This window comes from Mirounga angustirostris, unplaced genomic scaffold (genome assembly GCF_029215605.1).
Source record: "Mirounga angustirostris isolate CCGP_5_RB_7025 unplaced genomic scaffold, mMirAng1.0.hap1 SCAF_6, whole genome shotgun sequence".
Taxonomy (NCBI): Eukaryota; Metazoa; Chordata; class Mammalia; order Carnivora; family Phocidae; genus Mirounga; species Mirounga angustirostris.
Window position 1 is genome coordinate 146,120,497 of NW_026991714.1, and position 70,721 is coordinate 146,191,217.

Here is a 70,721-nt window from a genome sequence, read left to right on the forward strand (position 1 = left end):
CAATTCACCCCTAACGGATTTGAGGCGCTTCCCCTCTTACTCTTGGTTTGGGTTCTCTTAAGAAAGAGCAGGGAAGAGACAAAATTCCCGGGTCAAATACTTTGTCTGAAAGCTTTTGTAAAAGGTGCAACTCTTCCCCCCTCCCCCCAAATTTGCATTGCGCTGTGGCTTTTTGGTTTTATTTTTATAGAAGAGAAATAAGCCGCAAAAACCTAAACTCCTCTAGTTTATTCATTTTCTATAGAACTATTTTCAGAAGTCCAGAGAGAGAGAGAGTGAAGGAGATAATTCACATTATCCTACTTTTATTCCTGGATTTCTGAGTGTGGTTCTCCCTCTCCAGCCCTAGTTATCCTCCCCAATTTTCAGAATCTGAGAAGCCTCTGGTAGGAACCCCGACTCAGGCCGCTTTTCCCGCAGAGGTGTGTCGCGGTTGACCTCTTCATCTGTCCTGCTTTGTGACTGAGGAATTCTCTAAGTGTTTAAAAGGAAAAGACAAGACAACCCCAAATTAGACTTCTGATTATTGAAACAACTCCACATCTGGCCCGGTGTGAGTGGTCTTATTTATTAGTAGCATTTATTTTGGGGATTTCATTTGTTGGTAAATTATTATTATTACTATTATTGCTTTGTTCCCTGTTTTGAGAGAGTGGTTTCAATATTAAAAAAAAAATCTGTCTTTTATCCTCTCCCCCTTTTTGTTCTGCAGTAACTGTTGTACTTTTGACCTGTGCAATATTGTACAAAATTTCCTGAGAGCCCTGCCTCTTTCTCCACGGAGAAAAGCAGACGTTTTCACTGTGTAATCCTGGTCATTCGTTTGGGAGGAGAAAATTAAGAAGAGGGAAGGGGGGGAGGAAAGAAACAAGGATAGGTAGCACAGCTCAAGGGAGTAAGATAGGCAGGCATACTGGAGCGCTTTAAGTGAAGGACAATCAATTTAGGAGAATTTTAACTTATTTGATATATGTACAGATTTCTTGTAAAGTTCACCCTCAACTCCACAGGGCTCCTCGCTCTGCCACCCAATCTGTTTTCTTTCTGTCGGTGTTGGCTACACCTGTTGTTCTGCGATAGCTTGTCGTTCTCCCCACCCCCCATCTCCCTCGTCACTGCCCGGGTTCAGTCCCTTTTTAAGAAAAAGAGAAAAAAGCCCACAAAATATTGTTACATTTAATGTTGTCGTGAAATTGAATTAATTAAAAAGAAAAGAAAAGTGAAGCCTTTCGTGTTGCCAGAGTGTGTAACTTCGGACGATTTTCCGCAGAGCAGGTGTCTATGAAACTGTTTTCTGCCTCGCTCTCTGGCCTCCTCTGCGCTCGCTCGCCCAGTCGGACCTGGACGCACATCCCCACAATCCAGGAGGCCGCAGAGACAGAGGCGGCTTTGTTCCCGACCAGGGCTGCTCTCTCCCCAGTGTCTTCTGCGGCTTGCAAAGCCCTGCGCTCAGGGGAGAATGTGGGGCGGAAGGGGCGAGAACCCAAGCTTCTCTAGTTTGAGAAATTGAGCGAAGCGGCGGCCGCGAGCTGAGTGATGGCGGATAAATTTCCGAACATAGTGCTGCAGCCTCGCATTCCGTTCCCAGGCCATGGTTCCTTCAAGAGCCGCGAGCTCCTGGGCAGGACATTTCGGGGCGCTCGTCAGCGGGCCTGGAGTGTGCTGGACTCTGTGGCATCTAGGGTCGGGGGCGGAAAGCGAGTGAACTTAGCGTTTAGCCGTGGCCAGAGGCGGGTCGCGGAGTGTCGCTGGGAGAAGCCAGATCGAGAGAGGGCAGACCCAGGGAGGCCAACCAGCTCCCGGACCAGGAAGCATCCGCAGGCCTTGAGGAACTGTGGCTCTCGGGGCGGCTCGGGTAGGGGCGCGGTCCCGGTGTGTCGAGTGCCAGGGAACAGAGACCACCAGACTGTGGCAGCGGCCACTGAGAGGACGTTGTCTCCTCCCAGCCAGGCCCTTTTCTGTCCACCGGTGCCCACCACCTCCAGGGCGGCCTCTCTGGTCTGCTGTCCGTCTGGCCCATGCCTGGAAGCGCCCCGGTTGAGGTTCCCATGAGCTTGGTGGGCAGCCTGCGGAGGCGCGGGGCGCCGGGAGCCGCTGGGAAGCGCGAGTCGGCCGGCGGAAGGAGGTGCTTGGGCCCTCCTTGCCAACCGCCTGGCTGCCTGCCTTAGAGCATGGGGTCTGTACGCCCAACTCCTGGCAGGGCAAGTTCGAAGCTGGGGAGCCAGAAGGGGGAGATGAAGAACCTGTAGACCGTGAAGATTCCGAAGAGCACACCGCCCGGCGCGTCCGCTGGGGAGCGCCTGCACGCGCTCCCATTCCCTCTCTCAGTGCTTTGCTAGGTTCCCTAAACCCAATCGACACAGTTGAGTCTACTATGGCTGAAATGTTGAGTATCGTTTTCTGTTGATGGGAAACTGCCCCCAAATAAACTGGCATGCGTATTTATGGCACAATTTTAGCCTGAACCTCAGTGAAGATAGATCTCCCTTTATTTCCCTGTGGTTTGGAATAAAAACGAGGGCATGTGTCGTAAATGAAAAATAAACAGAAATTCGGGGTCAAAATATGTTGTTCCTTGTGTTACCTGCAAACATAGTGATGCCTTTTACTGTTGGCAATACTAACTGTGGGACAGGCCAATAACAGCTCATTAAAAATAATGTTGCAATAGCAAACATGTCCTTAGATTTTACAGCCAGAACATGATGCTATCAAACGCCAAGAAAATACTTCTTTATTTGTGTTTGGATTCTAGAAAACGGTTCTTGACTGACCCAGTCTATACAAAGTCAAGAAATAACTGGTTCCCCCCCACACACAGTTTATTCTTTGTCCTGCTCCCCGAGGCCTCCCTTTCCCTCCTATTGGGGAGCCCCACTGCCCTGCACCGGCATGTTTCTCCGTGGAGCCACAGTGCCTGCCCTAGGGGAGAAGGGTGGCGCCAGGCCTCCAGGGACTGGCGGCTGTGTGAGCCTAGAAGCTGGCCCAGGCGGGAAACTTCCGCTTCCCTCCTGTCTGGTGGGGGTGGTAGTATTTCTCACAATGCAAGAGAAAGAATTGAGCCTGAGTGTGGGGGCACCAAGCATCACCGCTCACAAGGAAGCATCCTAGGCTCTACTGCAGGGCTTTCTGAGGTCTTGGTGTCAGGAGAGCCCAAGAAACCTCTCAGTGGGACTGTCACATCCCAAGAGCTGGTTGGGGTCACCTTCCCCTACAAAGAATGCCCTTCCCCACCCCCACCTCCACAGGGATTGCCAGGGGCTGTTGGAACCATGCAGCAGAGGGGGCTGGCTATCTGAAGGGGTGAGGGTGCCTCTATGCAATTCCTCCAGGACATTCCATTGTGGGATGTCAGCCCCTGTCCCCTACCCTAGGACAGTGGACCAATACCCCAGATTTTATACATTCACCTTCCTTTCCCTCCCATCATAGAACCTAAGTTTCTTTCCACCTACCTTAACTTCAGATCCTTCCCTATCTGCGCCCCCTATTAATCTTCAAGTCAGTGCAAATGACAGGTCTTTCTGGCTAAATCCTTCCTGCATCATCCAAATAGACACACCAGCAAACTACACATAGGGTCCACTCACGTGTGACATAAACACTCACCACACACCACATACACACACACACACACACACACACACACACACACACTTTAGACAGACCTTAACAGACCCGTACCCAGGGGCCCGCAGTACACCTGGTCACATATGTGTTTAGCATCACAGCTATCGCTAACACACAAAATCAGGCACACTTTGAGATGACCCTGGGCAGCTGGTTTTCTCTGACGGCCCCAGGCTAAGGCAAGCTGGGTAGAATCCCAACGAACAGACTGAGCCTGAAATCAGTCCAACAGGAATGCCTCCTGCATTCCTTCTCTCCCACCTGCGACAAACTAGTGGAGCCTGTCAACACCCCACCATGGACTTCCATTACTCCTATAGGCCGGGACCTAACGCGGAGCCCAGGTCCCCACAATGTGGGTCTCTGCCACTCTGAGTGCCCCGGATCGCCTCGGGGCCCTGGGAGACTTCGGAGTCAGCGCGCAAGCTGTCTCTGTTGACAACACAGATGTATTTCTTTTATTTGATAGTAAATAGAGCGGGTGTGTGTACATCAAACAACAGCAAGACAGATATAAACTGCCCCCCCCTCCCCGCCACTGGGCGCTCATTCTGAGCCTGGACGTCCTGTTGGCAGCCAGAGCCTGAGGCCTCGCAGAGAGAACCCCAGAGCGCTCTCCTCGCTCCCAGAGCGCGCGCTCGAGGGTAGAGCTGGGAAAAAGAGGAGAAGGCAAAGTCGGTGAGATTTGCTTTCTCTTCTGCAGGCAGGCGCACACCGGGCCAGCTACGGCCTGGGCGATGGGGGTGGAGGGACGAGCAATGGGGCCCAGAGGGCCGAGCAGCCTTTGGCCTTTGGGAGCTTTGGCTAGGCCCCGCGTTGTGGGGCTTCCTGGGCCGGGCCATGATCCCCAGTGTGTGTGGGGGACACCTCAGTTTCCCTCGAGGGGCCCTGTGGGGTGCAGACTTAACTGCCCGCCTCCAAGACTCCATTATGCCCCACCTCTCGCGGTTGTCCACGCCCCGCGGCCCAGCGACCCATCCAGGGGGCCTCTCCCCTTTAGCGATCTAAAACCAGACTCCTCAAAGCAGCTAGGAAAAGATCTCTCCACTGGGTCGCCAAGACAGAGACAGGGTGCAAGAACCATGAGCACCACAGAAATCCCCTCTTAGGATCCGAAGCGAAGCTGGTCAAGCTCAGGGGACTACTTCTGCCAGGGCACGTACACGTGGCCCTGCGGCGAAAATCCGCCAGGCTCCTCCTCCAGGCTTCCCGCCCACTCTGTGCCCACCACCTCGCCCTGACTGCGGGCTCTCTCTGGCTTCGGGGTGCCAGTGGTCCATGCGTCCCTGCGTAAGCTTCTGGAAGTGTGCACGCCTGTGTGTGCACATGCGCCCAGTAGAGGTGTGCTGGGCGGATGCTGACCCTTTGACCTCTAAACAACTGGGGAGGGGGGAGGCGTTGAGGAGGGGTGGCGAAAGAGAGGAAAAGGCCGCAAAGATAACTAGGCTGGCGGTACTTTGGAGCCCTGACTGGTGCTCGGACCGGATCTTGAGGTGAGATTTGGGTGCACTTGTCCCCCGGCGTGCCCCGCTCCTGTGGAAGTACCCTAAAGGCTCCTCGGGTGGGGAGCGGCAGCTTCCGGGGAATAGGGTCTCACTGCAGCGCAGCCTTAACCCTCTCTGGGATCCATTTAATCTCCTCGGATTTCTTCCCAGCCTTCTGCCTCTGTCCCGTAGACCTTTATTCGAGCGTCGGGCAGTTTCAGAGACCTGAGGCAAGGGATGGCTGGAGGCTGCGTGCCTCCGTGGAGAGTTTCCAGGCAGCGCACACTGGTTGTACTCGCCCAGATCCCTTTCTCGGCTGCCGCTCCAGGCGATGCGCCTGCGGGGAGAAAAGGCCCCAAATCTGGGTTGCTGGGATTCCAAAAGGATTCCTTCTGGTTGCGGTGGAAGGAGAGGAAAAGGAGGTGTAGAGCGAGCGAATGAGCGCCAAGGAGAGCGCGTTGCGCCCATCACTTACTCGGGAGAGGCGAGGTGGAGTCACCTGGTGTGCCTCACCGGAGCGCTAATGTCTTAAAGAAATAAAAAGAATCCCCTTCTCTCCTGAGCTCCTTCGCCGCCCTCGCCCCCCTTGGTGATGGAGTGCACGCATCAGATTTTCATCAAAGTTCTATTAAGTGAAACATAGGTTGCAGGGCACCCTTTGATTGAAACAGTTTAAATTTTAATTGTGTTTTTAATTTGACATATAGTTGCAGAAAGGAATGACACTGCGTCGCCAAGGGGCGGTCGATTTTCTTAATTTCTCCCAGAGGAATTGATGAGTCTATCAGGCCACTAGATTGGAAACCCATTAAAGCTCTCTGGTTAGGCTGTTAATTGGAACTTGATGGATGTGGGTGGGGGGTGGTGGTGTCGGGACTCGGCTATGCTGATCCAATCTTCATGACTTTCTGTTTTCCAATAAATTACACAATTCATTTTCCAGCCGCAGATTACATAAATTGTACACCTCTGGGGCTCTCTTTTTCAAATAGGGAGCCCTTTTTCCCAAAAGCCTATTGCGAGATGTCATTTGCACCAAAGAACGAACGAACAGCAGAGGTCCTTGAATGAAAATCGAAACATAATCAACGTTTATACTTAGAAAATTTATTGAGATCATTTTCTCTGGTATTTCCTTATTTTAAAGTTTGGACGCGCCATATATCATAATCCACTCCCGTAAAGGTGTGGGGGGGGGGGCAGACTGTGTTTAATATTTATCGAAGCTTGATTCCAAGATCAAACTTGTTTATGACTTCATCTGTCATTTCGGAGGGAGCCTTCTTCCACTATTACCCGGCTCAGCCAGCCTATTTCCCAACTGCTGCAGAGCAGAGAGGATCAATTTTTATTAGGCTCCTCGGCAAGTTTGCTCTGGGCCGCTTTAATATTGAGCAGCGGCATAATCTCGAGACCTAAACTTTAAGCGTCCTTCCAGTTTCGGAAAGTTTATCATTCCTTGGAACCCGGTTGTGTCTAATTCCTAGGGAGGGGGCGATCCCCCAAGTGAGGAGGGGCCGATCCCCCAAGTGAGGAGGGGCCACACTCCCGAGTATCTGCTGTTAATCTGAATGGTGTAGGGAGAGGCGGAGTTATCCCTAGACTAGGAGGGTGGGGCGGGAGGTGGTACCGAGTTGAAAGATTGCCACACTGGAGGACAGAGAGACGGGGTGTCTGTGGGTGGTGGTTCCTAGAGCTGACGGTTCCTGGGAGTGTGTTTTATAGCTGTGCTGGGCCCAGGAGAGGGCGTCTGGGCCTTGCCCTCTGGGTGAGGTCTCGGGGACCCCCGGATGCCCCAAAGGGATGGCGGGAAGATTGAGTCTTGGCCTTCGGGCCCCTGCGGTGTGACCGCTATCAGTGCCCGAGGGGCAGGAGACCCTGCCGGCGACAAGTTGAGAATTGCGGAGGAGAGCCCAGAGGAGAGTCCTTCGGGTTGCCGAGCCAGGAGTCTTGCTTGGTCTCTGCCATGGCCTCCCCGCCTCCGTCCTGCGCCCACCATCACTTCCCTGGCTCAGGGTAGAGTGTGAGTGAGTGTGGGTGTGTGTGTGCGCGCGCACTAGTCGGAGCTCAGCGAACGTTTGCTGACTCAATGCGTGCGAATGCGTAAGCGTTTATGCAAGTGCGTGCATGCGGCTTAATGCGTGCGCGTCTGAAGATGTGCGGGGTGTGGAGGCTATGCAGGACTCAATTGTAGCGCATCTCTTTGTAGACCAGACTGTCAATGCGAGAGGAATTAGCGAGCAAACGGAGTACGAGGGAGGCCAGATGGCTCCTTTTGACTTCCCAAACTAGCCTGGGGTGAGGAATGGGGCAAGGTCGTGGGGTCGCGGGGCGTTTCCTAGTTTTGAGTCCTCAAACCAGTCCTCAAACCTCAGCACCCCCCGCCCCCGCCACACTCTCCTCCCCACTGGCAGTCCCTCGCTGCTCCTAGCTGCTTCTCTGAGGCCCACCCCAGAGGTCTGGCTCCCATCTCACATGGTCCCCGCCCTAGCTGAGGCCAACCCCGTGGGTCCTTGGCCCCACCCATACATCTGCCCCGTTGGTCGCGAGATTGCTGAAGTCCTCAGTCTTCCCCGCAGCCATTTCCCAAACTCCGTGCCAAAGCCTGCTCCACCCCTCGCCCCCTCCCAAGGGCCTGGTATTGGCGGTGGAACAACCTTGAGCTTCAATCTTGCTTACTCTGCTCAGGCTGGTCACTTTTCTCCACTGGGCCTCAGTTTCCCGGCCTGTACAATGGGGGTAAAGATCTGCACCACAGGTTTGCCATGAGGATTAAAGTGAAGAGAGATGGGATGCTCCGGCGTGTTCCAGGTTGCCGGCACCAAGTATTTCCTAATTAGGAAGGGTCCAACCAATGCCCACCCGCAACTCCGCTTTCTTCCCCACAGGGTGGCAGGCTCTGCTCTCCGGGTTGGCCCATTTCCTTGGGGTAGCCAAGGCCCGGGCCGTGAGACAGCACCCACTCAGGGTGCTTGAGGCAGGCGGAGAGGCTGCAGGCGGGTGAGAGAGTCGGCAGTGTCTTTCCAGGAACCTCCCCTCTATCCCCCAACCAAGCGGGAGCGCGCGGGACAGGCTGCGACGTGGCCCCCGAGCCTGCGCCGCGGCCGCGCAGAGGACGCACAAATTGTATTTCAGCGCCGGGTCCTTCCGGGTTAATGAGCTGACACCATGATTAAAGCTGACCATTTGTAATGTGTCTCGACCCCGCCGCAGAGCCCTGAAGAGGTTAATGCGGTGACGGAGGCCGGCACCTGCCCCTCGCGGGCCTCCCGGGCCGTGGCTCACAGCCCCCAGCCTCCACCCCCTCGCCTGCCCCTGCTCGGCTGCGCCGCCGACTCCTAATCAATTAGCCCATTAACGAGCCCTTCGAGGAGTTAAGTAGCGAGAGGTTCTGCCACGGGTAGGGTTGCAGTCGGTAACTCACCGCAGCTAATGATATTATAAGCGCTTTACTCAATAACCCGGCGCGGCGCGGGCGAGGAGGGAACTGCACCGTCATGGTGCAGCGTCTGGACATCTGTGGGGACTGATTCCAGAGTCTCCTATCACCTTGGTTGCTTTTGGGGGAATATCCTAGGAGCCGGGGGCTCCCAAGAGCTCTTGGTCCAGCATTCTCGAGGCCGCAGCCGGGGGGGGGGGGGGGGGGGGGGGGTTGGTGGTGAGGGCGGGTGGCCGCGTTGCCTGAGCGCCTTGGGGCCTTACCTCGTCTTCGTTTCCTCCAAGCTTGTGTAGACAACTGTGCCCTGGTACCGTGTTGCCGGCACCAGGCTGCTTCTAGATCCAGTAACAGCCGATCTGGGAATTAAAGGGGAGAGAGCCAGGGCTTAGAGGCGGCCGCAAGGAGGGAACGAACCACGGTTTATTAAACACTTAACCCACGCCTCAGAGTTGGCCACTTTGACCTAACCTAACTTCTTCGAGGTAGGCATTGCTTCCTCTAATTTTAGGAAAGGAGGAAACCGATGCTCAGAAAGTTTTAGTATCATGTCCAAGGTCACCCAAATGAGATTTGAATCGACTTTGCCTAATTCTAAAACTATAACCTGTTCTCACCTCCTTCTCCTCTTCTTCCCAGCTTCAAAGTGCTTTTATTTCTGCAGCAGTTCCATGGCCTGCAGCATTTGCCAAAAACCGGAAATCACCTGTGAAACAGAGGGTGGGCGGTTGGCGGTGAGCTATTAAGCAAAAGTTTACAGAGTACCTACTATGAGCTCCTAGTGCTTCTGGGCTTTCGGTGCCTTTCCCATTCCTATCTAATGCCATCCTCAAAACAGGAGAAATGGGAGGATGCTAATGAGAAGTTCATTTCATCTGTGAGAGCAGTGAGGTTCTAACTGGAACTGGACTTGTCCTAGTTCACGCAGTCTGTAAATGGTGGTGCTGGGACTTGAACCAGGATCTCTTGCAACAAGATCTAGGTCTCTCCTACCCCAGGGATCATGCAGGCCCATTGGGCCTGTGACGGGGTGAGCTCTGTAGGCGGGGATGGGCAGAAGTTGTCTGCTCCCTGGCCTCCCAGTTAAGCTCCCAGGAATGGCATCAGTTCGGAGGCGCATGCTCCTAAACCCCTTCCCTCCCTTGCCGGACGCAGCGGTCTGCGGGGTGCCAGTTCTGCCCGCTCGCCCGGAGGAGAAGGGGTTGGAGGCTAGGGGAGGGTCCTCGAGCAGCCTGTTTGAGCTCCTCCGACGCAGGCGTCGGGCCACTCCAGCTCGGAGCCTCGCACTGCCCGTGCCCCTCGAGGGGGCCGGAGTGCAAGCGGTAGGAGTCCATACAGAGGCTAGGACCTCCAGCTGGAATCTATGCTGCTTTTGGCCCTGCTGTCCTGGTTGGACACAGCAGATGCCCGCCGGCTTCTCGGCGCGCTCCGGGGCGCACAGTGGCTGCGTGCCGGGCCTGGGCTTTTTGAAAATTTCCGGGGCCGCTCGGCGGCGCTGCGATTGGCCGCGGCCGGATAACCTCTATGCAAATGAGGCCGCGCCACCTCCGCGCCGGCGGAGACCCCGAGAGCTGGCGGGCAAGGAAGGGGCATTCGCGGTGGGGCTGGGCGGGCACACCCAGAGCCGGGCAGGCAGGGATCCCCGTGCAGCCATCCCGTGCCCGCGTGTCCCCCGCGCAGAGGGGACGCCTCACCAGCTTCGCCGCCCCCTCCCCCTGGCTCCCCTCCCCGCCCCTCCCCCCGCCTGCCTGCCTGCACCACCTTCCACCCAGATCGTCTCTAAAGGGAGTTCTTGGTTTCCTCCGATTTCTTATGAACCCAGGATGGGCAGCAAGGAAGATGCAGGCAAGGGGTGTCCGGCGGCCGGCGGCGTCTCCAGCTTCACCATTCAGTCCATCCTGGGCGGGGGGCCCCTCGGAGGTGCCACGGGAGCCCGCCGGCTGGCCCGCCAGGAAACGCAGCCTGTCCGTGTCCTCGGAGGAGGAGGAGCCGGACGACGGCTGGAAGGCACCTGCCCGCTTCTGCCCAGACCCGCAAGGCCCCAAGGAGCCGGGCCCCAAGCATCACCCCCCCATCCCCTTTCCTTGCCTGGGTAAGGATCGCACGCCGCCGGGTCGGCCGCGAGCAAGCTCTAGGGGAGGGAAGCTGTGCCGGGGTCCAGGCCCCCTCTGGCCAGAGCCCCGGCCGCCCGGGGTCCAGGGAGGAGGGGTGGGGACGTGCCCGCGTTGTTGTCTCCTCCTCCCGGAGGGGGCTCGGGAGGTGACGGGAACCGTCTTGGAGAAGGTTGGGTTGGAAGGAGAATATACCACAGCGGGCTGGTACAGGGCGGGCCGCACACACGGCTCTGCCCTCAATATCCCCTTTGTACATCGGTCGGATACTTTCCGAACAAGAGGTCTAGAAGTCGGGTCCCAGCGGTCCATCTGTCTCTACTGCAATCTCTTCCAGCTTCTTTTTTCTCCTCTCTCTCCCTCTGCCCCCCCCCCCCGCCTGATTACCACTCCAAGATGATTGACAATGGTGCCTTTCAGAGATGGCTCCTCTTTACAACACTGACGAAGGGGAGCCCCGCGTTAGTCCTTAGCGTGATTTCCGAACAAACGGCCTGTGAAATGATGCCACACTATAAAGCTCGGGGAACTCTTCCAGCTCAGTTATTACAAGGCAAAATCACCTTTTAAAATGATGCTAATGTCCCCCCGTCCAGACTTGCTCCCCTTTCACCGAAGCTGGGGGCACAGAGTCCCCACACTCTCGAAATAGCTGGGACCCGTTGCCTTTTCAAGGCTAGGGTGCTGGGCTTTGGGTTCCACCGAGAGGTAGAAGAGGAAGGGGTTGGGACCAAGGCTGCAGCCGCCTGCCATCCCCCCACCCCGTCTTGGCCAGGGCTGGGGGTTTCGGAGGCTCCCCAACTCCATGCCTTCCTGTCTGTTCTCCCTCCCCAGGTACCCCCAAGGGCAGCGGAGGCGCGGGGCCGGCGAGCTCGGAGCGCACGCCTTTCCTCTCTCCCTCGCACCCGGACTTTAAGGAAGAGAAAGAGAGGCTCCTGCCCGCGGGCTCGCCGTCGCCAGGGCCAGAGCGGCCGCGGGACGGCGGCGCCGAGCGGCAGGCGGGCGCCGCCAAAAAGAAGACGCGCACGGTCTTCTCGCGCAGCCAGGTGTACCAGCTCGAGTCCACCTTCGACATGAAGCGCTACCTGAGCAGCTCGGAGCGCGCCTGCCTCGCCTCCAGCCTGCAGCTCACCGAGACCCAGGTCAAGACTTGGTTCCAGAACCGCCGCAACAAGTGGAAGCGGCAGCTCTCGGCCGAGCTGGAGGCGGCCAACATGGCGCACGCCTCGGCGCAGACTCTGGTGGGAATGCCGCTGGTGTTCCGGGACAGCTCGCTGCTGCGCGTGCCGGTGCCGCGCTCGCTCGCCTTCCCCGCGCCGCTCTACTACCCCGGCAGCAACCTCTCGGCCTTACCGCTCTACAGCCTCTACAACAAGCTCGACTACTGAGCGGCCGCCGGCCCGCGCCGCGCTCTCCCGGCCGCCTCCAGCTGCCCCCTCCCGGGGCTCCGGAGCGGGGCGGTGTGTTGCCAGAAATATTAAGAAATACACCATGTGTATTCATTATCTCTTATTTATGGCCTCTGCCCTACTTTTTGTTTTGATTGTTTCGGGTATTTATGGGCATTTCTCAAGCCAGATCGCCTGCTTTCTACCCCAAACAAACCAATACGCTTTGAAAACCATTGTGGAGGGGATGTTCTCGGGTGGTGGTGGGCATGGGAGTTTCGGCCAGATCTACATTGATCGGTAGGGGGAAAAGAATCAGAAAAACACCAACAGAACCAGGTACACTCCTCTCCCCATATATACACCTGTAGGTATGTACACGCGCACACAGCCGGCCAAAGCCAGCGAGGTGTTTGGACAAGTATCTCAACGCCTCTTTTCGTTTTCCTCGTTCCGAGGATGGGTAGGAGGAGATTTCAGATCTGTAAATATTTTTAAAGAGGAAAATAAAACATTTTAAGCATCGTTGCTAACTTTGGTGAGACTGATTGCCCAGCGCGCTAACGCGCGGCTTTTCTCGATTTTCGGTGGAGGCGTGCGGCAGGCAGTAGAGGTCTTGCTCCCACCCCACGTAGAGGGTGGGACTGGGGTCAGGGGTTAAAGGTGGGGACCTTGGCGCCGTCGAGGCGGCACGTGGGCTAGAGCTGCACCCCCTTCCACTCCCGGGTGCCCGTAGACCTGGCGCTGGCTGAGGCGCACCTGGGCAGGAATCCATCTCGGAGCCCGCGCTGAGAGGGACAAAGGCGGGGAGCCTCACTGCTGAAGCGCTACCTTCCCGGAACGAGCATCTTCCCAGCACTGGGAGCGCCTCGGGCTTAGCCGCAGCAGGGCGCCGTGCGACGTGGTCCAGCCTTTGCCACGCGCCTCCTCCCGAGGGCGAAGGTCGGGTGGGATGGCGCTGCCTGAACCAGGTGCAGAGCCGGCTTTGCTCATCGCCCAGCCTGGCGCGACAGGCTTGCAGGCGCGTACGCTTCCCGAGCGGGTGGCACAGTTGTCGGTCCCCCGCCGCGCGGAACTGGGCGCAGAGAGGCGGCACTTCGGCCGAGGAGGGATCTGAGGCTGGAGACGAGGCGCGCGGCAAAGGCGCTTCCGCGCACTTTTTGATTGTTGTTGTTTATAGTGTATAGTTTGCGTTGTGTGTGGCTGAATGGAGGGGTCACGGCAAGCACGTGGCCAGTCGCGCTGAAAGGAACCGCGGCGCGGGGCCTGCGTGCCCACCGGCTTCCGTGCCCTAACACCTGCCGCCGCGCGCGGGCTGGGAGGGCGCGGCACCCGGAGAATAGCAGCGCGAGTGTCATGCCAATCGCAGAGTTTTGCAATGTTTGATCGCAGCCGCCTGTGCCGTGTAAAGCGTCGGAAAAGATGACTGGACCTTAGAGAAGGACGTTGGTTCCGTGTCACGTGGGGAGACCTCCCCGGTCCTCCCGCCTCCGGTCCCGAGGTCCCCTTAGCCGGTGCAAGGGTGCTGCTGGGAGAGCGCAGGGAGGAGGTCGGACTTCATCCTCTAGAAGGAAAACATTTGCGTGATGGACTTGTCTCTGGGGCGAGAGGCGTCGAAATTATCAGCATTTTATGAAAATGTAGAGGCTATCTGTAAATCAGATCTATGTGACCCGCAGTATTTTGTCTGAAGTGCTTGGTCTCTTGTCCATTTTGAGGTCGTTGTTTTCTTCTCATATAAGATTTCATGAAAATTACAATCTCTTTCAAGATGACGTCAGAGGGTTGTTATCCAAGAACACATCTGCAGATGCTAAGTGAGTTCTAGTCCACTTACTTCATTTCAGCTGAGTTAACCCAGTAAATATTTACTGAGCCCTAGAACTTGCTGAGAACTGGGCTAAATATTGGATAGACACAGAGAGAAAACAAAAGTGACACTGGGTCCGTTTTCTTCTGATTTATTTGGTACATGTATTTTATTCCAAAGAATTTTTTCTTTCCATATGACCCACTTTAAATTCTTCCTGTCCTTTAAAGTTGTTATTTGAATATTCCATGCTGAAACAACCAATTTGCTCAAGGACCTACTTGTATAGGAATATTCCATCCATCTCATTATTGTCTGCATTTCAGTAGATTATGTTTTTGTCAAGAGATGATAGTTTTAGCAGTGTTGGGTCACTGTATCCTCCTTATGCTTACTTATCTTATAGGAAGTGGTTTTCTCTAGCCACTCTAGGCTCTTAATGGCAGAGTGATTTTGCCCTTAAGATTTCAGGGATGATATCATATAGTGGATATTTCAATCCTTTTACTACTTCAGAAATCAGCAGTCAAAGGTGATCCAACACTGTAATTAGTTTCTGGGAATTCCCTGCTCCTACAGGTAACTGAGTGTTACCACACACACACACACACACACACACACACACACACACGACTTTGCATTTGGATTTAAAATGTTCAAGATTCCATTGTGGCCAGATCTCCTATCTCAAGACTATCAATTCATTTGAATAATCAGCAAAATCATCAGCCTCTCTTTCAGGCTGTAAACTGGATTTAAAAGATTGACGTTTCTTAAAACTCGAATAGAGTCTGGCTGCAACTGTGTGCCCAGAGGGACCTGAATCATACACACACTGTATAATGAAATACACTTAGATTTTATTAGCAGATAATTCATGCTCAGAATCTTGAAACTCTAATAGAATTAAATAAACAACTGGGAGAGGGAACCAAATAGAATTATTTGGAGATAAAATTATTTAGCCAAAGTTAGAATGGAGGCAAGGCACTGCATTTTAAAATTCTTAACCTCACCATTAACTTGTTGAAAGAGAAAATATAGAGAACCAAGTATGAGGACTGGCAATGAGGGAGGGCAAGATTCTGTTCTTTTAGCAGTAATATCAACACAGTGGGCAGAAGGGTGGTTACTGTGTGTGTGTTTATTTTGTCAAGAATCCTAAAAAGAAGTGCACCTGAGTAGGGTCTGTGAATGGGTAAAGACCAACAACACTTTTCCTCTATTAATATACCTTAAAAGTTAAACACTTTAACTCCAACAATTTCCTCCCACTTCATACAAAATCACATAATAAAATAAGATTTTTTTTTTCCCACAAAAGGCAGTGAAAAAGAGGTTACAGTATGGATTAGGTTGAAAATTGTCAATGAGTTTTTGATATTTAAGAGTAACTGAGTCACAGCATTCTAGTTATAAATTAAGAATTACTTTTCTTTCGTGGAGATCAAGTAAGTTCCAGAAGCAAATTCTCAATTCTCCTATTTCTGTAGGAGTCTAGAAACAGATAACGGGAGCAAACTGAGACTGCAACTCTAGGGAGTTTTTGGGGTGGGAAGGTGAATGGGGAGAAGCTTGTAGCTGTCATTTTAGGACCCTGCTTAAATATACAGAAGCTTTCGAGCTTTAACGCACTGCAAAGTAATTCTTTTCCAGTCTGTCCACCCTTCTGGACAGGGAGTTCCCCCGAAAGCAAGGACTGTCTGATTAATGTATCTTCCCAGATGCTCTCACCAGGCCTGGTATTCAGTGGGTGCTCAATAAACGTTTGCAGAAAGATGGAATGGAGGGATAAAGCATAGTAAAAATAAGGATGAGTTTTTATGATATCAATAGATCTTAAGACAATGGAAAATGTGAGACCCTGGTGAAGGGGTGGAAACGCCAGGAAAATGAGAATAAATCAGGGAAAAGTAATGCAATTGACTAGAGCAAATATTTCCACTCCAATTTTGGGTTAACTTCATGGGCGTATGCATGTCCAGTGAAAGGGAGAATAATTTAGCTCTACAGAAGTATTGACCAAAATGGGGTTCTTGCGTCTGAGAGACCGAGTTGGGGAGTGCGCCACGGGTCCAATTGTAAAGAGCATCTTTCCCGCCTACTATTCAGAAGACCGGCCAGGCGTCGGCCCCCAGGAAACTACATTTCCCAGCGTGCTGCACAAGGGCGGGAGAGTGCGTGGGCTCAGCCTCGGCGCGGCGCACTTTGGGAATTGTAGTTTCCCGTCGTCCCTCTCGAGGACGCGCGCCTCAGCCTTGTGATAAAGGGAGACCACGTGATCGGAAAAGCCGCGGTTTGCCTTTGAGCCGGAACAAGATGGCTGGGTTGACCGTCGCCGTGCCTCCGAGCGGACCAATTGGCTGCCTCGAGCGAGACGTTGGCGTTTGAAATTAGCCAATGGCGGCCATATGCTGGAGCTTCCTCTCCGCCTCTTTCGCCCAGCCCGCGAGTGCTCGGAGGGAAGCGAGGAGGTGGTGGCGACGGTCAGCGGCGGCCAAGTTGCTTCTAAAGGGAGCCCGAGGTAGCAGGGGCGAGGCGACGGGGTTCTGGGGCGGACTCTTTAGTGACATCCCAGGTCGGAGCCGGCCGCGGGGAACCCGTTTCGCTTTCAATCCTCTCTATTTTAGGAGCGTCCGGGGCGGTAGGCCTGGCGGAGGGGCCGGGGTGCGGGAGCCCGTGGTAGGCTATGCTGGGGGCTGCAGTTAGGGGTACCCCGGCGCGGGCCGGGCAGGTTGGGGCACCTAGAAGGGGCGGCGGGGTGTGGGGGGGTGAGTTCCGCCTGCGGCGGGCGCGCGGGGTCTGCGCAGGCGCAGACCCCGGGTCGCCGACGTTCTCTAGGTCCTTCCCCCCCAGGACAGCCCCCCGCCCCGTACGGCACCTCCTTACGGTGAAGTCCCCTGAATACGCGGCGTGCAGTCGGCCCAACGCCCCATCCCGAGCCCCTGGGGACTGACTGGTCGCTTGTTCCGTAGATGACCGGTTCTAACGAGTTCAAACTGAACCAGCCACCCGAGGACGGCATCTCCTCGGTGAAGTTCAGCCCCAACACCTCCCAGTTCCTGCTGGTCTCCTCCTGGGACACGTCGGTGCGCCTCTACGATGTGCCGGCCAACTCCATGCGCCTCAAGTACCAGCACACCGGCGCCGTCCTGGACTGCGCCTTCTACGTAGGTGTCCTCAGTTGGCGCACCTGCCCCCTTTGTTTTAGGATATCCTGTGCTGATACCGTCCTTCTACCAGTGTCGGGTAGAAGCCTCTGTCGGTAGTTACTTGGCCAGCTCTTAAGATTTCCCTCAACACTTGTCTTGAGCCAAATACAGGTTTTTGGGGGGTTGGGGTTATGCGGACGGCGGAAACGGTCTCCTCTTTCAAAAAGAGTAACCCTGCAAACTTGGTGGATATATGACGTGTGTATTTGAGATTTACAAGACAATAAAATTTGGTTGCCTTATCAGAAGGAAGGTTTTTTGTTTTCCCTAGGAAATAGGAATGCCCGTGTGCGCTCAGCCAGTGTGGTGAACAGTCCTTCCTTACTTTGCTGATGTCATTTTGGTGACCGCTTATTTGCTCTATTTTGTGTGTGTGAGAGCCCAGTGTACATCATCCTGAGCATAAAGTGAACAGTTGGCTGTAGAAACAGGAATTTTGAAACACTTAGTAAACGTCTCTAACTTTTGAATGACTTGAAACTTTTATTTTGTAGGATCCAACACATGCTTGGAGTGGGGGATTAGACCATCAATTGAAAATGCATGATCTGAACACTGATCAAGGTAATATGGGCACATTTTTATCAGTTTATTGTTTTCTCAGCTAGGGGACTAAAGTGTAAATGTTTATTTAGGAAGAGTGGTTCCTGAATTGCTTAGTTCCCAAGTTGTTTACAAGTAATAGTAGCTTCAGTTTAAGACTTTTTTGTTTAAATGATAACCATTAAATTACTGATCACAAAATATGCATGTACTTTCTCAGTAAATTCGTTCCATTAGGATCACCACTCTTAAGTGTTTACATGAAGTTGTCCTTAAGTATTTGACCTGTACCTGTCCTCAGAAGTGGACTGGACCCCATAGTAGTCTGCTGCTCATTAAGATTTTCCAGGACAGTGCTGATGTTTGAGTGTTCTCTTTTCAGAAGCTTATTTAGTTCAGACTGAAGGATGATAGCTCTTTAAAAATCTGGTATTATAAAATAGCCAGTCCTGTCCAGCTACTATGTTAATTCTGCTTGTGTGATGATTTAGCATAGAATATGCTTCAGTTACATTTATTGAATGAATAATAAGATGACATTTTTTTTAAGTTAGTTTCTTAGAGGCCTGGGTAGGAAATGACTTCACCAATTTTTTATGGTGACTTTGGAACAGAGCAGAAATGGAATGGAACTCAAATGTACAGAGCTCGTGGAGCATTAAAAACATTATTTTTGTATGTGCATACATTAAGTATAGATGTCCTTGAAGCAGGTGGCACGGCACAGAGGTGACTAGCTGAGCATTAGCGGGACGATGGGAGAATGCAAAGAAGATGAGCACGATATTTTGTCAAAAAAAAAAAAGACTCAGAAGAGGTTATTTCATGAAAGTCACTTTGTCATGTAACTTAGAACTGCAAAACTATTTGGTTTTGTTAGATTATTCTATATAGTAAGTTAGCTTGCAGGTTTGGGTCCTATTTGTTGGAAAACTTAGGGGAAAAAACACAAATACAAAGATTTTTGATATGGAGACCATAGTTAAGGGAATTAGCTGTTTATTCTCAGGAGGTCATTGCTGAACTTCATGAGGTCATTTTTTTTTCTTGTTTAAATGATACATTTTTTAAATAGGTAGTTGTCCTGTTTGAGGATCAGGATCACATATTTTTCTTTGTTGTATCCTTAGCATGTGGCATAGATTTTGGCACATACTTGACATTTAGTAGATGTTCGTTGAATGAATGGATGCGATAGTGTGAAGAGTTGAAATTGAAAGGAAAGAAATTGTCTGTTGGAAATTTGACCCACCATGAAAACCAAGTGGACTAATCATAAGACTCCCTGCCTGCCTTATCCCCTAGCTTTCAGATATCCTGTTACCACGTAAATAAGTTTCTTATAAATGTTGGCTTTAATGCAGTAAGTTTTATCCAGATCCAGGAGACCAGAGTTCTCTACTCATTCTTTCATTCAGCAGGTATTTGAGTACCTACCGTGTGTCAGAACCTGCAGTAGATAAAGTCAGAACTATGGTGTTCAACAAGGTTTCTGATTTTAAGGAATCTAGAATCAGATGAGGGAAAAAAAGTCAGATATGCCACCAATTTAATGTAATGTGAAATTCAGGTCAGCCTTTGGTATGTACCATTTTACTGAATCAAACCATGCATTGTAAGGTGAACAGAGAGGAATGGATGACTATTGATAGTCATGTAGAAATTTTTCTATATGCAGACATTTTCATTGAGTTGGTGGAAGGCGATTCATTATAGTTTAATCAATGTTTCCTTCTATTGTTCACTTGAGGAATCTTTGCTTAGTGGAGGTAGTAAAGGTGGGTGATTTTTTTCTTTCTCCCCCTATAGAAAATCTCGTTGGAACCCATGATGCCCCTATCAGATGTGTTGAATACTGCCCTGAAGTGAATGTGATGGTGACAGGGAGTTGGGACCAGACGGTTAAACTGTGGGATCCCAGAACTCCTTGTAATGCAGGGACCTTCTCTCAGCCTGAAAAGGTAGGCTCTTTACATTCAAAATAGAAATTATAATCTTTGGGGTGATTTGATTTGATACACGTTTGATGAATATGGTGTTGAATTTGAAGGTTAATTAAGAGTTGATGAGAGGTGCCTGGCTGGCTCAGTCAGTAAAGAACACGACTCTTGATCTTGGGATTATGAGTTTGAGCCCCACATTGGGCGTAGATTACTTTTAAAAAAGTTGATTTTTTTTGAAGCAAAGGGATTGGATTTTGGTATTTGGGTCAGCTTTTTTTTTCTGTTTGTTGTCATCTTTGTACTGGATAGTAGTGGCTTAAATAAACCCACTGCTCTGTATTGTTAATGCTTTAAATCCCGGGACTAAGAAGCAACTCAATGCCTTTTCAGAGAAGTCATTTAGCAAAGACTGTTGGATTGCCTTAAATTGGGTTTGACATGCCCAAACCAGGAAGTGGGACAGAGCATCACTCATTTTCACTTATGACCTGAGGTTTCATTTGAGTGGACTGTTAAGAAGGTGGAATGGGGGGCGCCTGGGTGGCTCAGATGGTTAAGCGTCTGCCTTCGGCTCAGGTCATGATCTCAGGGTCCTGGGATCGAGTCCCGCATCGGGTTCCCTGTTCAGTGCAGAGCCTGCTTCTCCCTCTCCCTCTGCCACTCCCTCTGCTTGTGCTCTTCTGTCTATCTCTCTGTCAAATAAATAAATAAAATCTTTAAAAAAAAAAAAAGTGGAATAGGTTATCTTGAAGTTGAAATTAGTGAGAAAGGTGTCCTGTATTCCCTGGGGTTTGCCATTTATTTATTTATTTTTAATGTTGACAGATGTCGTTTGAAGGCTCTCCTGAAGAAAGCTTTTTTAAAACTGAAACTTTGTGTATTATTCTGATCTTTTGATCTGTACAATGAAAGTGTAATTGAGCATTCTTGCTCTATCCTCATCAGACTTTATCAGGTGGTAGTTAATTTTAAAGATTGATTGTTTTAGCAGTTTAAAGGTATCCTTCACTTGAGTCTATTTCCTTAGTGTAAATATACTATTCAGTTCCTGTTGGCCATCATTATATACTGTAGGGCATCCAAAGAGCCATTATTTCTGTCACATCACAGTCGAATCTACTCCTGGCAAGACCTTTGTTCAGAATAAAATAATTGCATTGTTTCTAGTTTTGATTTATGGTTGTATGTAACATGTTAAGAGCTGTGATAAATTGCTGACAGAATATTGTATAATGGACAGCCACACTGAATCAAGCTGCTTATTGGTTCAGCAAGGTTCATTATGTCACCTTTTTTAATACTTTCTTTGATAAATGTATATACCTAGTCAGTAGCATGACAGTGGTTTCACATGATTTACGATCAGTGGGGATGGAAAGCCCTATTAGAAGCTTGTGTGTCACCTGTATAGTAAAGATTTAAGATAAAATTCCCAATCTGATTGTACTGTTATAAATCGATCTCTTTCTGGATTCTGTGTTTTTCAAGTTTGGCGTTTCACATGTCTTAGGTTAATTTCTATTTTTCTGCAGACATTGTGCTTTCTGAATAAACTGCAGTAGATCTCGCATTTCTCTTATTTAAACATGCTTACGTTAAATCTACTGTTTTGAATCTTTTTAATTCCTGATTTTTCCCTTAGTCAAATTAGTTGTTGAATTTTAAGGTCAGAAATCTGCGACTCTTGGGTTGTTGTATTGTTAAACCTAACTTGGTATTTTGGGGTGGTGGTATATAGTTAACACATCAGTGATTACTAACTTTGTGGTTTAGTTACTGAATGTTAAAGAGATGTCTTACCAGGCCGTGGGCTCTCTTCATTTTTTAATAGTGATTCTTCGGGTTTTAAAATATTAAATCAGATTAAATTAGAGTTGCTTCTTAGCTGAAAGTAATAACCAGAGTACAGTTTTATGCCTGAAGTCTAGATTTAAAAAAAGTATTTAATATGATCAGGAAAATACATTTTGGCACTATTTTCATGAATTTGCTGTTTGAATTTGACATATTTGAAAACAAACCACTTGAAATACTTGCTGGCAGGAAATTCTATGATTATAAAGGAATTTTTTATGGAAATTTTTTTAATACCGTAAAAAGGGCATTATGTGGGGAAAATAGATGCCTGTAAGGGAGAAAATGCTTTTTAAATTTTCGCTGAAGATGAACTTTGTCTTGAGTGTTTAGTAGGACATCAAGGCACAAGAATGTGCTTTGTCACATGCCAGACCACTGTTCTTTTAATTTTGAGTACATATGCCACCAAAAGCAGCTAAGCAGCTAATTAATGGTGGCTCCTTCATTCTTCTTGGAAAGGCCTTTTTATTCACTGTGACAGCTAGAGAATCAAGATTTTTAGAGTTAACAACATGAAATCTTTTTTTAAAGGGTGGTCTTAGACAAATAACTTGGAAAATGATTATTTTATGAAAAGCTAGAAGCCTATCGAGAGGTATCTTGAATTGTTTTTATGACTTTATTATCCTTTTTTGAGTAGTTTTTACACTTACATTGTTACTAAATGAAACAAGAAGGCTGGAAAAATTGCTTAATAATTGAATTTGTTTTAGTAACCAAGAGAATTAAGTCTTCAAAAGTGTTTTTGCAGAATTAATTAGAATGTACATTATATGATACATGACTAAGTGTTAAGAATATTTTGGATTGATTATTTTGTGCACATTACTTGGTTTGTGTAACCGTAGCATTTAAAATTTAATGCCTGTGTTTGAGAACCTGATCAGCTAACTTTTATGGTTTCACAATTAGTGGACTTCTTTGGGGACAAAATGGCCTGTTTAGGCAAATAGGCGGATTTAGTAAGTTTTGGTCTTCTCGAAAGGTGTATACCCTCTCAGTGTCTGGAGACCGGCTGATTGTGGGCACTGCAGGCCGCAGAGTGCTGGTGTGGGACTTACGGAACATGGGCTACGTGCAACAGCGGCGGGAGTCCAGCCTCAAGTACCAGACTCGCTGCATCCGGGCATTTCCAAACAAGCAGGTACTGACCTATTCCCCACCCCCTGTTTGCGAATTTGAAAATCAGATCTCATCTCATTGGTCACTGCCTTTTAAAGCTTTGCTTTTTAAAAAATGTTTTGAGTACTGATTTAGTTACATTTTCAACCGCCTTGTGTTATAGAGTGGTGTGTTAACCCAGTTTCATATAAGATCTTGATGTTCAGAGAGATTAAGTAATCTGTCAGTGGTTTGAATAGAGGTCTTCTGATTTTCTTGGTCCAGGATGCTTGACAGGTATATGGTAATCAGAGAGCGTTTTGCACATATTTCAATTTACCAAGCCAGTGATTTCAAATTTAAATCTGGAAATTTGGGATTATGGAATTTGCTGTACTCTTTTTTTTTTGCCTCTTTGTAACTCTGATACTAATTGAGTTCTTTAGCTGGTCTGACAGCAGAACTTGGATTTTTTTTTTAAGAGAAGGCGATAATCCTTAGGTAATGACTACCTCTTTTGAAACATGGGGTAGGTTTCCCTCCCCGTCGTCACTGCTAAACAAGATTGCCCTGTTTATTAGTGAGCCTCTTTTCCCCTCAAATCCTTAAAGTTTGAAGGAGAGTTGGTGGTGGTGTCAGCTGCTATAAGAATTTTATGAGAGGAAAAGTCATTAAAAACGACAGATATCTTTGAAATCTTTTGCTGTCCTTTAATGGTTGAGGAGCTAGATGCAATTGTCAGTTATTCTCTTGGCCCTTTATCTCGAAAGGCTGGTACCTCACATGGTGATCACAGTTCTTTTTCTCAGGAAATTGTAAATTTCCATTGAAGATAAGGCATTGAAGTTATGTGACTTTTAAAGATTTGACTGTGATTGTAAGATATCCTTGTATTTATAAATATTATTTTTATGTCTTATGTCTAAAACTTTGTTAGTATAAATGTTTCTAGTTGATGATGGAAGTTTAAGATTTCACTGATTTTTTTTTTCCTCAAGTAGTTTTCCAGGAATAATTCTTTTTCATACCTTTAGAATTAAAAAATAAAATATAGGGTTCATATTAATCATATCCTTTAGTTTCTTTGACATACTGTCATTTCAAGGAAAGGTGAGAAAAGGTTTGAAACGGCAAACTACTTTGAAGATTGTTGAAAATCTGTGTTGTTTGTGTGTGAACTCAACATGCTCTACTTAAATGCAAAAGGCAGAATGACTGAGGTGGAAAGCTGGTGTTCTCATTGATTCGGATCATTGATACCCGCCCCCCCCCCCCCCCGCCCCTGCCGAAGGACACACAGTTCTTAAGAGTTGTTGGAGGTGAAGAGGCACAGAGCACAAATTTGAGCCCCCTCTGGACAAGACAACAAATAAATGATACTGAAGCACTTTAAAATTCTTGTCTAGATTTGACAAAATTACTAGATGTGATAGCCTTATTTTTCTTTTTTTATAGAATGGGTATAAATGTTCTTTAACTCTTGGACTGGTCATAGCTATGTTAATATAGTTTAAAACCTGTACCCGGTTAAAAGCTGGCTGTAGTTTCGTTTCTGAAATAATCCTCTTTAGTGCAGATTGAATTTGGAAATTAGTGCCTTGTTTTTGGAAGCTGGAGTAACTGTTTTTGTCCTTCTCTGGTTCCCTCTTGACAGGGTTATGTATTAAGCTCCATTGAAGGCCGAGTGGCAGTTGAGTATTTGGACCCAAGCCCTGAGGTACAGAAGAAGAAGTATGCCTTCAAGTGTCACAGACTAAAGGAGAACAATATCGAGCAGATTTACCCAGTCAATGCCATTTCCTTTCACAACATCCACAATACATTTGCTACGGGTATGGCATAGCATGTGTGCGTACATCCCATCGTTGAGAGAACAATTTTGCTTTATTTTATTCCAGTTAAATTAATTGTAGAGAGAAAAGGGGGTGAGGGGTAGAGGGAGGGGAGGGGTAGAGAGAGAATCCTAAGCAGACTCCGCACTGAGCGCAGAGCCTGCCATGGGGCTTGTGGGGCTCGATCTCACAATCCCAAGATCATGACCTGAGCCAAAATCAAAAGTCGGACACCCAACCGACTGAGCCACCCAGGCGCCCCAACAATTTTGCTTTAACTGAACGTGAGACAATTAATTACACTCAGGAAGAGTTTTTAAAAAATTGTGCTTGTTTTTTCTGACATTTAGGAAGTAAAAATTTTATCGTCTGTGGGGAAAATGTAACTTCTGTGACCTTAAAAATTAACCATTAAGGATAATGGTTTTTTTCTGTACCTGCTTTTAAGAACTATTTTACTGCTTTTGAAATGACTTGCAGGTGGCTCTGATGGATTTGTAAACATTTGGGATCCATTTAACAAAAAGCGACTGTGCCAGTTCCATCGATACCCCACCAGCATTGCATCCCTGGCCTTCAGTAATGATGGGACCACGCTTGCAATAGCATCGTCGTATATGTATGAAATGGATGACACAGAACATCCTGAAGATGGTATCTTCATTCGCCAAGTGACAGATGCAGAAACAAAACCCAAGTGAGTATGCTTCACCTGTATTTGAGCCTTTTCTTGCATTCAACCCAGGATTTATTAATTTTTCTAAATTCATGAATAGCATTGTTGATGCCTGCTCGATATTACAGCTGACTGTAGGGTTGGAGTTGATTTTATCTTGTTCTCCCCAAGCTTTCAATATCCGTAGGTTGATAGACGTCTGATGGATAAAATTGTGCCTAGTTGTTTGGTAGAGAAGAATGTCAAACTCTCATTCTTCTTGAATAGGCACTATTATTTGAATCTCTGGAGTTATTACTAGCTCATTGCTTCAAAATTAAGTTGAGGAATTCAAGAATAATTTATTTTAGCAAATTCTGTTTAAGATATTTAAGAATTTGAACTGCCAAAAATCTTTCCTCTCCACAGAGGTTGTTTCTTTAATATTTACACAAAGTGAATGACCTTCAGGTCTTACTGGAAACCCAGAGTAATATGGCCTTGCCTGGAATAGCAAATTTCCGTAGTTTTGAAATTTTCATAGCTGTCTTTGGCTCTTGGTTGTAACTGTTAACAGAGGGGAACGATTTACATTTTTTTGGTACTACCAGGGCAAAGCTCTTTACTTAATTACCTGCACCAGGCCTGAGGACTTAGGCTCTTGTTAAACCATAAAATACTTACCCCAGGGGTCTTTGTCTGTTCTCTGTCCCTCTCTGTCCAGGCCTCAATAAATATGGAATGACTGAATGTTTTCAGGATTCTTCTACTTGTCTGAGTTAAAATGGTTTAGCACCCTTGCTAAAGTGGTTGAGTCCCTGAAAAGGGGCAGAGTATTAAATATTCAATATCATGCATACTTTTACACGTTTGACTTTAGCAAAGACTTAGCATGTGAAGCCTGTTGGATAAAGGGCTGTGTTTGCATTTAATCTCTCACTTTTGTGTTTCTTGTCCTGGCCGGCCATTTTGATCTCATGCTGTTCTTTTTTCTTTTGAACTTGTAGGTCACCATGTACTTGACAAGATTTCATTTACTTAAGTGCCATGTTGATGATAATAAAACAATTCGTACTCCCCAATGGTGGATTTATTACTATTAACAAAGAAACCAGGGAAATATATTAATTTTAATATTATAAGAACCTGAAAATAATGGAAAAGAGGTTTTTATTGATTTTTTTTTTTAAACGAACACTTTTAAGTGCATGAGACGGTTGATGGTTTGTTGCATTAAGGGTATTCTGGGCAAACAAAATTGGAGGGCAGTGATTACACTTTTGAGAATCAGTTTTGACCTTGACAATTTTTGTTTCCACTGTGGAAATACATGTTTGTAAATAAATATAGGTAATAAAAATCCTTTTGCATTCTTTCTGGACCTTAAATGGTGGAGGAAAAGGCTCTTGAGCCATTTGTTTCTTTTGCTGGTTGTAGTTGCTAATTCGAAAGCTGCTTCAGACTGCCTCATGAGGAGGTTAATCTACAATTAAACAGTATTTCCTCTTGGCCGTCCATTATTTTCCGAAGCAGATGGTTCATCGTTTCCTGGGCTGTTCAACAAAGCAAGGTTAAGGTTAGACTCCTGGGAATCAGCTAGTTTTCAATCTTATTAGGGTGCAGAAGGAAAACTAATAAGAAAACCTCCTAACTTCATTTTGTGACTGTAAACAATTATTTATTAGCAAACAATTGATCCCAGAAGGGCAAATTGTTTGAGTCAGTAATGAGCTGAGAAAAGACAGAGCATATCTGTGTATTTGGAAAAATAATTGTAACGTAATTGCAGTACATTTAGACAGGCATCTATTTGGACCTGTTTCTATCTCTAAATGAATTTTTGGAAACATTAACAAGGTTTACATATTTCTGTGACATTTATATAGTTCTCATGTCCATTTCAGTTGCCCAGCCGCTGGTGATTAAGGTTAAAAAGAAAAAAATTATAGTGAGAATGAGATTCACTTTAATGTAATGCCCTGAAACAGAACACGAACTTCGCTTGGCCTGTTCCAGCTAGTTCCACATAGTGTTTCTGTGGTCAGACTTTGGTGTTTATTTATATTATTTGCAAATGTATGTTTTGAATGGGCCTTGGACCTTTACTGAAATTTATCCATGACATGTTTTTTAAGAAATTCTTTTGATACAGAGAAAGGTCTTTTATTTTCTGAGTGTTTCAGTGAAAACTTAGTGTAAGTCTGAACCCATCTTTTGAAATGTATTTTCTTCATTGCAGGTCCACCTAATCATCTCGTGAAAGTGGTTTCTCTATGGCAAGCTTTGTTTTGCTTCCTACAAATACATACTTATCCCCTAAGGGATGCGTTATAGTCATTGTGGACACCTTATTTAGTATGTGGATTTCTCTGTTTTCTGTCTGAACAAAAAACTTGTCTGTGTGCCCTTTCATGCTGACTGTATAGGATGAGGAGTCTTTGTGTCCTTGTGTGGTAGTCCAAAGAATTGTTTTTACCCCCAGAAAGCCCAGTTGCTGTTTATGAGCAGCTAGAGCTCTTTTTGTAAAATAATTTAAACCTGTTATTTCCATGCTGTCTAATAAATCAGAGATTCAGAACCCTTAAATGTTGGATGTTTTTAAATGTTGGTAATTAATGTAATTTACTTCATAAAAAGGCTTCTGTAAAGCAAAACTCGCTTCATCAAGGGCCTGGTGGGGATGACATTTTACCTTTAAGTCCACACTGCCTCGTTTAATTATGTCTATTCTGGTGTATGTTGGGGATTCAGTCCCGGCTAAAGTGATCTGTTGGAGTTCTGCCATTTCCCTCATGCCCTCTTGCTGGATCAGCAGGGCCCTTGAGCCGACTGTGTAGCGTCACAGGGTGGGCACAGACAGTGTGGCAGCTGACGGGCGCCCTTTGGCAGGACTGTCCCCGTGCTGGTGCAGTAGGGCTCATGTGGCTCACACATCCTGCGCTGCTGCGGCCCATTGTACGCGCACAAACAGCCAAATGACACACCTGTCTGTGCTTATCCATCAAACGCTAAATCAAAGTGAAGCCCTTGGGATGGTAAATAATGTCATAGCCAGAGACTGATGGCATTGGTTCTTCAGTGCGATTATGTGCTTTTCAGAGTCGCAACCACTTGGTTGAGGACAAAGCATAAATTTAAAACATTGTTTAACTGAAAGGGAATTAATACGGTATTGTAAAAGGTGACTAAAATTAAAGCAATGTTGGGGACCTGTTTTGAGTTCGTGGTGTGGGAGAGCTATTTGTGTACTTACATCTGGATGTCCTCTGTCTCTTGAAACCAGATGTGTCTCAACCTGAATGTGTCTCCCTACCCCCCCTTGTGGACCTGTTAACCCGCTCTCGTTCACAGTTTGCCTGTTTGGGATTATAGCCACCTTTCCCCCAAATGACCCAGGGGTAATACCTTAGTGTTTTCCTTGATTTCCTTCCTCCATATTCTCTTCACTGTTTTTAAGTGTCTCTTCTGATGATTCTTCTTTCTGCTGCTCCTCTCCCACTGCCCCTCACCCAGCTGGGGAGTACAGCAGCCTCCAGCCTCCGCCCGGAGTTCTGCGTCTTCTGGAACAGTGACTTTCAGACCTTTTAGCTGGGATCCAAGTAGGAAATACATTTGAACAGAGGTCAATCCAGTATGTGTAATAGAAACAAATTTCATAAAGTATTCCTTGCCCTTTGTACATGTGATGCATCTGTTTTTTTTTCTTTTTCTTTCCTTTTTTTTTTTTTTTTAAAGATTTATTTATTTGACAGAGACAAAGCGAGAGAAGGAACACAAGTGGTGGGGGGAGAAGGGAGAAGCAGGCTTCCCGCTGAGCAGGGAGCCCAGTGCGGGGCTCAATCCCAGGACCTTGGGATCATGACCTGAGCCGAAGGCAGACACCTAACAACTGAGCCACCCAGGCGCCCCTTGCCTTGCCTTTCTTTTCATTCTTTCTTTTTATTATTTCCTTTCTTTCTTTCAAGAAATGCTGGTTATGGCCCCCTGAACTGATTTTATAACACATGCCTTGCCACCTCTAATTTGGGAAAGCTGCTCTATACCACACAAGACTTTAAAAACGCTTGCTCTTTTTCTCATTCTGTGCTTGGGATTGTCCAGTGCTCCCCTTTGCTCATAGAAGTCCCTGAATCACTTTACGAGAAGGCATGTGTCCAAGGCCTGCAGATCACCAGGAAGCCACTGCCGACTGTCCAGGTGGTCTTAGAAGAATGGAGCTGGGGCTGACCACTGGGGATTCTGACAAGTAGATGCTTATGTGGGGGCAGCAATACCTGGTTTGAGTTCTTCTGTGTAGAAACTTAAGGGTACATCAGCAGTTCCTCTTGTAGTGGGGAAAATCCAGGCCTGATTGGACGGAGGCCAGACCTCAAAGTTTGCCTTTGGCATTCAAGCCCTTTATTGTTTTGCTTTTGTTATCTGTTAAAGAGGTGTGTCCTAAGTTGTTTTGCTGTGTATGCATCGCTTCAGTGAAAAGGGATTGGGTGGTCAAATAAGATGATTTCTTCCCCAGGAGGAGGAGGCTCAGTGCACGTTATCTGTGCTAGAGTTTGGAGAACTCCAGCAGTAGAGCCATACCTGATACTTTGTTAAACCTAGTTTTCCCAAATGTGTTTGCCCCTGAGCCTCTACTCGTTGCCCCATTCCCTTCTCCCCACACCCTCCATACCCCCCATCCCCAACGCTGTACTTTTTACCATTTCCCAGAGAAAACATTAGGATTCTGTACTCTGAGTGAGTGCCGGGCTGTTTGCTTTACTGTTGCTCAATTACACACACTGACTACCAGATTTCACAGTCTGCTCAGGCTTTTCCCTTTTCTGAATTGCCCTTGCAGTTTTAATTTGAATCCTTCTGCAAGGTCCTGTTCAGGATCCTCTTGGCCATGAAGCCTTCCAACCTTACTCCAGCTTACAACAGTATATGCTTCCTCAAAACTTGCATGAAGCACTTCTTGTTTATATACCTTTAGCATATACTGCCTGGCATTTTAACATTTTTGTATGTACACACCTTGCCTCCTGTATTACATTCCATCAAAAGCAGGGACTGTATCTTTTTGTACTCTGGCACATGAGCATTGGGCCACTTTGGTATAGCTGGATAATAGAGGTGATCCCTTTTTCAAAAGCAATTTTCAATATAATCTTGTTTTTTTAAGATTTATTTATTTTAGAGAGACAGAACGCAAACAACAGGAGGGGCAGAGGGAGAGAGAATCTCCAGCAGACTCCACTGAGCGCAGGGCCCAATGCGGGGTTCAGTTTCACAACCCTTGAGATCATGACCTGAGCCGAAATCAAGAGTTGGATGCTCAACCAACTGAGCCACCCAGGCACCCCATCAATACAGTTTTGGAATAGTGTCCAGTGTACTGGACATGTGACCTTCAGCTTTGTTAATTCAGTAAGCATTTAGTAACTGTTACAGAATTAATATAATATGTTAATTGTAGAAACATTTAGATAACAGCATGCAAAAAATGAATTGCATTATATCACATAGTCCTACAATAGGAGATAATATTTTGGTTATCCAAAATCCATCCTTCAGAATTTTCTGTGAATAACCGATTTTGTTTAACCACACCAAATGAAAATGCCTGGGTGAACGTAGTTGGAGATTTTATTTGGGATGGTGTGATGTATGGTACATGCCATGTGTCTTGGCGACATTTACTTTGAGGAGGTATCCTAGATGTATTTTGAAGTAATGGGTGGCTGGTCATCCCCTAGAGCATTTGAAGCGCGAATGCAAGAGAGCTTGCGGCGGTGGCTGAGAGGAGCCTGGCCCTGGAGAACTCATGACATATTTCAGATTTGCACCCGCAGGTGTCCTATTGGGCAGGTGCTCCACATGACTGGTGACAGTTTGTAAGTGAGCTGCTTCTCACGTGGCCTCACTCTTCCGGCTGTTCCAGAGTGAGAAGCTGCAGGTGCCTATTTACCTACAGCTAAGAGGCTCCTGAGCAACTCTGCGGGCTCTAGTATATATAATTTTATAAAGTTTGGATCATATGGAAGAATCTTGCTTTATACACTTAATGTGTTGGGAAAATTCTCTCGTTTGTGTCTTGCCTTATTTTTATTTTTATTTATTTTTATTTTTTTTAAGATTTTATTTATTTATTTGACAGAGAGAGAGAACAAATAGGCAGAGAGGCAGGCAGAGGGAGAAGGAGAAGCAGGGTCCCCACCGAGCCGGGAGCCCGATGCGGGGCTCGATCCCAGGACCCTGGGATCATGACCTGAGCCGAAGGCAGACGCTTAACCAACTGAGCCACCCAGGCGCCCCTCTTGCCTTATTTTTAATTGCCACCTCGTGTGAGGTTTTGAACAAATATTTAATGCCTGTTGTATGTATGCCAGGCACTGTGCTAGGTGCTGAGACTCCGGTGGTCAGTAGGATAAAGTCTCTGCTCTCCCTGGGTTTCCATTCTGGGGCAGGAATTGTGGCTGGTAGTGACAATTAGTGACATGTAGACAATTATAACTGACAAATGCTATCATGCTATAGTGTGACCAAGTTCTGCTTTTAAGCACTTGGCTGACCTTCGGTCCTCACATCTGCTATCCTATCAGTGAAGAGGGCAGGGGGGGCGGTTAAATTTCGTGACTGCTTTTAAATCTAAGGTCACGTCACTGGTTAATAATGAAGATACTATGACAACCTGGGCACCAGGAGAAGCAGTTTGGACAGAAAGCTCCTGTTCAAGAACCTTCTGGTTAGTATTTTAAAGAGGAAAGAGTGTAGCAAGATACCATAGAGTCATAGAGCCTATCACCTGTATGGCTTGTTACTCCTCCAGAATTGCGTCTGCTAGTTTATCGGGTCGGGCAGCATGACGAGACAGCTTGAGTCTTGATTCTAGCCTTTGAACCTGACTCTGAATCCTAACTTTCTGCTTCATCCATTGTGTCACTGGCCACGTTAATTTCTGAGCCAGCTTCAGCATCTGTAAATGGAGAAAATACCTAATTCATGGAGTTACAAATGAGTGTGTAGCCTGTTTCTGAGGGTGCGCCTGGCAGTCAGTGAATAGCAAATCCTTGCTCTCCTTGGATAAAAAATACTCAGTCTGTTGCTCTCATTCATTAGTCAGCTGACTTTCATTTTAGGTTTTCTTCTTTTTAGTAGATTAATGTAGTTCTCACGTATCTGTAGGATTCCTAGTTCTTAAGTTTGCCAGTATATATATTGTTTTAAAAACTGATAAGCTTTTTCAAGCATTCAGAAAAACAGTCACACAAGTCCACCATCCAGGCTTTACAAAGTTAATATTGCCATCTTAATTGCTTATTTTTACAATAAAGCCTTGCACATACCTGGGGCTTCATTTGTACCCCTCTGTCACCCCATTCCCACTTCTCTTTTTAAGAGTTGTACCCATTTATGCCTTTAGGCTCATGTGGTATCCACATACATGTTTTTAAAAGTTACAGAAATGGTATACTGTTTCTGTCCTGGAATGAGCCCACCCCTGTTCTTCATTAAGTGTGGTTAATAAGATGTAGAAGGAAAAGGACAAAGACAGGATCATTTGTAGGGAAATAGCAAAGCAGCAAGGATGTATAGTGGAGTGACTGAGTGAGTGCCCCCTTTTTCCTAGGAGTAGATCAGCCACCATCTTTCACTGGGGAAAGAACTTACTTAAGCTATTAGGTCTAGTTACAGCAATTTCCTTAAAAAAAAAATGGCACCTGGCTGGCTCCATTGCTTTGGAACTAGCACAAAGAGAAACTCACTGTTGAGCCTGGTGCCTACAAATACCCATTGGACCACTGAGTACAAAGGTACTTTTCCCTTGATCAAGGGCGTGTTGCAACAATGCTTTCATTTTTTTTCAAAAAAATTTTTATTTTTAAGTAGGTTCCACATCCAGTGTGGAGCCCAACATGGGGCTTGAACTCACGACCCTCAGATCAAGACCTGAGCTGAGATCAAGAGTCGGAGGCTTACTGACTAAGCCACCCAGGCGCCCCAACATTGCTTTCATATTTGAAGGATACCCACAGAACTTGTGGGTTGTCGTGGATCGTTGGCTTAGTTGGGAAGTATTTTATATCCCGAGGGAAGAAATCTGAAGGTAAAAATGGGACTGTGATTTATGGAGAGCTGTCATTGAGCAAATACAACACAAGTTAGCTTGCCTGATGAATAAAACTTAACAATTTGGCAACCAGCTCTCAGAACTTACTTTAAATGAAAAGCAGTTGGTTTTAGTTTGTTGTTTGGCTTTCTGTGAATACACCACTGGTGGTCTGACTTTCCAAATCACCTGACTTGAATAGAGAAATGGAAAAAGAAATGTTTTGCTTTCCTTAGCTTTAATGTCACAGGGTGTCACACTGAAGTAATTGAAGGCTCATTTCCAGTGGTTTATTTCATTAACTAATTTCCCAAGCAGTATTCTTTCACCTCTGACCATCCTAGCCAACAAACCTGAAGAAGCCGTACAAATTATACCTACTGGTCTCTGAAGCACCAAAGTTTGCTTTTCCAATGTTGTAATGAAGTACCTTTCATCCCCTTTATAGGACTGTGTTATAGGCTATTGCAGTAATTTAAAACCTATGTACCTAGACTCCTGACCTTGTTATAACATCACTTTATAATTCTCAAAATACTTGGCTCTCGATTTTCTTAGTACCAGCCATGTATTCTTAAAGAGGCCAGACGATTTGTCTTCGGTGTTTTATTAGCCATATCTCCTCAGCCGGTAAGACCGAACATTCTTATTGAATTGCCTGACAAAAATCACTCAATTCTTTCATTATTTCGCAGCTTAACATGGCAGTCAGTTATTAGCATTCTCCCATTTACAGAAATACCCTTGGTTGGAATAATGGCAGTGTGCACCTTCAAGCTTTGGATGTGGAAGCAGCTCTGGTGCTGGGTTCACTGTTAGTTCATCAAGATTGCTGGGGATACTGTGGAGAAGCCCAGCTTTCCATACGTGACCAACATAGCGGTCCTCCTAGATGTGGAGGACAAGTATGTTAACAGCCACTCAGCACGTTGCCCTTTGTTGCTGTTGTCCGTCAGGTGAACACTGACTTCAGTTACTAGCAGAAGTCTAGAACGGGTGCTGTTCGTTGAGAGCTCAGTCCTTCCTTGATGGCCTGGCTTTTGCTTGTGCTACTAGGATGTTAAATGTACTTGTAAAGGTTGGACTTCACCTTTGCTTTGCAATAACATGTACTATTTCAAAACATCTCGTGCTTATGCTGCCCACCGTTACCCAGGATTTTATTTTTGACTCCAAACCGAAGCTATTGAAGAGGAAGAGAAATCTCATTTATTTGGACTTCACTAACAGAGAATTTGTGATAAATTGACTTGACTTAGGAGGAAAAGCAAATGAGATCAGAGGGAATATATTTAACTCCTGAAAGGTGAATTCTTCATGGCGATTTAGCACCTTCTTAGAGATAGTAGTAATATTTGATCTGTGCATTGAACAGGGCTTCTGCTTGGAGACGCTTGAGTAGCCATTCCCATCCTGAGTCTGGGCATGTTTAATGTTTCTAAAGAAACACTTTTTGGCCGAAAACAGTTAAACAGTTTGATTTACCCGAGACCTCTAAGCTGGTAATTGGGGACAAACCTGTGGAAACAGGCAGAGACCAGCTTCTTGGGATTAATTAGGAAACAGTAGGACTAATCCGAAATTTAAATTGGGCTATCAAGGCAAAATTTTAATTTGGCCACCAGAAATTTTAGAAAAGGTGAAAACCAGGAGAGGGTGATTCCTGTTTCCTCTTTGGACAGCATTTAGACCTCTGTCAGCAAGTTTCTTGATTGATTTAATCTTTTTTATGTTTTTTCCTTGACTAGAGCTTAAGAGTGGAGTAGATGAGAAGAAAAAAAAAAATTAGGAAAAGTTATTTTTAATTCTTGTTGCCTTGAGCATATCTAATTGTAGATTTGGAATTAAAGAGACAAAAATGCTTGTAAAAGCTTCTCCTTTTTTGGCACCTTGGGAGAAGGCGGCGGCAAGAGAGGGAAGGGGGTGTGTTGGAAGGGGCGACAGCTACGCCAGAGGCTATGCCAATATTTGTGGGTGGAATTGTCATTACTTTTGGCAGAAGGGGATTCGTCTTTGTTTTTCTTAGCCCTCCAGAAATACAAAGGTCAGGAATTAGAAACTGAAGAAATCAGTTTGAAACAAGCCTCCTTCGACCTCTGTCAGAACTTGCTGAGTGAGGGGTATCCCAGATCCTTGGACATCTGGAGAACAGATCTGAAAAGCTGCTTCAGGTCTGGCCTCTTACTGAACATTGAGGGCCTCATAGAAAACATGGATGGAGTCTTGGCCATTCTTCTAATGGAGTCATCCATCACTGCCAAGTACTTGCTAGAAGAAACATCAGGGGTCTTTGACAGTAGCCTCCTCATCCTCAGAGATCAAAAGGCTCTGCCAGGCTGCATGTTACAATGGCGCATCGTTCAAGGCCTCTTGGCCACTGCGTAGGGCTAATCCTCAGATCTGTAATCCAGGGGATACAGTCCTTCATTTTATCCCCGCTCTGTTCCTCTCTCACTTCTTTGTCTTTTTCCCTTCTTTCCTTCAATCAGCGGGCAGGTAATAATAGACATTTGTGTAAAAGTTAGGAAAATAAGGCCATTAGTGGATTTTTGAAATAGACGCTCAAGACTCCATGGTGCCATTTGGTCCAGGTGGTGGTGGGTGACAATGGGTAAGTCAGCCCATGGTATGCATTATGCCGTGAAATCACTGGGCCATTTGAAGGCACATTTTACTTTCAGTGCATTAGAACACAAACACAAGCATTGTGGAGGGATTCTGCCAGGTAGTAGCTTGGGAGATACTTTAATTATTGCTTCCCAACATGGCTCATGGTTGCCTCTGGCCCACTTAGCAGGGTGCCCTGGCGTGCAGGGGGGACCCGAGGCTCCAGCTTTTTCTGAAAGGCTCTCTGAGGCTCCTCCCCATGCCGACATGGCCTGACCCGCTGTCCCTTTGCCTTTGAAAGGCAGGGGTTCTCAGCTTCTATAAGTATGGACTTGTAATGTTTCTAAGTATTTGAGTAGATGAAGGTTAAGAAAAACTGAAGTGCTTTACCTCTACCTGCTCAGAGTCCTTCAATGATTGTATCATCTTCTAAACCACACTGATCATTTTTTTCCTTGCATAGTGTTATCTCTCAAATCAATGAGGGTGATACTGTTAACCTATTTGACAGACAAGGAAACCAAAGCTACAAGAGATTAAGCAACATCCTCCAGGTTACACCGCTAGTAGGACCAGGACCAGGATTCATAGCTGGCCTCATTCCAGAGCCTGAACACTTAACCTGCTACACCATTTTGTTTATGTATATAGTTGATGAAGATGTATATTATTTTCCTGTTTGTTCGTTTGTTCATTCATTCATTCATTCATTCATTCATTCATTCTCTATTTATTGACCCATACTGAGTTCCAGACTGTGCTAGGTAGTGAGTTCATTTAGGATAAGGATGGTGTCTTGATATTCATTTTTTCTACAGTGTCTGGACTAGAGTAGGTGCTCAATAAATATATGTATGCCACATGAATGACTGCCTGCAAGGATGGACATAGTTCATGGTACAAGAGTTTGCTTGACCCATCCAAGAGTTTCCAGTTTCCTCCACAGGGCATGAGTTCTTTAAACCCAGGGTGTGCGGTGCCTGGGTGGCTCGGTTGGGTGTCTGCCTTCCGCTTGGGTCATGATCTTGGGGTCCTAGGATTGAGTCCCTGCCCACTGGGGAGCCTGCTTCTCCCTCTCACTCTATGCTCTCCCTTTCTCTCTCAAATAAATAAATAAAATCTTAAAAAAAAAATAAACCTAGGATGTAACACTTGATAGAAGTGTTTATTCCTGTATTTGAGATTTAGTGGTGGAAGCCATGGACACTCACTTTGCTGTAGATTAAGGGAGACGCTTAGAATGTTTCAGGTGATCTGCTGGTAAGTCATGCCCCCACGAACCCCCCCCCCCCCCCGCTGAGTTCTTCAGTTTATCTTAGCTATATTCTCCCTCCTCCTTCCTTCTCTCCCCGCCCCCATCTGTCTCTTTGCTTGTCTCACACACACCTTCCTTTGATGTTTGAATCTTCAAGGTCTTCTCCCACCACCTCCTGTAAGAAGCCTTCCCAGATTTCCCACATCACATTGATCTCACCTCTTCCCATATTCCCCAAGGCATGTTTCCTTATACTTTTCAAAGTCCAATTTGTTTCTGTTTCAGAATAAATTTTGTGTACGAGTAGTCTCTTGTCTCTTGTACTGGCTAATGAGCCCTTAGAGGTCAGGAACCCCACTAGTTCACAGCAACCCAGCATCAAACATAGTGCTGTATGAAGTAGGATGCAGTAAATACGGAATTGGGTTAAAATTTGTCAAGAGTTAAATTCCAAATGCCAGTCTTCCTGGTATTAGGTGCTGTGAGGGCCTTTAGAAGTAACATAGCACAGTCCATAACCTCAAGGGGTTTGAGAAAAAGAAGATAATTTTCACAATGAGTGAAATGAATACCACTGCCTTAGCAATGGCCAGAGAAGAATAGATACTGATTTCATAAACTGGCTAAAACATTTCTTGCCAGATTTTAATGTGAGCTAGATAGGTTCTTTAGGTTTCTACCCCAAACAGCCATAAAAATTTTTTCCTTTTGGGTCATTTCCATTTCAATGCACTTTTGAAAACACCTGGTTGTGACATGTTTCTTGGGATATCATGCTTGAGGACCTCGAGTTACTTCTGACCATATTTCAATCATGGCTTTAATCACATCCTCAGCCATTTGAATTATTTATCATCTTTTTGAGATTACATTTTTTATTCCTAATTATATGACAAAGATATATACCATGAAATATTTATCATGTAATTATGATTAAAATGTACAGTCTCCCCAAAGATATGAATAATAACGTTAAGTATTCTATATTTAATTAAAGGAGTCTGGTGGACTGTGCTGGGTTGCCTTGGTTAAGCTGAGAACTACATTTCCCAGCATCCCCTTATCTGTATGGTTCCGGGTGAGAGTTGGCCCAAAGAGGAATGTACACAGACTAGAAACATGGCCATTATTCTTCAAGCTTTGTTGGCTGTCAGGTGCAGAGATGGATGGCAGCAGAGGTGTCTAATGGGTGCCCAGCTTGTCCTTGCTCCAGCATTTCTTCCTGGCTCTTGGCCCTGATGCCCAACTGGAGCCTAAGACCCTCCACCAGCTGTGTGGCTGTAGACAGGACGGCAGCTACACAGAGGCCTGTACCCGGCTCCCCTTTGTAGTCCCTTTTGTGCCTGGACATGCCTGCCCTCTCTGATCGACTGCTTGGTGACTGCTGATCTGCCAGCATCTCTTTTGGACCTTCTCGCCCCCTCTCAGCTCCTCCCACAACTGTGTATAGTCAGATTCCTATAATAAAATCTCATTCCATTTCTTTGTGGTGTCTCTGCTCCCTGACTGAACCCGGACTGACACAAGGAGGAAGAGAATTAGAAGTAAGTGTGAAGTCTTCTTTTCCAAAGGGCTTTCATTCTTTCAAAGCCTTTTGCTTTTAAAGTTGTTAAGGGCAAGTGTTTAGTGGTGGACAAAAGTGCTAAAACCTTTCTGCCTTGCTTCTGTGGTCTCTGGGACATAATGAGGTGTCCTTTTTCATATGAAGATGACCCTTCTGACTCACTACCATTTGTGAAGGTGGGTTCGTGCTGATCCAGACAAATTCGGATTTGTGAAAGCTCATGAGAGAATAGACACTCACATGTTTATTTCTGTCCTTCATCCCTTCCTCCTTTCCTTGTCATATGACCTCTTATGCTTTTAGGACTAGTGGTGGGGATTTAAAGTTTTAGCAAGGCTAGGAATACAGCAAATCCATGCCTTTCACCTCACTCAGGAACGTGCCTTAATGCTGCTAAGCCCACCGGACACCAAAGTATTCCTTTTGTGGGTCGCTTTTTTGTTTTCCTAACATACTCATTCATCCACCCACCCACCTGCTTACCCATCCATCCATCTATCCACCCATCCATCCATCTCCTGATCTTAACACTTCTGAATGACCTGCCTTGGACATAACATTGGGTTTAGAAGGGTGAGCTTTGTGGTAGACTTGTCGGGTTTGAATGCAGGTGCTGTAACTCACTAACTATGAGATTTGGGGTTGTTATTTAACTTCTGAGCCTTATGTCCTTAGTCTATGTGGTGATAATAACTGCGTATTTTATAGAATAGTCGTAAGGATTAGATGAGCTAATGGGTGTAAAGTGATTTGCACTGGTATGTGGCATATTAATAGTACACAATGTTAACTGCTGTTATTTTTTTCCAGCTTTATTGAGATAGAATTGCTATATAACTGTTACTGTTAATCAAAGATGAATCACATGTCATCTTTGTCTTCAAGAAGCTTACAGTTTACTGGGGTGGGGCAGGCACATAAGCCAGCAAAGTGGCTTGAGGCTGAGAGGAAGGGGACAAGAGTTAGGTATTTTTCTTTTAAGCTTAGAGATATTGAAAGTGTAGGTGGATAAGCATTATGTGGCTATATACATATTTAAATATATAATCATAATCATCGTTAAAACAGTCTCCCAAATTATCACCTCCCCAACATATCTTCTGCACAATTGCTCTTTCAGTCCTGGACCGAGTCCCCTTCCTTGGGATAGTATCTGAAGCCACAGAACTATATACAACACCTCCCGCTCCTTCTTGGCACATTAAATGGACTTGAGATGGATACTTGACCCAAGGGCATCTGATTTTCTGGTTGGAAATAGGGTGGTGACCTTGGACTTTCATTGTCCTGAAAGATGAGTTGGATCAACTGGAATTCATTCCTAGGGCACTAAAGAGACTGAGCCAGTTGGTGGTAGGCTCAGCAGCTGGATGGAGGCTTTTGTACATTTGGTGGCTGGGAAAGCTCCTTCTGGTCCACGTACAAGCAAGTAAGTAAGGTGGAGAGAAGGGAGCATAGGTGTGCATTGAGGAGCAGAGACCATGGAGCCCCCGAAAAATGGAGATCTTGCTTCCATTGAGACCTTTGTATGCAACCTTCTGTTGCATTTCTTGCATTCTTTGTTTGGGTCTCTGGATGAATTTCTACAGGCTCATCTGTAAGCCTTTTTTTCTGTTCTGCAGTGTAGTTATAAATCAATTGACTATTGATTGCCGGATATATGCTATTACATTTAAAAAGTGGGGCATTTATTTTTGGAGGCTCAAACCCTATCCAGCTGTCTTGTGAGTTTGTAAGGTGGTCCAATACTGAAACTTCAGCATTTAATGTGTGCCACAATCCAAAGGGAAGTAGCTGGGTGCGTGCAATCTGTGCTCTCTACTAAAGAAAGAGTTTGTCGATACCCGGGAAGTGGCAAGTTATCAAGAGAACTGCAGCGTGGCTAAAAGAAATCCTTCCTCTTCAGAGGGGCTTCCATTTTCTGAAGTCTGTGGCAGCTAACTTGGTGAGCAAAGCTGAGCTTAAACTTAAGTTTTATAAGAGAGAAAATTGGAACGGGAGAAAAAAAGTCCTGAAGTCTTACGACTTATGAGCTGGGACATTCCAAGCCAGACAGCCTGTGACTCAAATCCTGGCTTTGCAAGTGACCAGCTATGTGATCTGGGGTAAGTTTCCTGAGTCCCAGGCTTCACCCACCTTGTCTGAACAGGTGGTTGTTAGGAGGATGACATGAAAAGGTATGAAAATTGCCTCGCCCAGTCCCTGACATAGAGTGAGGACTCAATTCATGCTAACTGGTTACATAATATATTATATAACATGGTAATATTATGTTACATTGGCTATTATATAAAAGATATACCTTTGGAAGGTGATCTTTGACCCACAAAGCCAAAAATAAACACAAATTCCTATTTTCCTTTTATTCTTTCTTTTGGTCTGTAGGAGTGCCATTGTGTAGTGGTGGACTCCCATGGGACTCAATAATCGAATATTCTCTTTCTAATCTAAAAGGACTTTTATTTCAGGTCATGCATCTTATAACTACACCCCCCCACCCCCCCAGCCCTGCCTTATTCCCTAGTCTCTTTTAAAACACAAATTGAGCTCTAAACTGAGCTGTTACTGTGGGAACAGAAGCCTTCTTCCAAGGATGCCTGCCGTGCGTCTAGTGTCATGAAAATCTCTCTGGCCATAATGAGATGCCATGCACACCCTTGAGAGTGGCTGTCATAAAAAACCCAGAAACTCTCAAGTGTTGACGAGGGTGTGGAGAAATCGGAAGGCTTGTGCCCTGCTAGCAATGGAAAATGTGCAGCCTCTATGGAAAACAGTGTGGTTTGTTCCTCAAAAGAGGAAATACAGAATTCTCATGTAATCCAGCAAACTGACTTCTGGGTATATATCAAAAAGAATTGAGAGCAGAGACTCGTAGAGACATTTGTACACCTATGTTCACAGCAGCATGATTGACGACAGCCAAAAGGTGAGCAGGTAGGCATCCCTCAGCGGATGGACGGAGAAACAAAACGGGGTCCACACATACAGTGGAATACTATTCGGGCAGGAAATTCTCACACATGCTCCACATGGATGGACTTTGAAGACAGTATGCTAAGTGAAACAAAGCAGTCACGAAAGGACAAGGACTGTGTGATTCACTTAACAGGAGGTACCTAGAGTGGTCAAATACAGAGAGACAGAAAGTAGAATGGTGGTTGCCATTGGAGGGGGAGCTTGGGAACTGCGTCTGGGAAGATGAAAAAGGTCCTGGAGATGTGGGTGATAGTTGCCCAACTGTGGGAATGTACGTCATGCTGCCGAACTGTATACTTGAAGATGGCAAAACCAGTAAATTTTATGTGTATTTTACTACAGTCACACCCCACGCACAAGTCTTTGCGTAGCACCCAGCACAGTCTGAATAAATACCGGCTGTTAGAAAACCAAAGTCCCCCTGGGTGTGCATGAGACTGGAGGGGGTGTCTTTCTGGGTAGAGTTTGACTGATTTCCCACCCACCTGACTTCACCCATTGTACTGAAGAGCAAGCAAAACATGGCTTCTAGATTGTACAGGGGGAAAAAAAAGAGAATTTGAATTCTTGCTGGATTTCTACTTGAAGTTTTCACAAAGCTGGTAGGGTGTAACCTCCATGGCCTGGAGTTGGGGTGCCCCAGCTGCTGCTGGGTCGCCGTGCCTTTTCCTGGCTTGTGCTGCAGCTCTGCATTCTAGTGCCGTTCTTGTGTGCTCGTGATTTCTTTCTTGCCCGGGTCTCATCCAGTTCTAATATCAAGTTTATTGTCCGTCCTCTAAGACGAATTGGGTAGTTTCCCCTATTTTTCTAGTCTCTGAAACAATTTAAGGATTACTTGATCCTTGAAGATCTGGTAAGAGCTGCCTTGTAGGTTTTAAGTGGTAGGGGTGGTGGGGAGACTTGGTTGGCAATGCAATTCGATTTATTCCAGTTTTCTGTTTCTTCTTGTGTCAATTTTGGTAATATATGTATATGTACTTCATGTAAATTTCCAGATTTATTGTTTGTAACATTCTTTTATGATTTAAAAAAGTCTCTACTACTTACTTTCTTATTCCTAATATTGGTTGTGACTTTTATTGCCTGGCCTTGCTAGAAGAATGTCTATTTTATTAATTGCTTCCCACCGGAGAACATTTTGGGTTTTGTTGCTCCTGTCTCCTGCTACTTTTCTATTTCATTAATTTCTCCTTTCTTCCAACTTCTTTAGGTTTTCTCTTTGGTTCTCTTTCTTGCTTCTTGAGTTGAACACAAAGCTCAGTAATACACCGTCTTTCTCGATGTAAAATAAATGTATATGAAGCTATACACTGTCTACTTTTAAGTATATTCTTTGCTGTATGTATCTCACCAGTTTTGATATGAGTTATTTCAGAGTTATTTGGTTCCACATACTTTATAATTTCCACTGAGAATTTCCTCTTTTAGTCATGAATTATTGAGATGTACATTTTAAATTCCAAACATGTGGGCTATCTGTTGATTTACAACTAAATGACAGTGTAGTCAGGGAGAGTGGTCTGAATGATACTAATTTTTGTGATTTGTTATGTTTTCCATTGTGACACAAATAGTTTTTATAAATGACTCATGTGCATCTGCAAAGAATTTACTCTGTCAGGTGTAGAGTTCAATTTTTATATTTATTAGATTGTTTGTTAATTTTGTTGTTCAAATCTGTTATGTTCTGATTAAATTTTGAACTACATTAGCTATCAATTTTCTGATGTGTTAAGCTCCCACGAAGTTGATTTGTCAGTTTCTGCTTGTAATTCAGTTTTTGCTTTGTGTAGTTTTTTACTTTATATATTTTTATATATTTTATGAATTACATTACTTTGAGGTTGTGTTATTAGGTATATACAAGTTTGTGATTATTATATTTTCTAGGTGGATTTTTTTCCCTTTGATTATTACAAAGTATGCCTCTTCATCCCTATGAATACCTTTTGCTTTACATATTATCTGATGTCATATTACTCTCTGGGCTTATTTTGGTTAGCATTTGCATCTGATATATATTTATATTCCAATATTTTCAGCATTTCTTGTGAGTTTTAGGTATGTCTATTTTAAGCATCATATAGCTGGGTTAAAAATGCAGATGCAATCTAGTAATTTCAGTCTTTTAATTGATGAACTTAATCCATTTCGATTTTTATGTGACCGCTGATGTATATAAGTTCATTTCTATAGTTTCTACTATTTCATTGGTTTGGGTATTTTTGTTTACCATGCTTTTGTTTCTCTTTTCTCTTTCTCTGCTCTCTGTGGATTGATAAAGTTTTTCATATTCTCTGTCCTTCTCCATCTCACTTCAGTTTGAAGGTTATAGATTGATAGCTACCCTTCAAGTTTAAGCACTCATAATTAACTATACAACTTCATTTTTTTTAAAAAAGATTTTATTTTTAAGTAATTTCTACACCCAATGTGGGGCTTGAACTCACAACCCCAAGATCAAGGGTCACACTGAGCCAACGAGGCACCACAAGCATAAAACTTTCTGTCAAACTCTATAAAATATTCAGTATTGCTAGCCTCTTCCCAACAACAGTGGTCTCACACATGTTACCTGTTCACTGAACACTCCTTCCCGCTTTCTTATAATTGATGTTTACAGTTTTAATTTTAGTTTTATTCAATTTTAAAATGCCAAAGTTAGTTATTTTCTTTTTATAGTTAATTAACTACATGTATTAACTTTTTAAAATCTTTGCCCATAGTGAGCATATCTTTGTGTTCCAGATAATGTCTTTATTTTGTTCTTTTTCTTGAAGGGTGGTTTAGCTGTATATAAAATTCTAGGTTGACAGTTAATTTTCCCTCAGCCTGCTTTTTCTTTTAAAAAAATATTTATTTATTTATGAGAGAGAGAGAGGGAGAGAGAGAGAGAAAGAGTGTGGGGGCGGTGGGGCAGAGGGAGAGGGAGAGAGAGAATCTCCAGCAGACTCCCCACTGAACTTGGAGCCCATCACAGGGCTTGATCCCACGACCCCGAGATCATGACCTGAGCTGAAATCAAGAGCCAGATGCTTAACTGACTGAGCCGCCCAGGCTCCCCCTCAGCCTCCTTTTTGTTAGCATCTGTACTTTCCTGTTGAGAAGCCTGTTATAAGTGTAACTATTGTTTCTTTATAGAATATCTGTCTTTTTTCCTTCTGTATATTAGTCAGGATTCTCCAGAAAAAGAATCAGTAAGATGTATATGTATATATAAAGAGATTTATTTTAAGGAATTGGCTCATGCACTGTGGAGGCTCGTGAGTCCAAAATCTGATAAGGGGAAGCTGGCAGGCTGGACACTCAGGAAAGAGAGCTCTTCAAAGGCAGTCTTCTGGTGAACCAGAAAGTGCTGATGTTGCACACAAAATCTGAAGGCAAGCTGCTGGTAGAATCCTCTCTTGCCTGGGGGAGGTCAACCTTTTGTTCTAGTCAGGCCTTCCACTGATTGGATGAGGCCCAGCCACTTTATGAGGGTAATCTGCTTTACTCAAAGTCCACCAATTCAAATATAAAGCTCATCCAAAAACACCCTCACAGAAATGTCCAGAATAATGACTGGCCAAGTATCTGGCCACTGTGGCCCAGCCAATTTGACACATTAAAATTAACCATTACACTCTGGAAGCTGTTAAGGTCGTCTCCTGATCCTTTATGTTCTATAGTTTCACTGTGATTTATGTTATCTGTACCTGCTTGGTACTCAAAGTGTACAAACTTTAACTTCTTGAAAATTTGTCGCATTTATATTTGTGAGTATTGCTTTCCCCAAATTCGTTAGCATTCCCTTGTTCTGGCACTCCTGCTTGCTGGATGTTGTGTTTTCTCTCTGTGCTTTGTTCTGAGTGAGTTCCTCAGAACCCTCTTCCAATATATTAATTTTCTCTTTGTATTTGTGTAGAATTTATTCCACCCAGTAAGTGTTTTTTATTTCTAGGATTTCTGGGGTTTTTTTTATATCTGCCTCTTCTTGTTTTATATTTGCCTATTTTTGATACATAATTTCTTGAATTGTTTTTAATGAAGTCATGCCTTCCTTTATCTCCTTGAATATTTTAGACATCAATAAAGTCTTTGGTTGACAGAGCTATAAAATTAATGTCCTCTGGATTAAATATATGTTTCAATTTGATTTTGATGGCTGACTTATAATTTTGTTTTTTAGGCTTATTATTTCCCCCCCAGCTCTATGGAAGTGCAGTTGACAAATAAAATTGTAAGATATTTAAGGTGTACGATGTGACGATTTGATATATGTATACATTGTAACAGGAATTCCCCATCAAGATTTTGAGTAAAGGGTCTTAATTTTGGTCCTTTGTTGTTACTGCTGGTGTTTCTCTCTCTGTACTTCCTTCTTCCTGTCTCACAGACCCCTCGTACCCGGCAGATACCAGCCTCCCAGCTGCTGCTTTCTGCCACCAGCCCCAGAGATCAGCTCCGCATAGATGTCAGTTTCTGGTTTTAGGGTCAAAATCTGTCTTTTTTGTTTTCTCTTACAATTTAGCCATCGTTGCTGTGGTCCCTGGAGCAGAGGGTGATCAGAACGTGCGCTTACTGTGGCATCGTGATGAGCTAGCCCATGTGGTTTAAACATTTTGCTCTATTTGCACCAGATAGATGACTTGATGAGAAACAATTAGAAAAATAAAAGTAGTGGCTCAAATATTCCCAGTTTCCTGATATTGCCAACATTGAGAGAATTAATTCTGGTTGGTGAAATGAACCAAGGGGTTGGGCTTACACATCTTAGGCCAGGTGTACCTGCTCTCAGAATTTGTTTTACCACCACTACCAAGATGACCACCGGCTCAGGAGGAAGTGTCTCTTGTCTTGGCTGCTTGTTGGCAGGATGACTTCCTCTAGATAATTTTCTATTTTGGAGTGAAGTGGATATTGGGCTGTCCTGATTTACTTCACTGGAGATTGTAGGTGTGCAAGCACTTTGAAAAACGTTTGGAAGTCCTCTGCCGCAGTGAATGGTGTTATTATTAATACTCCTTGGCGGTTCTCGTTGGAGAAGATAGTGCAGTGTGGCCCAAGGGAAGGGTTTTAGAAGCAGGTGGATCTGAGTTGTGATTCTGGGTCCACACTTATTAGCTGTGTGATCCTGGTGGGTAAATTAGTTAACCAGACTCTTCTTCCTTAAATGAGATAAGCAGTAGCTGTCATTACTGTGCCCCCTTTTACTTTGCTCCATGAGCTTGGGATGGGAGGTCAACTTCTTCGTTTCCTGTCCTCTGGAAACTTCAGTAGTGCCAAGCTCCATCCTGGAGTTAAAGGAGAAGATTAAAGAAGCCCAGGGCACTTTGCCCTTTATCATCCCCCAGAGTGGTTTTTCCTTCCAGAGCGTCATCTGTATGAAACTTTTCTCATTCCTGAGGAAACCAACCAATTGCCTTTCATTATTTTCTGATTTCTTGGGTACCAGACCTAGAAAGTGGTTCAGAGGGTCAGGTCAAAGTGGCTCTAGGAGGTAGAGGGACAGACCAGCCTCGGGTCTTTCCCACCCTAGCACCCCTGCCTTCGCTGCCCACCATCTGCAAGCTCCCCAAAGCCAGGTGCTTGTGATGAGCACACCCATAGTGCCAGCGCTTTGTGGGGTTCTCTTCTGCGATCATTCACAAGGGCTGCACCAGGAAGGAATGCATCTGGACCGCAGAACCTCCAAGGCAACAGAGAGTTCAGACGTGGTGTGGAAGCAGGAACGTCATTCCTGCCCGACTGAAAGGCGACTAGTTTATATGTAAGAATCTGGACTGGGACACAAGGGACCTGAACGGGGAGCTCCGTAGCCTTGGCCTGGTTTTAGTTTCCTTACCTCTGATATGGGGGGGTCTCAGTTGCCAATGGCTAAAAGTCCATTTGGAAGGAATGGCACCTTTTGTTGCTCAGGCTGTGCCTGTCCCAGGGAAGGGGACTTGTTGTCGCTCAAGGTTAGGGGTAGCTCCTTAAAGGGTCTTGGGGCAGGGTCCTCAGGATGATACTGCAGTCCTCCCTGACTCTCGTTTCTTCTTTACAGTGCCTTCTTCAGTTCCTTCTTGGGTCATTTGCTAAGAATCTGACCAGTACCAGTCCCTTTCTGATCTTACTTGCTCTAAAGTCAAGACACTGACGAGGCAACCAGGATCAGTGCGCCCTCCTCTTCTGGCTCCCTGTGTGAGTAAAGGGTGCTGGTGCAGGAAGCTGGGGTAGTTCTGTTAAATTCACTGCTTTGATGCTGGATTTTGACAAATACTAAAAGTGACCGGAAAAGGGGGAGGGGGATCCCAACCCAAGCCTGGAGGCTTTTGAGTGGCTCGAAAAATCATTGTATGAAGCTGCAATAAACATCAATCTGCAGGTATGTTATAATTTTCTGTTTTAAGAGAACGTGGAATAGCTGTAACTGCTTTTGTATTGGAGCAGGGAAGCTGTACCCGGACCTGAAGATCTTTCATCTGTCGTCCCTTAATACATACTCACGAGTACGTCGCAGTCTTGAGGAAGCACAATTAGAAAGGGGGTAATCCTTTCTTCAAGCCCTCAGGTTTAATTTTCATGATTACGGTAGATTATGAGTCATTCTGAGTCTTGGTCTCCAGGAGAGACAGCGCCTTCTCTCCAGTCCTTTCAACAGTTGTTTATGGCAGTTTCAGCCTCTTTCTGCCTCTCGGAGCCTCTTTATTTTTAAAGCAAGGCAGACAAGGCCGAAAATTATTCCATTAAAGAGGGGCAATTTTTGTAATGGGACTTAGAGTGCTTTGCAGAAGTGCAGGCAAGTTTCTTCAATATCCTGAGCATTATTCGCTCATTTAGTTAAATGATGTTTCTAATTCCCTGGTAATTACGTGTAATGAGGCACTTTTTCTCTTCTTGATGAGACTTTAGCCTAATATGAGATGGCGTATTTTTTCTTTTTTTTTTTTTTTCCATGGGGATAATTACGCCTTCCTGGGAAAAGCAGGGTTTGTTGTGCAGAATATAGCAAATTATTTTATTTCCTGCCATCTTGACTGCCAGTAAATTATAAAATTAAGTTTCAGTGGCGCATTAGCACCATTTTGGAAAAAGCTCGAGACTATTTTTCTTTTTCTTTTCTTTTCTTTTCTTCTTTCTTCCTTTTTTTTTTTTTTTTTTAAATTCATGTACCGCTGCCCTCTCGGACTGTAGAGGCTATTATTCATAGAATAGATGTTTTTCTTCCAATTCCTAGGATTCAGAGGTATTGAAGCAGTAACATAGGTTTAATTTTTCTGGCTGATATCCAACGTAGAATGTTCTTGTAAGCGTCTTTGTGTTCGGGTAATTATCATCCCAAAGTTAAGTAATATGTCCCCTCTTTTCTCTGCTCTCCCCTCACTCCTCCTTTGGATGGCAAATTACCTTTTTTTTGTGCAATGCTTCAGTTAGATGCAAAGCAACTAAATTTGAATCACATGAAGGTGGTGACACCGACTATTCAAAGGCAAGAAATTCAGAGTTAATACAGTCACTCTACTTAACTCTTCCTGTTGTTAAAAAGCAACTTTGAAGATAGGAAAAATATGAAGAGAGCATCATTAATTAAGCACAATGTCATGTTGAACTTCGGTTTCCCGGATTCAATAATTTTTGACTAATTTTAAAGGAAAAGTGTGTGTGTGTGTATTTGTGTGCATGTGTGTCTGCTGCTTTTTTGGTTTTTGTTTCTGAAGAAGAAACATTTCTTAGGAAGCAGCGGTAGAATGGGGTGGAAGGAGAAAAAGAGAGCTAGGGTTGGGAGTCAGGGGGCTTGAGTTTTAGGGCAGACCCTGTCTACCTCTACCTAGCTGTGCAGTTTGGGTAAGACAACCTCTTTGAGCCTCAGTCCCCTCCTCTGCAAAGTGCATGGGTTCCAGCGGATGATCTCCAAGTGTTTAGGAACTCAAAAGGCCTTCGGATTAATTAACGAAAGGATCATGTGCTGGGGTCATTCCAAAGCAGCCTCGATTGGAGGGAGGGTGTGTACATGTGTGCGTGTGTGTGTGTGTGTGTGCGCGTGTGTGTGTGGTGACTCTCTTCTGCTCCATCACCATACCTTGATAAGGAGCCTGGTTCCCAGCGGCCTGCAAGTTCCTGTCTGCTGTGTGTTAGTTCAGCCGTGGTTCTGGAATGTGGAAGGGTGCTGTACGTCCACACAGGACAAGTTTTTCACCTGCCAGTGAACCCAGGATCCTGTAGCCCAGCATTGTTTCCCTTTGGCAGGAATGTGTCCCTGTGGCTTTTGACCAATGTCCCAATATTTCCCTCTTCTTGAGGGTGACCAAAGACTCTTTTCTGTTTGTTTACATGTCTGAAATCAACAGCAGTGTACTGAGAACAATACTATCTTTTTCAGATAAATGGAAGGAGTCTGCTTGATGTGGGCTGACTTCTGCATGTTTGGGGAATGGGGGTGGTGACCAAAATGATGAGTCTTTCTTGCTTGTGTAATCAGCCTGCAATAAAAACCACCCATCTGGAGTTTTTACTTTAAGAAACTGCTGTTTGGGGTAATTCTGTTTTAGGATATTTGTGTTGCTTACTTCACTTTTCCCCTTGGGATCGCTGGGGAGGCTCACGTGCTGCTTCCTGGTGGGTCCTCCTCAGACAACAGCTCCAGGCATGTCCTTTTGTAGCTTAGTACCCACAGGAGCTCCCTGTTGACCACGGGACAGTGTAAACTCTATATCCCAGCATGAACCAGACTGTGGGCCCTGGAGTCAGACGGACAAAGGTCTGAGTTCTCCATCTAGCACATTTACAAGCTCTGTGATCTTGGTCAAGTTGCTTAACTTCTGTGAGTCTCAGTTCTCTCATCTGTATAATGGGTATCATAGGAATACCTCATAGGATAAAGTGAGACAGCATGTGTAAAGCCCTTAGCACAGAGCCTGGGATTTAACTGCTTAGCTATGTGAGCTGCTATTATTGGTGTTATTATTAAAATCGCATCCTGTACTCTTGGCTTAGATGTTTAGATATTTTAGATGTTTGAATTCTACATTTCAGCCACTATTCCCTAACCCAAGCTCTCCAGTCCTTGTGCCTCTGTTTATATGGGTTCCTCTGCCTAGCATCCTTTTCTTTCTTGCTTCCTGTGCCATGAACTCACTCAGACTCTCGTTGGCATATTCATCAGATACTCACGGAGCACCCAGTACTTGCTGGTCCCACTTGCCTGTGGTGGCTAATCTCAGACATGCCTTTGCTGACTGCCCTGGTGGGAGGGGGCCCTCTCTCTGTCACTTCCCTGACTCAGTGCTAGTACGGTGGCTCTATGTGAGCGGGGACTAAAGTGAATGGAATCACTTTGGGAATCCCAGCACCTCCCCCAGGCCTGTTTGGAGCATGCAGTGTCTTGCCAGGGGAGTTCCCTTTTCTGAACTCCCTTGGCACCCAGCTCCCTATGATGGTTCTTGGTCCTCACTGCTTGTCCCATGGCTGTGTGCATGGTGAAATGACCGAACACAGGCTTCCAGCCCAGGCTTCCCACTTAGCTGCGTGTGGCCTTGGGTGAGTCACAGAGGCTCCCTGCACCCCGTCAGTTTCTCACACTTGATGTGACAACACCTGTCACCGAGCATCAGCGTGAGGATGAAGTGGGGCACGTAAGCACTTAGCTCAGTGCACAGCACACAAGAAAAGCTCAGTGAGTGGCGGCTGCTATGGCTGTCATTATAACTACAAGAGAGGTTCTCAGGCCTGGCCGCTACCCATCACATGGACAGCTCTTACACATAGATTCCTGGGCCCTCCTTGACCTCCTGAATCAGAGCTGCCGAGATGGATTTTGGGAATGTGTTTGCCTTGTGTTTTTGGGATGGCTCTGGAGCTCAACCCAGGAGATTGCAAGGGGTGTGCTTCTGGCCCTGACAGGTGCCTGTGTTGTATTATGAAGTGCACCCTGTACTGGGTTGGATAGGTCCCCACAAAATTTACGCCCACCCAGAACCCGTGAATGTGACCATGTTTGGAAATACGGTCTTTGCAGATGTAGTCAAGTTAAGATGTGGCCCTAGTGGATGGAGGTGGGCTCTAAATCCAACGTAACTGACGTCCTTGTAAGAAGAAGGAAATTTGGACACAGAGACACACACAGAGGGAAGCTGGAAGCAGAGATCGGAGTGATGCAGCCACAAGCCAAGGAACACCTGGGGCCACCAGAAGTTGGAAGAAGCAAGGATCGTCCCCAGAGGCTTTGGAAGAAGCACAGCCCTACCAACACTTTGATTTTGGCCTTCAACTTCTGGCCTCCAGAACTGTGTAACAGTTTATTCTCCTCAGAATAAATTTCTGCTGTTTGAAGCTGTCAAGTTTGTTGTAATTTGTTACAGCAACAATAGGGAACTAATACAGACTCTACATCACATTTTGATAATCCTGCAATTAGGCAGAAACTCTGCTGATGAAGCCCATTTGTGAATAATTTGACATGTTTCTGGCATTTATAGACATCCATACACATCTTAGGAAAGAATTTCCCCCTTAGGGGAAAATGGTCTTGATACATTTTAATTTTTTAAATTTTATTTTTTATTTGTTTCAGCCTTATTGAGATAGAATTGACATATAACACTGTGTAAGTTTAAGATATGCAGTGCATTGATTTGATGCACTTATATAGTGTGAAAGACTTCCCACCATAGCTCTAGCCAACACCTCCATGACCTCACAGAATTACCGTTTCTTGTTTGTGGTGAAAATATTTAAGTTCTACTCTTGTAGCAACTTTCAAGTATGTAACACAGTATTAACCATAATCGCCCCCCAGTACATTAAATCCCCAAAACTTACTCATCTTAAACTCAGAGTTTGGACCCTTGACCAACATCTCTCCGTTTTCCCCACACTTGGACCCTGGTAACCACCATTCTGCTCTTTCTGTGAGTTTGGCTTTCTTAGATTCCACATACAGGCAAGATCATGCAGTATTTGTCTTTCTCTGACTTATTTTCCTGAACATAATGCCCTCAGGCTCCTTCCATGTTGTTGCAAATGGCAGGGTTTCCTTCTTTCTCATGGCTGAATAATATTCCAATGTATATTTGCACCACATCTTTATCCATTCATCAGTGATGGACACTGAGGTTGTTTCCATGACTTGGCTATTGTGAGTAATGCTGCGGGGAACCTGGAGCTGCAGAAGTCTCTTGGAGATGCTGATTGCGTTTCCTTTGGATCTGAGACTGGAAGTAGGGTTGCTGACCATATGGTAGTTCTCTTTTTAACTTGCTGAGGAACCTCCATCTGGTTTCCACAGTGGCTGCACCAGTTTGCATTTCCACCAGCAGCGCACAGGGTCCCCTTTTCTTCGTGTCCTCACCGACACTTGTTTTCTCTTGTCTTTTTGATGATGGCCATTCTAAGGGGTGTGAAGTTATACCTCATTGTGATTTTGATTTCCATTTCCCTCATGAATAGTGATGTTAAGCACCTTCCTATGTATCTGTTGGCATCTGTACTGACACATTTTTAAACGGATGGTTAAATGCTGAGGGCATGAGATGCCTCTTGGCCGTGTGGGACTGGCCAAATCTCAGGGTTCATGTCTGCTCAGCCCGGTATGAACATCCCTAGGGAAGAAGCCAGCATCTGGCCTGGCCAGATGCAAGAAACTCGGGGATGTTCAATGGCCATCTCAGGGGAGATGAGGTCAGTAGGGCAGGTTCCTGGCCTTGTGCAGCCTCGGTTTTTCCACCTATAAAGTGGAACTGCCAACACACTAAATTGTTGTGAGTGAGTGAGCATCAGATGAAATCAAGACGGTGTAATTTAACTCTGCTGCACTGGGCCGTGTAGATAGTTTTCATTGCTCTTATTTCTGTTTTACTTTGGTGAGCCGACACACCAGGTTTTGAAACATACATGGGGACAAAATTGGTGTTGCAATCTCAAGCTACAACTCTGGAGCCTTTATTAAAGGAGAAGGAATTTTTTTCATTTGTAAGAATGCAAAACGGTAGAGGAGGCCTATGTGGCACTGAGTTCAAGAAGAGAGCAACTGGCCACTGGTGATGCAAGATTCTGGAAGATTCTGTAACCTATACTTGAGTTATTGTTCACCACGGTCTCCCTATTCACTGAAACATCTTCCGCAGGGTTCAGGTGCCCTCCTGTCGCTCCTCAGGTGGCCAGAGGTGGGGGCTGAGGGAGCAGGTAAAAATGGAGAGGGCTGGAAAGTTCTTCTTAGCATAGGAATCAACACAGATTTGAATATTCAGTCCTAAGGGTTATAAATAATGTGAGTTTTCATTGATGTGTAAGCGGAGCTACATTTAGTACAATAATTAGTTATTTGATTACTTTTGTTTTAGCCTGAAGTAGAGGACAATTGACAAATGTGAATACCTCTGAGACTGATGGGGCCCAGTAAACTAACTTTATTTATTACCAAATGCAATTTTATTAATATGAATTGACAGTAATTAATTTGCTAGTGTTGATGTTGTTAATAATTGCATGTAATTTATGAAATATTTATGCTAGAGCAGAGTAAAATAATGCATAGGTCCTCTGGCTTATTTGTTAAAAAGTCTGAATATTTCAACAAAGATTTCTAATTCAATACATTCATATCATGGTGTTTTGAAATCCCGCAAAATAACAAGAAATACATTTTAATTGCATTGTGCCTTCACGTTCCTTAGTTTAGCAGTTCTTAACTTGATTTCCAGGCACTTTCAGGAATACTGAAGCCTAGACTTTAGGGTCCATGCAATTCCCTGAAGTTAAACAGGACGATTCAATTTTTGCAAGCCTCCTCCCAAAGATTACCGCTGCGTCATCTAATTTAATCTTCATAAAAGTTTTAAAAATGGTTATTTTATTCCCATTTCACAGATAAGGAAACCAAGGCTCAAAGAGAAATCTTGGCTCAAAGTCGCGTGCAAGTTGGAAGTGACAGAGGCAAGCCTCAGCCCTGGGTCCTCTGGTTCACAAATCCAGGACCCACGGAGTGAAATCTCATTTTGCTTTTATTCCAATTTTTTTTTTTTCTGAATGAAAGTATGGACTGTTTCCCCCTCCTAATTCAGTTTGGGCCTCTTGTTCCTAGAAAAGGATTGTAATTGGAGAGAATCACAATTGAATTGAGCTAATGTGATCAGCGACAAGGGGGCTGGAGTCTGTGACCCGGCTCTGTCGAGGCCTTCAGTCACTGTCTCGGTTCAGAGGATCCCTCCCCCTTCTGGAGGCTGCAGGCGGCAGGCGGGAGGGCGGCTGTGTTCAGGGGGCTGGAGAGGCAGCTGTGGATGCTGGAACATGCCCCCAGCAGTCCTGGCTCAGTCCCTAAGTCCCAGGGCTGACTTCATTGGGCACGTGACCTGCTCCCACTCTGAGAAGGGGCCTGAGTTTGGTTTCGTGTTCTGTTGTCACCATCTTGAAATTCTTAAGAACTTTTGAACAAGGGACTGCGAAGTTTCATTTTGCACTGGCCTCGAAAATTGTGTAGCTGGTTTTGCACTCCGCCTGGAAATCTGAGGCAATTATTTTGCCTCTTGGAGCCTCAGCTTGTCATCTGTGAAATGGGGATAAGACATTTTATATCACAAGAGTCTTGAGGGGGTTAAATGAGAGCAGGCCCATGAATGCCTTATACGTTCTAAAGCCCACGGCCAATGCCAGGGATTTGTATTGGAGATAGTCTTCTCCGGCATCTGCATCTTCCAGCTCTCACTGGAGTGAGCAAGAGTTGGAGCTTCTCCAGAAAGAGGCAGCAGAGAGACAGAATTCAGTGCAGGTTCTTTCTGAGCCCCTCTGAGCCTGTGTCTCAGGTTAGAGATGTCAGGCAATTAAAAACCCAACAAAAACCTAAGTCCATAGATAATTCAGGATGATATGTTTGCCCCCCATTCTCAGCCGGGCAGCCTCAGAGGCCAGCTCTAGAGCCAGACTGACACGGGAAAGGTTAGGGTTCAAGACGCCATCCCGATGGTCCCGATGGTATTTCTACCTTTTGGGCACATGCCCGACTCATTTGAGAAGAAAAGAAAAATGCTTTCCGCACCAAGTTTCCAACTCACAAATCATTCGTCTAGCTGTGACCTCAGACACATTTTCCTCTCTGAACTCCGTTTTCTCGTTTGTACACTGATCATAATAATTCCTGTTACCTCCTAAGGCTGTCAGGGGTATCAGACAAGAAAATGCAGGTAGAGCTCCTAACACAGTGCTCGGCCCATAGGAAGCCCTCAGTAAGAATGAGCTTTTCTTGGTCTTCTTCTTCTGAGTATTATTAATTAATCAAATCTGTGCGGCTAAGAGATGCTCAACTCTCTTTGACGGGATCGATGAAAGGTTCAATTGAGGGCTGGGGAGCTATTCTAAGCCTGCCAAGCCCCTCCACTGGCCCTCCTCCCCCATTTTCTCCCTCTGTTGATCCTCCATGAGTAGGCCAGGAGACTTGTCACCTCTACGGCCTCCAAGCCCCCAAACTTGGGGAGAGTTTGCAGGTGGGAGCTGTGCTACCACACTGCAGGGTCCTTCTTCCCTGAACCTTGATTTTGACCCTCAGGCAGCATCTTAGTGATCTCACTGCATTAGATTGTGATTTAAGTGTCTGTACCCAGAATCTACGTGAAGATGAGCTGCTTATGGAGACAGAACACTTTATTCCATGCTGCATCCCACACACCTTATCTGTGCCTAGCTCAGTGCGGGGCCAGCCCTTTCTGAAGCTGATTTCCCAATGAATACCTGGTGAATTGACAATGAAACAAAACCTTGAAAGGAAAGGACCTTCTAATTATAGAGAGCACTTTTTTTCTTTTTTTACCATTTTAACCATTTTTAGGTGTATAATTCAGTGGCATTAAGCAACCATCACCACTATCCATTTCCAGAACTTTTTCATCATCCTATACTAAAACTGTACTCGTTAAACAGTAATTCCCCGGTCCTTCTCCAGTCCCTGGCAACCACCATTATCCTTCGTGTCTATGAATTTGCTGATTTTAGGTATGGCTTATATAGGGGAATCCCACAACATTTGTCCTTCTGTATCTGGCTGCTTTCACTTAGTATGTTTTCAAGTTTCATCCATACTATAGCAGGTATCAGAAATTTATTCCTTTTTTTTTTTTTAAGGATTTATTTATTTATTTGAGAGAGAGAGAGTGTGTGAGCTGGGGGTGGGGGGTGGGCAGAGGGAGAGGGAGAGAGAGAGAGAATCCCAAGCAGACTCTGTGTTGATCACAGAGCCAGACGTGGGGCTCAATCTCACGACCCCAGGACCATGGCCTGAGCCAAAATTAAGAGTTGGGTGCTTAACTGACTGAGCCACCCAGGTGCCCCTCATTTTTATGTCTGAATAATATTCCACTGTATGGGTAGACCACCATTTGGTTTATCCATTCATCAGTCAATGGACAGATGGGGTTGTTTGGGTTGTGTCCACCTTTGGCTGTCGTGAATGGTGCTGTCAAAAATGTGTATAAGTATCTGTCTGAGTACCTACTTTCACTTCTTTTGGATATATACCTAGGGGTGGAATTGCTGGATCATATGATAATTCTATGTTTAACTTTTTGAGGGACCACCAAACTGTTTCCCACAGTAGCTGCAGGATTTTACATCCCCACCAGCCATGTCTGAGGGCTCCCTTTCTCTACATCCTTGCCAACACTTGTTACTTTAGATTGCACTTTTAACCACTAGGCAAATAATCACATTCTTCCCATAAATACACAGGCACCTTGGCTTACAGTAGACTTTCATTCTAAGCCGGGAAGAAGGAAAGGAGAGGGCCTAGGAGAGACACGGCCGTTTACCTCTGCTCCACGATGCTGACGACAGCCCCGCTCTTTAGTAAATGGTCAGGAAATCTCTGGCTGAAGCTGCTGGGTGCTCATGTCCCAGTGACAAGAGCATTAGGAAAATGGAGGGCATAATGTAGGTGAAGGTGGTGGCCTTCAGATGCCATTCTTGGTTAATTCTGACCAAAGGATGGAATACAAGTTTGTCTCCATGTGACCCGCTGCAACAAGTCATGAACTGTTGTCTGGGCAGCGTTGTGGACAAGGTGTAGAGGCCAGGGCTCCCCGACCGGCAGGATGAAGACCCCGAGTGCTGTATGTTGAGGGTCCAGGCTTTTGAGATTTGCAACAAATTGTTTTAGCCATCCACAAAACTCACAAGGACACAGAGCCATCAACTCTGCCCGCCCTTCAAATGGGGCCCTGGTGGGTGCCAGTTGGGGGCTGCCGTGTGGAAATGGTGGCCTGGGGTTCCAGAAGATAGGGCCCCAGTGCACCCTGTGCAGCAGGGTGACTCAACTGAAGGCAAACAGCCTGGAGGGAGCATGAGGGTTCCAGTTTCTCAGTGCAGAGAGCCCCTCTGGGTCTGCTAGAGAGTCTGAGCTGTCTCAAGGCAGTGACCAAGGCATAAGGAAGGGACCAGCCTTCATTGGTGTAGCTGGCTGCCTTCCCTTGGTGGGGCTGAGGCCAGCAGGAGCCTCCCAGTGCCGCAGTGTCTGTCTGCGGGTCAGGACAGCTGCAGGTCGCTGCTGATCTGTGGCACAGGATTGACATGCAGGGACAGGGGTTGGGCCCTTAAGTAAAGGTAGTTGGAGAGAGGCAGAGACAGAGCGTGTGTCAATGGCCAGTATTTCCCTAACGCTCCGGGCTCAGTGCCGGGGGAGGGGTGGTGGGCAGAGAACCACCACCTTGCCTTCTTGGGCTCTTGCCCTCCTGGTCTCTCCCTTGGGCAACGACTGGTGTCTGTCATTTATTGAGTGCTTTCTGTGTGTGAGGCACTAGGCCATGCACTTGACAGACAGACCCCTTTCCACCCACCCTGTGGTGGGGATTCCCAGCTTCACTTTATAGTGTGGCTTGAATTGTGACTCTGACACGTCCCGGTTGAGTGACCTTGGGCAAGTCAGTTCACCTCTCTGAGCCTCAGTTTATTCATCTGAGAAGTGGGGATAATGATCTTCACGGGGACATTACATGTGAAAGCACTCTGTAAAGGAGAAAATGTGTTTTAATTGTTGGTGCTGTGTGGGGCACAAAGTACCGTATCACAAAGCTGTGTTGCTAAAAGAACTCATGACGATGTTAATGAATAAGGAAAACTTGGTGTATCTTCTGTGTTTGGTGCAAATACTGAAGGAGATGCACGCACTATAGGCAAAGATTCCAGAATCACCACCGCTAGTAGGGAGTCAAACTCTGGTCCTTCAGAGATCAAAGGCCATGTCCTTCGGCTCCATACTGCAGGGCCCCTGGTAGCTTACATGAGTCTCAAAATCTGCTGTTGCACAGGCCAGGAGGGAGTTATTAATAACCCCTTTAAAAGATGGGGAGGCTGGGAGGGAGGGCCCGATACATCTGGAAATCATGCTGGGGGCTGAGTTTGAGAATATTTATTTTCAGGTGTTACTACAGTCTAGAAGTCACCATTCATTCAGTTATTTAAGAAATGTTTATTGAGCAGCTATTATGTACCAGGGGCTGGTCTGGGTGCCCGGTGAACAAAATCAGATACAGCTGCAGCCCTCATGGAGTTTTTGGGCTGTGGAGGAAGCTGAAGGAGCTGAGCTAAGGATGCGAGCTCCTGCAAAGGACAAACACGTGATATAATGAGGGCCTAGAAAAGGCCACTGAGGGGAGCTTCCCCCAAGGAAGTGATGAAGGACCAGAAAGGAGGATAGTGGGGCAGGGGAGCCCGAGCAAAGGCCCTGGGTCAGGTACAAGGGACCGTGACACTGGAGCTGAAAGTAGGCAGTGAGGGTGGTACGATATAAGGTGGGGAGGAGGGTTAGGGCCATGTTGTGGGAATGGGGGATTAATATGGAGCCTGTACGGGTAAAGACTCAGGGTCCCTCTAAAGCAGAGGAAATACGAGGGTGGGTGTGGTGGATGGGGTGGGATCCCTCCGTGTCACACACATGTGCCCCATCTCCCCGGAATTTCAACACCTGCTATATCGGAACTGGAGGCAGTCCAGTTGAGTGAATTTAAGAGCGAGACTCGGTCTTTTGGCAGCAATCTGGGGAAAGACACCAGCAGGAGAGAGACTGGCAAGAGAGAGCAGGCGTTTCCTGGAGTGAAGGGTCACTCTTTTCTCACGTGGAGGCCTAGGTGCTGAGATGCACCGCATCTGCCTGCTCGGCATCAGCCTCTGCTACTCCACCTGGTCTGATCTGTGACTGAAGATGGGCCAAATCATGATTCCTTGGGGGTGATGGAGAGAAGGAAGGTGTCCCCAAGCAATGTGGTACCAAGTGTCTGAAGAAGGAGCGTCAGCTAGAGACAGAGGAGGTGGGGAAGGCTCATAGGGTGCATGATGGCCACCCATCTGGGGTCGTGGGGGCCCAGATCAGAGCTGGGATTCTCCAGTCCTGAGTTGGGTTTGCTCAGTCTCATGATTTCGGAGGAACGTCAGCTTGGGTAGGTGTCCTCCTTTGTCCTGGTGTGTTCATGATCTATTGCCAAATAACAAAGCACCCCAAAACCGAGTGCCTTCAAACATAAAACCATGATTTCAAGCATCTGTGGATCAGGAATCTAGGAGTGGCTTAGTCGGATGCTTTGGGTTCAGGGTCCCTAAGGAGGCTGCAGTCCGGCTGTTGGTGGGTTGTCCAGTTGTCTCAAGGCTGAACTGGGGCTGGAGGGTTTGCCTCCAAGGTGACTCACTTGCCTGTCTGGCAAGTTAGTGCCCACTGTTGGCAGGAGGCCTCAGCTCCTTACCACATGGACCTCTCCATGGGGCACCTGAGTGTCTTCACAACATGGCGGCCCGCTTCCCCGAGAGTAAGCGATCCAAGAGAGAGCAGGGTGAAAGCAATGACTTTCAGGACTAGCCTCAGAGGCCACACTCTGGCATTTCAAGACGCACTGCTGGTTTCACAGGCAGCTGTCTTCCGTACAGACGGGACCACATAAGGATGCAAATACCCAGAGGTAAGGAGCACTGGGGCCATCTTGATGGCTAGCAACTCCACGTGGCCTCAGAGAGCAACGGCGTCTGCCCAGCTGCCTTACTGGGAGGGTAGAAGTAGGTCCTATGTGGGAAAGAGCTCGGAGAAGCGGGAGTGTGGGACGTGCTGGGGTGGCTCGAAGCTCAGGCTTGGGGCTTGCCAGCATGGGATGTCGGAAGGCGGATGTACTGTGTCAGATACACTCCGGTGTTCTAAGACTTAATATGGAAAAGAGAATGTAAATGGTCTCATTAAATGTCGAAATGATATTTTGGATAGTGTGCTAAAGACATTTTTTATCAAAATTAATTTCGCCTGTTTCTTTTCATTTGTTATAACATTGGGCTACTAGAAAATTTAAAATTACGTATGTCTGGTTGGCATTTTATTTCATCGGATAGCACTGGCCTAGGCCATGAGCCTGGGACTGGTGTCCTCATGCATTTGTCCCCTTAACTTCCAAAGGGCTCAGTGCAGGGTGGGCATCAGTATATGTCTGAGTGAGTGCTCTGAACACAGGAGGCATCCACGGACTGCTGAATAGGCAGCTTACGGGAGAGGCAATACCAGGATCTTCGGAGTCAGACAAACCTGGATTCAAATCCTGACTCACATCCCAGGCTCCCTAACCTCCCTGACCAGAGATCCCACATCTGTAGCATGGACCAGCCAGTCTGCTCACCTCCCTCTGCTCCGGGCAGAGGAAAATGCAAATGAGGGGAGGGTTCTTCACGCAGGGGCTTTAGTATAAAGGCCTCTTGGCCTCAGGCTGAACGCACCTAAGGGGCTCGGGGCAGGCACGAGGCGTCACAGAAGCACCCACAGGCGGGCAGGCCCGCGCCTGCACCACCTGCCACATGCTGGCTGTTGGCCCAAGTGGCTTCCAATTTCGGATTTTCCTGTTCTGTTGCTGTGCCCTGCTGTGGGCTTGCCTCGATCCCTGACGGAGGCTGCCTACTCGAGTGAGAGGCGATCAGCCTGCCCAACACCGTACCATCCCCTTTAGCCCATCATGGTGACAACTTGGAGCAGGTATCTCTCGGCGGGGGGACTGGTCCCGGGGCGACGGTGCAAGGGCACGTCAGAGGGACAGCTCGTGTCCCCAGGGCTCCGTCCCCGGGACCTCCCCTCCTCGACCCCTCCCCTAAGAATGGGCTCTGAGCTCCATCCCCTGTCTCTGTTCCCGGAGGGACTGGAGACAAACAAAAGGGAGACATGTTTTCTGTTATCAAGACACAAAATCCTTACACTTAATTAAAACGTGCCATGGCAACCAGCTTGGTGGGGGTAGCTGGGCTCGGAGTGGCCATCTCTGCCGAGGCGGAGGCCCACGTGCTGCTCCTTTGTTCCTGGCTCCAGGGGAGGTAACCACCCTTTTGCGCATGTGGCCTTTGTCTGCAGCACCAGGGGCGGACACCTGGGGCCTCAGTGGAGCTGACGTCTGTGGCCTTTCTTGGGCCAGCCACCTCTTCAGGCTAGGAAGGCCGGCAATCCCTGGGCAGGCTCGGCCTGGCCTCTAACACCTGAGGGCCGCGCTGGGGTCACAGGTGTGGCCAGATGCTGTCCCCAAACGCTAGAGCTGCTGGGTGGGACACACACAGCCAGGCTGCTGCTAGACAGCAGAGAAGGACTTTGGTGGGGTGTGGGAGGTGAGTGGCTGACGGGGGATCTGAGAGGACTTCCTGGAGGAGGGGTTGCCTGAGTGGTAGTCAAGAGAAGGTGGGAAGGAAGAGTCTGGTGGAAGGAGTGGCAAGCCCAGGCGTGGAGGCGAGAAGGAGCACGGCCTGCGGAGGCTTATGCAGCTCCTTGAGGTGCCAGGAGTCAGCAGCAGTGCTCAGGAGGTGCCAGATGGAGGGGCACGGACACTACGCGGCATGGGCGATAGGGAGCCATAGAAGGTTGCCAAGCAGATCAGAGTCAGGTCAGAGGCTGCTGAGCCAGGTTGTGCTGGAGAAACTCAGATGGCCCCTCTGTCTCCCTTCCAGGTTTAGTCAAGCTGTTGGTGGGTTTAGACTTGTGCTGTGGCCACCAGGGGACCCTGCTGGGCAGAGTGGGTGACCTCCGAGAACACCCACACCCCCACAGAAGGACACGCAGAGGGACTTGACTCCTCTGAGCCTTGGGTTTCTCATTTTTCACCTGAGGTAGAGAGGAAACCACTTGCAGGGAGCACATAACAGGTGCTTGCTGCCCGTAGGTCTTCAACACGTGATACCAGTTGTTTCCGGTTAAAAGTGACACACAAGTGGATCAAGCCCAGTGCTGTTCACTTACTTCAGAGTCTGTCACTTCAGATGTCTCCAGGACTCTGAGGGCTCTCGGGGCTGGCTGTGGAGAGAGAGGGACCACTGTAGGGAAGCGACTCCCTTCTTTAGCAGTGGTAGAGAAACTTCTAGAACACAGGGACAGGGTAAAGCTCTTCTTGACTGATGCCCCCTCAGGGCATCCACTTCGGACCCTGCCCGTGCACAGTGGGCATCAGATATTATGGAAGGAATGAAGAAGGGTGGTGTTGACCCAGGGGCCCGGGCAGACATCAGGAGACGCCGGGCCAGCGGTGACAGCATTGGCTGCCGCCAAGAGTCACTGGTCTTGGACTTAAGAGCCCAGAGTGCGAGGTTACACACAGCTGCCTTAATACCTTTAATCCAAGTCCGGTTTTTAAGGCTTCTCATGCGTTCCAGTTGCTTCTTGGTTGCCTTGGGGCTATTGCAGAGAGAAGAGAGGCCCTTGGTCGTGTGTCTCATGGCTTTAGACTGGGTAGGGAAAGGCACAGCCAGGTATGGCATGCCCGCACCAGAGTGGGGAGCCCAGAAACCTCGTGTGGGGGACTTCCTGGTCCAGAGACAGAACGCCTCTCAGTACAAAGGCTGTTGCGTGGGTGGAGTAAATTTCTAGGGTCTTTTAAAAGCCGTAAGCACAGAGGCTCTGGTTTAAGAGCCTCACGGACAGTGATTTTTTAGGTCATCTATACAGCATGAGCCCCCCCCTCCAGTTTTACCCTTTTTCTTCTCTGGGCCAGCTTGGAAAAGAGGAACTGGTTTTCCTTAAATAAATATGGGCTGCTGCATATGATTCAAATAGGGGCAGTCTAAGGACCCTGGTGATTCCTCAGTTCTCTTGTAAGGTTTAGGACTTGGAATGAATTAAAACGCCAAAGGCAAGAAGCCTAGAGGGGAGAAATGATGACTCCCGCTGGCTCCTCCTGGCACCTGCGGCTCCCGTGGCAATCCACCCCACGGGGAGCCCGAGTCACTAAGAGGGAAATGGTCCAATTCAGGACCGGTTAGAAATTGGGCTCATATACCAGCCATTAGGGAACTTTACTCGATGAGAAAATGAGAACTTTTTGTAGTTGCTAAAGAGAGCACCATTTTTAATTTGACCTCTTCTTGGCCATGGGAGATGGGGTACTTTATCTGAAACTCAAGTGCCCAGAGTAAGAAGAAAAAGAAAGCCACTGGTGTGAGGAGGGGAGGACAGGCTGCGTCCTGTTCCCTGGAGGCCACACATCTACACACATCCCTGGAGCAAGTGCTAGAGAAAAGAAAAGGTCGGGGCGCCTGGGTGGCTCAGTCGGTTGAGCATCTGCCTTCGGCTCAGGTCTTGATCCCAGAGTCCCGGGATCAAGCCCCGTGTCGGGTTCCCTGCTCAGTGGGAAGCCTGCTTCTCCCTCTCCCTCTGCTGCCCCCCACTTGTGCTCTCTCCCTTTCTGACAAATAAGTAAATAAAATCTTTAAAAAAGAAAAAGAGAAAACAGGGTCAGCAGCACCTGGGTGGAGGCTCTGATGGAAAATGGGCTAAAGATGCTGCATACGTTGGATCACGGCAGTAAGTGGCTTAGTACTTGTAGCAAGTGACCTTTATAATCAAGGTTGGAAAGAGGCAGTTTTGCAGTAGCCCAAACAAAGCCCAAGACTGGGAGGGAGGGAGAGGTTTGAGGGGCCAGAGTGGTGGGGTGGAGCTGCTTCAAAGAAGAATTAGGGGAAAAAAAGAGACTTTTATGCATGGTACTTTTTTTTTTTTTTTTTTTAATGCATGGTACTTTTAATCCTGAGACTTTGTGACTTGAGTGGGAAATCAGCTTAAATAGAATTCCTACAGAAAACAGCCTGGAGGATCATTCATAATAAGGATGAATTTCTTTCTCTCTCTTTTTTTTAAGATTTTATTTATTTATTTGACAGAGAGCGAGCACAAGCAGGGGGAGCGGCAGAGGCAGAGGGAGAAGCAGGCTCCCCGTGGAGCAGGGAGCCCGATGCAGGGCTCGATCCCAGCACCCTGGGATTATGACCTGAGCCGAAGGCAGACGCTTAACGACTGAGCCACCCAGGCGCCCCAAGGATGAATTTCTTATGTCTAAAATGATAACTCTTGTAAGTCATGTGGAGACGAGTCCTGTCAGAACTGACAGTGAGGGGTGAGGGTGGCCCGTTGTCTGGAACCCAGGCCCCCCTCCTTCACAATAAAACAAAACTCAGCAGTCTTGACCTATGTAGTAGGTATGTAGGGGTTGCTCGTTTTGGCTTTAATTTGAATTTTTTGATTACAAAAGTGGTTAATTACCTTTTCATATGTTTATTAGCATTTGGATTTCCTCTTTGGAAAGTGTCTATTCGAGTCCTTTGTCCTTTAAAAGCCATTGGATTGTTTGAGTTTATCAAACTGATTTCTGAGACTTCTTTACATATTCTGGATATGAACCCTTTGTTGGTTTTATGTGTTCCAGATTTCTTTCTGTTCTGTGGCTTCCCTTTTTGCTTCATAGTATGTTGTGATAAACAGAAGTTTTTAATGTAGTCAGTGTTATCGGCATTTTCCTTTATGGTTAATAAATATTTTGTCTTATTTTGTAATTTTTCCCACAAAGAGATTATTTTGCACTTAGGCCTATAATCTGCCTAGAGTTGATTTTTGAGTGTGATTGTGAGGTAGAGCTTCAATTAATTTTTTTTCGTATGGATACCAGATTGTCCCACCTACATTTATTATCCTTATTCATCGCTTGGCAGCTACCTTTACAATAAATCAAGTAAATCAAGTGTCCATATATGAATGGATTTGTTTCCTGCTTTTACATTCTGTTCCATTGGTCTGTTTGTTTCTCCTTAAGCCAATAAGGACCTGTACTGACAGTTTCATGATAAGTTTTATTTTCTGCTTTTAATATCTGGCAGGACAACCCCTAACTTGTTCTTCTCAAGAGTTTCTTGGCTGATGTTGGCCCTTTGCTTTCTTATATAAATTTTAGAATCATCTTTCAATTTATAAAAAAATATTTGTTGAGATTCTGCTTTTGTACTGCCTTGAATCTATTGATTATTTTAGGGGAAAATTGACATTTTTGCAGTATTGGGTCTTCCAATATATGAGCATGATATATCTCTCCATTTACTTAAGTCTTCTTTAATTTCTTTCATAGTTATGTAACTTTCTCTAGGACTTCAATATCTTCTGCTAGATATGTTTCTAAGTACTTGCTGTTTTTGATGGCTATTGAAAATTGTATCATTAAAACTTTTTTATTATCTGTATACAGAAATACAATTATTTTTTATATATTGATTTTTTTAAAATCAAGGAACCCTGTCAAATTCCCTTATAAATCATAATAATTTATCTAAGTTTTCTTTTTTCTAAAAAAAGATTGATTGTTTGATTTTTAGAGAGAGAGAGAGCATGAGCAGGGAGAGGGGCAGAGGGAGAGAAAGAGAGAATCCACAAGCAGACTCCCCACTGATCTCAGAGCCTGACACAGGGCATGATCCTAGGACCTTGAGATCATGACTTAAGCGAAAACCAAGAGTCGACCACTTAACTGACTGAGCCATCCAGCGTCCCCAAGGATTCTTTTAGTTTTTTTTTTTAAAGATTTTATTTATCTATTTGACAGAGAGAGACACAGCGAGAGAAGGAACACGAGCAAGGGGAGTGAGAGAGGGAGACGCAGGCTCCTGCTGAGCAGGGAGCCCGATGCGGGGCTCAATCCCAGGACCCTGGGATCATAACCCGAGCCGAAGGCAGACGCTTAACGACTGAGCCACCCAGGTGTTCCTCTTTTACATTTTTTTTAAGTAAATGATAATACCATCAATAACAAATAATGACAGTTACATGTCTTCCTTTCTGTTCCTTACTCTGTTTATTTGTTTCTTTGCCTTATTGCACTGGCTAGACCTTCTATTAAAATGTTGAATAGAAGGGTGATAGGAGACATTATTTTCTTATTTGTGATCTTAAAGAGAAAACTTTCATCATTTCACCATTAAGTATAATGCTTGGAGAGAGTATGTATCCTTTAGTTTTGGGAAGTTTCCCTCTATTTCTAGTTTACTACAACTTTTTTTTTTTCACCAAGAAGGGACAATAATTTTTTTTTAAGATTTTATTTTATTTATTTATTTTTAAAGATTTTATTTATTTATTTTGACAGAGAGAGAGAGAAACAGCGAGAGAGGGAACACAAGCAGGGGGAGAGGGTGAGGGAGAAGCAGGCTTCCTGCTGAGCAGGGAGCCCGACTTGGGACTCTATCCCAGGACCCTGGGATCATGACCTGAGCCGAAGGCAGATGCTTAACGACTGAGCTACCCAGGCACCCAAGATTTTATTTTTTTAAAGTAATCTCTACATGCAGTGTGGGACTGGAACTCACAACCCTGACTGAGATCAAGAGTCACATGCTCCACAGAGCGGGCCAGCCAGGCACCAGGGACAATAAATTTTATCAAGTGCTTCTTCTGTATCTATGAAAAAAATTTTTTTTTCTTTTTTAGTCTGTGAATGGGGTAAAATACTTACACTGATTTTCTGATGTTAAACCAACCTTGAATTCCTGGTAAAAATCCAACTAGTTATATGACTTATTCTTTTCGTATATTGCTAGATTTAGCATGTTAATATTCTATTTAGGACTTTTACATCGATGTGAATGAGAGAAATTGGGATGTATTTTTCCTTCATTTGCCGTCTCTATCAGGTTTTCATGTGGATGTTATGCTAGTCTAATGAGTTGGTGGGAGAGCAACTCTGTTTTGGCTGTAATAGTCTGGCCAGGACATTGCTGTTTCTGTAGATATCACTGTTGCTACCATTGCATCTGGATTCTAACTTTCTCTTGTATTTCCCTATTTGTTTTAGGCTCAAAACCCTGGGTGGAGGTGTCTGACTGGCTGAGAAGGCCGCCAGGGTGCTGGGGAGAGGGAAGGTCTGGTTCTCTTACCTTTTGTGGGAGGAGGAGTATGCTGCTTCCCAAGACTGGGACAAGGCTGTATGCCAGGCAGTTCTTCTCCGCGCCACCCCCCCACCCCCCACCAAAAGACAAGCGTCCTTGAAAATAACCCTGTACAGTAATTCTCATACTCACTCAAAATTGAGAACACTGACTGGACCAAAGGAAGGACTGAAAGGGAATGTATACACAGATATTTGAGTAATCCCAGTGTTCTGCATTTAAGATAACCTGAAATCTCAGGTGGTAAATGGGAATTGGGTGTTCGAAAAGGCTCTTGCTTGGGTGCAGGGATTCACCCTATTTTAACTCAACATCGCCATCTCTAATCATCGCCTCTAATACACATTAAAGCTTTGCTGAGTTTTGAGGACTCAAGGAGGTGATTAGTGTGAAAGCACCATGCATAATATCCATTACATAGTACATGCTCAAGAAATGCTTGTTTTGAATCTAAAACTGGCTTGATTCCACGACTAGAGCAGTTCTCCAAAATGTTATAGAGAAGACCATGGCTGCTTGCTTTTTGCCTTTCCAAGTTGGCTCATCAGTAGAGCCATAACAGAAAATGCCACCCCTCTTGTGCCCTTGGTCACTGGTTTCAGGATGTCCAGGATAGCTGAATCTTCCCAGAGGGTCAGGTTCTAGAATAAGCTCCTAAGTTAAATTTGTATATAATGAGATTCTTCCATATTCACTTTACACCACTCATTATTTTATGGATTTCAATCATGTGTGTCGTTTACTTACCCCTTTCCAAACAAACAAACAAAACAAAAAAATTGAGAGGGCCTTGTGTTTCCACTGCTCTTCCTAGGTTGATGGCTTGGTGCCTTCAGACGCTTTGGGGGTCTCCTCTGTCCCCAGTAGGGCTTGCTTGTGTGCATCCAACTAGATACCTGTGTGTGATTGAGTAGGAGGGCATACTCAAGGTTGTGGTCCGGCTTTTTGCCTTTTAGAAATCTGACGGTTTTTATGGCTCAAACAGGACAGTGTTTTCAGAATACAGGGTGTCGTGGGCTCTATACCCGGTATGTCACTGACCGCTTGAAGTCCTCAATCCTTTAAGAGAATTGCATCATTATTATTTTTTCTCCAGATTTCTCTTCCACTTGCCCACTGTTAGGGTCCTCTTCCTCTCTGAACCGTTCACCACGCCCTAGAGATCTCTTGGCAGTTTGTTTCCCTTGAGGAAGTAGAAATAACAGTGACCCCTGGGCGCATGGAGGCGTCACTGTTGCAGCCTTTTAATCCTTACTCTGTGACAGTTGCCCCATCCTGAATGTTCAGGGGGCCCCCACAGTGGGCCCTGTTTTAGAGAAATGCCAGGGTATCTCTGCTCTTAGATTTGTTAGTTAATGTTGTTGATAGGAGTCATCTTAAAGCAAAGCAAAACAGCTAACTTGAAGAGTTTTTATTTCTTTGTGAAGACTAAGTTTTCCGATTCTATTTAATTCCTTTGGTTTCTGTGCTGTTTGTTTCTGTGGTTAAAAAGATAGCACGGTGCCCAGCAGGGAGGAGGCAGGCAATACAATGACTATTGAATGAACACCGTCTTTTAAAATTCTCTTATTTTTCTTATTTACAGTAGTAATATATTCTTTGTAGAAAGTTCCAATGATAGACAAGTGTCTGAAATAAAGTATAAGTGACTCCTTGTCCCCTGCTTGAGTCCCACTCCGCAAGGGTTGTTATTGTTAACAGTTCGGTGGATAGTATTATAGGCTTAGAAAATGTAAATATACGCTTCATGTACACACACCACATCTACCGCGATTGCTTCCCCCTGAAAATGGGATCGTTTTGTCAGTAATGTTACTCAGGTTACTTTTTTCGATCTAACCCCCCACCCCCCCAGTATATCCTGCGTATCATTCCATTCCAGTGAATATTCACTGGTCTAGTGCTCTAATGGCTGGATAGTAGTCTGTTTAGGCAGGCCCTTTGTTTTGCCATAGCCACTGATGCTGCAGCCAGCTCCTTGGACAGCTGCGTGAGCATCTCCGTTTCATTGATCCCTAGGATAAGATAGGGCCTTTTAATTAAAGCCCCCAGCACAGACCCCAAGCCTTAGAGGGCTGCCCCATAAATATTGGTTGATGACAATACGATGTTGTCATATTAATTAGAACAGGAAGAGACCCATTAGGGCAACAAATGCACATTCATAGGGCAAACTGGTTCTATGGCAGGAGCTATAACACTTAATATTCTCATCTTTGAAAAGACAAACCACATTAAATGTAGTAAGTAGCAAGTCGCCTTGTACCAGTGTGTAAAATATTCCCCAGGGAGTGGTAGCTTGACAGAGCGCATAAAGACACTGCGTTAAAGATAAAACAGAGGGAATATTTACCCAGCATAGTTACCTAGAAAATATACAATTTGATCTAGATAGAGGCTTTTACTGTATAAATTATTGTGGCCTCTACTTCAATCACAAACAGCCTTCCAGTTGCGCAATCGCCTTATAAAAAAAGGAGAAGAGAACAGCTTCCAATTGTCTGGAATGAGCTTCAAAAACAGGCAACTCGGTTCTGATAGAACAATTTAAACCGGCCGTCTCCTTATCTGGTGTGGACATCATTTCTCAGAGGGGCAACCAGCTCAAATTAAATAGTTTTGCAGCAGACAGTCTGTCTGTCTTTTTTGGGTTTTTTTTTTCTCCTTCCCTTTGCCATGCAGGGTGCTGCAGGCCTCTGCTAATTTAGGGAGATTGGTCTGGGCAATGCTAGAGTGAGACGAATAGAAACAACTTTATCAGAGGAAAAAAATGAGTGATATTAAAAAAAAACAATAAAAAAGGATAGTGTGAGGCTAATTTGACACAGGAGACTACATTCCTGTCTGGTGGATTGCCTCATAAGCCCTCTTGAAACCCTGGGTTTTATTTGCAAATAGTCTCCACTGTGGACCACAGGGTTCAACAGGAAAAGTAATGAGCAAAATCTATGAGTTGGCTCCGACCAAATAGGGCTATCGTGGCACCGTGAGGAGAGGTGAGGGAGAACATCCCTGAAACCATTTGGATCAAATTGCCCAGGCTAAGGCGGGGGCTGCTTATCTTCCTGCCTCAGGGCCTTCACAGGCCTCCT

The 70,721-nt window shown here is 45.9% G+C and overlaps 3 protein-coding genes across 6 annotated transcripts in view; all 3 read left to right on the forward strand.

The window, feature by feature from the left end:
- The window catches only part of HMX3 (H6 family homeobox 3), a 3,393-nt gene extending 2,092 nt beyond the window's left edge, over positions 1-1,301 (forward strand). Inside the window, exon 2 of the mRNA XM_045876313.2 lies at positions 1-1,301. This exon is cut by the window's left edge and continues 855 nt beyond it. The gene's annotated coding sequence lies outside the window, so the exon portion shown is untranslated.
- A 9,072-nt stretch (positions 1,302-10,373) lies between these two features.
- Positions 10,374-12,072, forward strand: HMX2 (H6 family homeobox 2). Its single transcript, XM_045876314.2, is given in 3 exon segments — positions 10,374-10,454; positions 10,456-10,642; positions 11,496-12,072. Coding segments are annotated over 3 exon segments (822 nt in total). The 3' UTR covers positions 12,050-12,072.
- A 4,119-nt stretch (positions 12,073-16,191) lies between these two features.
- BUB3 (BUB3 mitotic checkpoint protein) lies at positions 16,192-51,791 on the forward strand. 4 transcript variants are annotated; one of them, XM_064595402.1, is made up of 9 exons: positions 16,225-16,383; positions 16,835-17,029; positions 17,566-17,635; positions 19,424-19,575; positions 22,400-22,558; positions 24,170-24,347; positions 24,828-25,044; positions 47,519-47,655; positions 51,470-51,791. In XM_064595402.1, the coding sequence occupies exons 2-8, from the start codon at positions 16,835-16,837 to the stop codon at positions 47,559-47,561; spliced, it is 1,014 nt and encodes a 337-aa protein (XP_064451472.1). In that variant the 5' UTR covers positions 16,225-16,383; the 3' UTR covers positions 47,562-47,655; positions 51,470-51,791. The 4 variants fall into 4 exon arrangements, with proteins under 4 accessions (XP_045734978.1, XP_045734977.1, XP_064451472.1 ...); XM_045879022.2 differs by lacking the exons at positions 47,519-47,655; positions 51,470-51,791 and adding an exon at positions 27,242-27,588 and having other exon boundaries at positions 16,192-16,383; XM_045879021.2 differs by lacking the exons at positions 47,519-47,655; positions 51,470-51,791 and adding an exon at positions 26,010-27,588 and having other exon boundaries at positions 16,202-16,383.
- The last annotated feature ends 18,930 nt before the right edge of the window (positions 51,792-70,721 follow it).

Bases quoted from the DNA above. Each gene is read 5' to 3' on its own strand.
- BUB3 (XM_064595402.1), top strand. From the start codon at position 16,835: ATGACCGGTTCTAACGAGTTCAAACTGAACCAGCCACCCGAGGACGGC. The intron at 17,636-19,423 runs GTAATATGGGCA...CTCCCCCTATAG, and splicing joins TGATCTGAACACTGATCAAG to AAAATCTCGTTGGAACCCAT. The intron at 19,576-22,399 runs GTAGGCTCTTTA...TCTTCTCGAAAG, and splicing joins CCTTCTCTCAGCCTGAAAAG to GTGTATACCCTCTCAGTGTC.